General features: G+C 30.9%; 2 protein-coding genes across 3 annotated transcripts in view; one reads left to right on the forward strand and one right to left on the reverse strand.

The window, feature by feature from the left end:
* Positions 1 to 37,347: 37,347 nt before the first annotated feature.
* LOC139504483 (uncharacterized) lies at positions 37,348 to 55,689 on the reverse strand. Of its 2 annotated transcripts, XM_071294588.1 has the most exons (10): positions 55,566 to 55,689; positions 52,855 to 52,934; positions 51,115 to 51,171; positions 49,897 to 50,202; positions 48,774 to 49,079; positions 47,033 to 47,338; positions 42,601 to 42,714; positions 41,584 to 41,605; positions 40,138 to 40,191; positions 37,348 to 39,050 (listed from the first exon to the last, which is right to left on the reverse strand). In XM_071294588.1, exons 2-9 carry the CDS (start codon positions 52,931 to 52,933, stop codon positions 40,182 to 40,184), a joined length of 1,200 nt encoding a protein of 399 aa, XP_071150689.1. In that variant the 5' UTR covers position 52,934; positions 55,566 to 55,689; the 3' UTR covers positions 37,348 to 39,050; positions 40,138 to 40,181. The 2 variants fall into 2 exon arrangements, with proteins under 2 accessions (XP_071150689.1, XP_071150688.1); XM_071294587.1 differs by lacking the exon at positions 40,138 to 40,191 and having other exon boundaries at positions 55,566 to 55,670.
* An 11,594-nt stretch (positions 55,690 to 67,283) lies between these two features.
* The window catches only part of LOC139504069 (cell adhesion molecule 3-like), a 6,112-nt gene continuing 1,306 nt past the window's right edge, over positions 67,284 to 72,089 (forward strand). Inside the window, exons 1-4 of the mRNA XM_071294128.1 lie at positions 67,284 to 67,314; positions 67,844 to 68,137; positions 69,083 to 69,364; positions 70,715 to 70,978. Of these exons, the coding sequence (XP_071150229.1) occupies positions 67,284 to 67,314; positions 67,844 to 68,137; positions 69,083 to 69,364; positions 70,715 to 70,896 (789 nt within the window). The 3' untranslated portion in view covers positions 70,897 to 70,978. The remainder of the gene's footprint in view (positions 67,315 to 67,843; positions 68,138 to 69,082; positions 69,365 to 70,714; positions 70,979 to 72,089) is intronic.

Below are 72,089 nucleotides of genomic sequence, written 5' to 3' on the forward strand. Positions count from 1 at the left end.
ACAAAAAATATAATATAACCATGATTATGATTGCAGTACTGTCATCATTGAGAAAGAAATTGTGCTATTGGTTAATTGAGCAACGGAAATGAACAAGACATGTTATAAATATATTTCCTGTTTAGAATTCTAAGCATCATTAATCATTTCAAACGACTGTCAATGATAATTGCTTCAATCATTGGGTTGTAACATTTTTGTTTTATAAAATGATAAACCTGTGTTTAAACATTTTGTTTTATTTATTCTTTATTTTTTAAAGACATGTCAGGGCTTATTTCTTGCATATATTATTGAATAATTTTTATTTGAGACTTTTATAAATTCTGACGATATTTTCATACAGAACGTTATGATAGTTAACACATGCAATCATTGATTTGTATGTTTGAATCCCTGGTAAAACAAGGTTCTCGTAAACGCGCGTATAGATCACATTTCTTACGATCTTATTTGACACTCAGAGAACTCATACGTTATATTGATGTCATTACATAATTACCATATTTCGTCTGATATCTGTAATTTCTTGTTCACATCTTTTATTTGGTTAACATAATGCGCATGTTTACAGGTTCTGACTATATCACTGTTGATACCCGTGAAAGTAATTATCTTATGCAAGTAGTATCGGCCCAATGTGAGTAAATTGAAAAAAAAATAATACCGAAATAGTATGTTTATTAAAAGCTAGCATGCAAGGTATATATATATACTCTGGCTCTATACACAGAATGACTTTAAACTAAAATCGAATGGAAAGTCCCTTAGCGAATGACAACATCAAAAGCTTAAACACACCTACAAACGAATGCTTTTAACAACTGTCATATTCCTGACTTTTGTGCAGAAATTTTATTATGTAGAAAATGGTGGATTAAACCTTGTTTAATAGCTAGCTAGATATCTCATGTGTATAACAGTGGCATTAAATTCCATGATATTGATAGCTATTAATAAAAAAAAAACAGACATATTAGGTTTAAATGTCATATATCATGTATATATGGGTAAAGCAGTCAGCTTGTCTATCATATTTCCGCGTTATTATTTTCATTGTTGTTAAGATTGTCTTATTGTATAACAGGGTTGTTTTAGACTCAATTGTAAACTTTACATCGCACCCATTTCTCATCCTTAAGGTTAATGTTATAAGTCATTAACATTTTTTAAATAAATAACCCTGATTTTGCCTGTTAAAGAAATAAATCAAATGTGACATTCGTGACTTCTAGATACTAGTTGTTCGTCCATACATAGATGGATGATTCGGGTTCATTGGCAATTAATCTACAATGTATGTACAACTTCTTAAAACAGGATATAAGTTCCTTTAGGTATTTTCACAATCAATAACAATCTATAATTACGTTGATTAATAGAAAACCATCAATACAACGCAATGAAAGTTCGCTTTTTATATTGGTTGTGTATTCTATATGACTGAAGTAATTTGTTCTAGTTATTTTTGTCTATGACTGTATTTCTTTCTCTATCAAACGAATGACACATTCAACAGAATCAGGTGCTACATACTGATCATTTAAAACTTCAACAATCGAAGTTATCATTTGTCAACCGTTTCCGGCAGACGTTGACGTAAGAGAACATCGAGCGTAGATCACAATTATAATCCCAACGGTTATCAGGTGTATCAACCCACCAGAAGGTCAAGTCGTCGGACTAATACGATCGGTCAAATATTGTCGATATAAGTCGACGGATTGGTGACGGAGTTGGATGCTTACTATATTAAACGTTGACTTACTTATAGCTAAACATGTATCGCCTTAAGTTTTCAGATCTGTGTTATATGATTTATATTTATTCGGATTTTAAGAAAAAGTAATACCCAATGTTCTGTTAAGAAAAAGTACAGAACATGCTTATTTTGTTTGAGATAAACTAACGCGGTCATCAAATTTAATAATCATGCTCTTTAAGGATGTTTGCTCCTCCATTTTTTGATTTTTGCCAGATTTTCGGAATCCTCTGGTTTTATCCATGTATTGTCATTAAAAAAAATTGCCCACTTACCCCAAATTTTCTTTTCTTAATTTTATTACATAAAGCTTGAAAAGCCATATTTCAAAATTATTTAAAATTCTTGTTATTTTTTTCATACTTTTTGAAACAGATAAGGTGCCAATGTTAAATATATGAAAAATCTAGAGAGATTTATTTCCCGCCAAATTTTCAATGGCTTATATCTCGAAAACGAGCACACGGACCCTCCATTTTTTTCATCTATTTTAGTTTCTTTATTTATATACTATCAATCCATAACAGTCTTTTAAAAAGCTTGTTATTTTTTAACGGAGTAGCGAACATCATTAAAACAATCATGTGTCTGATATTAAAATTCAAGGCATGAATGGCATAATTGACATCGGCAGTCGTATTAAATTGTAATGATGTTTGAAATCGCCTGTATATATAAACATGGGAAAATTGAAGTTATTTTTTTCGTCGCTAAATTAACCGATATCCCAATTTAGTTCTCAACAATAGTACTTAAGTCAGTAAAACTTCATGCAACGATTATTTCAAAACAAATCATGTTCTTTTATCGTGTTCTGATTGTGCAACTGTATATCTCCGTTAAAAATTGACAGGTAGAAAAATAAATCAAGGGGACAATAAGAATCAATAAGAAGGAAAGATAGCATCACAGGAAAAATAGAATAAAAGACACATTACAAAAAGCAATAAAGCAAATATGATAAACTAAAGTTTGAAAAGCATAAGCGCTACCAGAAACGTGTGGTGAATAACACCTCTGGCAAACGATGTTTAGAATTCCGCATACAATCTGTTACATCACAATTTTTCTGCTCCTCCAAAAAGAAAATATATCAGGAAAAGAAAGCATTTACGTAAAGAAAAACTTCTATATGCTGTCCAGAACGTTAAACGACAGTATACAGATACTAAAACCATGTTTGACCTGTGAGGTAAGTGTTGAACTGTTTTATATTACATACATGTATCATGGTAAATGTAAACGTAAATGAAACGTTAAAGTTTCTATGTTATTGAAAGTTATGAAGAAAAAAATGTTAATGTGAAGGTTAATTACTTAAAAACAACATTTTTAAATTAGAGCGTTTAATACCTCGCTTAGGATATCGATGAGTGTATTACAAGTAATTTATCATATCTCTCATTTTATATTAAAGGAACATCCATCTGTTTCCCGATATTTCGAGAGTTAAAGGCTGGTATACTATCCATTAGCATCTTTAATTGACGAAACTCTTCGTGATATTGTATCAACAACATACTATCACCCTTATAACGAACTAAGTTAGGACAATACTGTGGTATCGGTCAAATTAGCAACGGAAAAGATCAAGGCATGTATATCCTGTATGCATTCTAAACATCCGTTAACATTGCAAACTAATGGCAATGCTTGTTTTTCCATTTATATTGTTACACTGAAATCTGAAAAACTCTTAATGAACAACTGGTTACGCATCTTGAAAAACAGTAATGTTGCTTTAACATTTTTCATGCTTTTTTATATTCTTATATCCAAATATTAGTAGTTATCAATTTATTGTTCTGCATCTATCGAGTACAAACAAGTTTAACAAATTATGCAGTAATAAAAAAAACCAGACATTTTGATATTCGCAATGTTGCAGAAATACTATTTTACTTTTCGTTCAGTCAAAATTTAATGATTTAGTTTCTTTTGATACAAAAAGTAAGTTGTAATATTTATAAACAAATCTGTACTGCAGAAAAAAATCTTTAATCTGTATAATAGTGAGTGAAAGATGTATCAGTGATAATATCAATTTTAATTTTAGTTTTAAGTGAAAAAACTACACAATATAAATGGCGGCATCAGACAGTGTCACTTTGAGTTAATCTTAAGGTTAAAGGTTTAAACTGTATTTCGATGTTCCGTAATGAGAGTCATTCAGCAATTACTAAATATATTTCTTAATTGCATTACAATCTTTCTCAAAACGATGTATAGTTGTTTACAAAAGCATTGACTGAAAATAATGTACAATATACAAACTATAGCACAGGGAAAAAACGGGATGTCGACATCTCTAAAAAAAATACTGAATACTGAATCATACTGCGAATTTTGATAATGTCTGTCAGTTCATATTTTTTGAGAATATATAACTGATACCAAGTGGGTCATACCTTTTACTTATGATAACGAAATAAATGTTACAGCTAATACTCAATCCATCTGCATCAATTATAAACGAGACAATTGTCTGGATTCAATCAAATTAAACTACTTATCGTTGAAAACATAATTAGGAGATCGGTTAATTCAAAGACGGAAAGAGTTGTCATTTCCCCATTGCAATATATGCTATTTTAAACATCATAATCAAGTAATACGTTACTGAATCAAGTTGTTGAAAATGTGCTACGAATTTTAAGATAAAACACATCTTTTAGATGTACTTGTTATAAGATTTGATTACTGCGTTAAAATTCAGAGTATGAACGCATGCTCTTTATTTTAAAAGTTTTTAACATGTTCCAGATGTTTCACCGGACAGAACAAACGTCGACGGATAAATCGGACAAAATACGGATATGACACAGATATGAGAATAAACGTCTACCGGATAAGAACGGACATCTAACGAACATAAACGGATTGAAATAAAGCTATCCGTTCGGCATTCGTTCGCGCTATCTGCTAAGTTGTGACTGGAGCTTAAGGAAGTTATCAAACCATGAGTTAAAAGTGGTAAAGTTCAAATCAAACCTTCGTTAATTTTACGGACAATATTAATAGTTTATTGAACGTTATACAATTTCCGTTTGACAATGATAGCGGATATGTTCTAACAATCCAGTCCTCTATTCTCCGATCGAGACCTATTGAATAATTTTTATTACCGTGTTTTTACAAACATGAACAAAACCGCGGTAGTCATATGTGGAACAGGATCTGCTTACCCTTCCGGAACATCTGAGACAATCCTAGTTTTTGATGGAGATTGTGTTGCTCAGTCTTTTTTTTTTATGTTGTGCTCTGTGTATACTGGTTCGTCTGGTTTATTTTTCAACCGTGGCATTGTCAGTTTTCATATCTTCTTATAAGTTTGAATGTCCGTCTGTTATATCTCATTTTCTTACGACAAAGTGTAATGCTGTCTATTCTCAAGATGACATTACGTAGCGTATAAAAAAATACAGAGGTGTGAAATAAAAGAAAATCAAGACGAAAGACACGATGCCATTAAAATGACTCATAACAACTTAAGATTGGATCATTTGGAGAGTTTGTTCTCAAAAGTTACTATCAATCATTGACATAATGGTGTGTATTAGTGCTGAGAGAGTTGCATATGTAAATGTTTATGTGAGATTTTCGGTATATGTTGCTATTTACGACACTATTGTGTTTGTTAACATTTGACTAATGAGTATATCGCCCGTTGATATCGAATATTTTATCTTGTAGACAATGTTAGTGTTTAATAGCTTAATCATGTTAGTGTTTAACAGCTTACTTATGTTAGTGTTTAATAGCTTACTTATGTTAGTGTTTAATAGCTTACTTATGTTAGTGTTTAATAGCTTACTTATGCTAGTGTTTAATAGCTTACTTATGTTAGTGTTTAATAGCTTACTTATGTAAGTGTTTAATAGCTTAACTATGTTAGTGTTTAATAGCTTAATTATGTTAGTGTTTAATAGCTTAATTATGGTATTTTCAAATGTGCTTATTGCATTTTATCCTCCTCTGCTGATAATACAGCACTATTATCTTTTAGGTTAATTCTTAACACACCATCATGCCGAAAATATGTTGTGAATTTGGTGGATGGGTTTGACGGATTTAAATTCATCCAATTGTAGTAAACTATGACCTTAAAGACACTACAAACCCTTCTATGGCATACGATTCAACCCTTGAAGTTTGATGTGTCATGTAGGAGGCTTTTGTCTGTCTTCATAATACGACATTCTGTTTTTCCTCAATATGGCTTGACATATTCTGAACATTTTGAATGTTTTCTTAAATTTACCTTAAAATTCTGAGTTTTACAATCATGACCTTTAGACATGATATAACTTTATCTTTATTTATCTTTATATAATATACTGTTGTTTCAAGTTATATTTATTACAACACAATCAAAGTTATGAATGTTTATAATTTTACAATTGAAAATATTGGTATGTAAATACTTGTATACAAATATGAGTATGCAATTTAAAACATTAACAAATACAAACGTGGGTTTGTTGATTTAAACCAATTTAAATATGAATTTGTAAATGCTTACAAATTTTGATTCATAAATCTTATAAATAATTGATAAATGATTAAAACCAATCAAACTGTAGGCATCTTTTTTTATGCATACTATTCAATGTTAGCAGAGTAAATAAACAACTAGTGTACCAAAATGTGGCTTTTTTAATGAGTAAAGTATTATTGTATCCTAATTTTTCTTTTGTTTACAAATTGTTATATCTAGCTTTTATTAATTTCAATGTTATGTTTGTGTTCAACTCTACTGTCAGCACAATTGTGGTATTCCGTGACGGTCATACTTTTTTTCGGTTGGGGGAGTCTAGCGATGACATATCGGACGGTAATATTTTCCACTGGAAACACACGATCCAAACAGTGCAATCAATATAAATTATATATATTAGAATATCATTTGAATTAATATTGTGCATGGTATGGTACTTTACACGAACATGTATGCCAAATAATGTCAAAACTTGCTTTCTGGAACGTAAGAATTTCCAGTTTTTCGCACTGTGTAAAAGTAATGCAAAATCAACCTGAAACCTTAGACTTAAATTCACGTCAAACAATGTTGAAGTTAAATTTGGAAGCCGTTGTATATATATAGAGTATTACATTGATACGAGTAGATTATCGGATTTATCCAATCGAGATAGTTAAATTATCAATTTTAAAGTCCGACCCTCGGCGAGGACTTTAAAATTAATAATTTAACTATGTATATTGGATAAATCCGATATCCCTCGCGATACTATGTAGTAATCTGTTTCTCTAATGATTAAAAGATAAATTTCATTCTTTTCTAAACCCTTTGACTTAGCCTATCATCTTCTGAGATCACGGGCAACCACTCATTGATTTAATTTTTTTATACAATTAGTTCGGAAAGGGATATATGTCCATATAATTAGAGAAACATATATCATGTGATAAGAGTTCAAACGCTTCTCGAAGTTGTTAAACAGAATGAAGAAGATATGTCACATAAAATTGAAAATGGAAATAGGGAATGTGTCAAAGAGACAACAATAAAATTGAGAATGGAAATGGGGAATGTGTCAATAATGAGATAACAACCCGACCATATAATAGACAATAGCAGAAAGTCACCAATAGGTCTTCAATGCAGCAAGAAATTCCCGCAACCGGAGGCGTCCTGAAGCTGGTTCCTTAACAGATATATATATACTAGTCCAGTGATAATGAACGCCATACTAAACTCCAAATTATACACAAGAAACTAAAATTAAAAATAATACAAGACTAACAAATGCCAGAGGCTCCTGACTTGGGAGAGACGCAAAAATGCGGCGGGGTTAAACATGTTTATGAGATCTCAACCCTCCACCTATATCAATACTCTATATGTGGAAAAGTAATTGCATACCATTACGTAAATTACAATTCAATTCAAGAGAAGTCCGAATCTGATGTCAGAAGATGTAACTAAAGAAAAACTAGCAGTGAACTGACATGCCAGCTCCAGACCAATTAATCTGATTGAAAGATTATGTCTTCATCATATGAATATCAGGCACAATCCTTCCCGTTGGGGGTTTAGTATCATACCATCATAACATATATGAGAAGAATATAACCCGTTTCATGCCAATAATAGTTTTTAAATAAATGTGTTTAGTTCCGATGCAAAGACCCTATAAGTGAATCAATATTAGAACCAAAATATGCAATCTTTAATGACCTGACAGCAGTATCGTAACTATATCCCTTCTTAATAAATCTATCTAAAGGTTTTGTTAGCTTCTGAGGTGAATACTGACATTATATCAACAACCTCATTTATTCATCTGTAAACCAAACTAATTGCTTTCTTAAGACTATTTCTTTTGTTCTTTAATATGGTTGGATGCAACATTACCAGATGACTTTTCGACTTTAAATTGTGCATTTTTAGTAATATTCACACTCACGTCAAACATTCTTTAAACTACTTTTGAAAACAAATTGTAAAACCTAAATTCAAATAATATTCTTGAAAATTTACGGAGAAGTTTAAAAGTTCTACCAAAATGCTAACACAATATAAAATACATTTACTCTATATTCATCTTATTTTACAGACTGCAACCAATCCAGATGTGCAAAAAGTAATTAAATTTAATGAAGATTTATATTAAACTGAAGAAATAATTGCGTTCTCATTCAATGATAAAAAAGACAAATAGATAAGAAAAGTCCACACATCACTTTATAGATTTGGCATATGGTACACTTTTGTTTTGAACTTGGATGATTAACATCTTTAGATTAGTTAGGACATCACATCCCTTCCTTTTCTTTAGATAATAACCATCCTTTTTTTTTTTTTTTTTTTATCTTTGATCAATTTTAATTTTGTACTCTGCCATCCATTTGCATTCGTGATTGACCTAGTTTCGTTTGGATTGTATTTATATTCACAATATTACACTTTTAATGAACGTACCACTATCATCGTTGAAGAAAATGATTCTGCTATCGGTTATTTTAAAGACGGAAACAAAAAAGACGCGTCAATATCTTATGTCCTGTCCATGAACTTCTAAACATCCGTGAAATTTCTAACGATTGTCAACGCTAATTATACTATGTATGATTGTAACATAAATATTAGACGGATCTGAGAACGACCCTAGATGACAATCTTAAATACCGAGCTAAAATAGTTGCTTTGCATTTAAAACATTCCATTTAATCCACCATTTTTTTCGTCTAGTGAAAATTATACCTTATGTATGGCAAGTCATTATGGTCAAAACTATGTTTAAACATTTTTCATAAAATAAAAAAAAAATAAAAAACAATGAGCTACAAACCTAGAACCACACACTAAGAAGAAATTAAAAAAAAAAGCACACTGAGAATTTAAAATAACACACTGAAATTTGTGCGTATTTTTTGTGTCAATCGTTAGTCCATCAATTTGGCGCCATGCATTAGAAATACATCATATAGGACAAATACGTTATTAAGTAGCACAAAACAATAAAAGTATTAGAATAATGGTTGACGGAGCCCTATTTCATTACAATTTCGAGACATAAGGAGACCAAGGCATCAATCGATCGAATTATAAATTTTAAAATCTGTTAAAATAGTTATCAAAGGTACCAGGATTATAATTTTATACGCCAGACGCGCGTTTCGTGTACATAAGACTCATCAGTGACGCTCATATCAAAACAATTAAAAAGCCAAACAAGTACAAAGTTGAAGAGCATTGAGGACCCAAAGTTTCAAAAACTTGTGCCAAATACGCTTAAGTTATATGCATATGTATCTCAGCATGTACTATTAAAATCTCACAGTGTGTTTTTCAATTAATTTCGTCTCACTGTTCCTGTTAAAATTCAAAGATTTTAATTTGTATCTATCATTATATTTTTTCAATTCTTTTAAATATCAATTTGCAATTTCAGTGTAGAATCTTGGATTCTTTCTGTATATTTTCTTTTCAAAAAAGGAAACCAACATAGTTTTCAAGAGAACGGCTTGCTATTATTTTACATTTTGATTTTGTGTCTTCGTTACAACAATTGAATTATTGTAATGTGAAGAAATATTTTTTGAAATGAAAAACATCATTATATAATTGACTTAATCAGACACTGACACTTTGACGTTAACCTTAATGTTAAAAGTGAAATTGTTACCTCGTAATTCCTAATAAAGTGTCATTTGGGAATAACTCTATCTTACTTATACTTATGATTGTATTGAAGTCTGTTCAGTCTTGTAAAGAAAAAAAGTAAAATCACAAAAATACTGAACTCAGAGGAAATTCAATTCGGAAAGTCTATAATCACATGGAAAATCAAATAACAAAAAAAAAAAAAACGAATGGACAAGAACTGTCATATTCCTGACTTGGTACAGGCATTTTCAAATGTAGAAAATGGTGGATTGAACCTGGTTTTATAGCTAGCTAAACCTAAAAGAGATGTAAAGAGATTTAGAAAAATCAGTAACAGAAAATAATTTACAAAAATTAGCTCAAAGTAAGATGACATGACAGTAAATTACTCATAATTACTGACATTGAATTATTTTGTGAATGCTTTTTTTTTATGACTAATTGCAGAAAATTTGGTGATTTTAAGTGTTATTTCCGTTAATTATTTGAGATAAGCTGTTGTGTTAAAGCATTAATATTACAGTACTATATTAGGATATACATTCTTGAAAAATGTGTGTGTACAATATTTATTTGTATTTTACACAAACTATGTGAGGCGGCAGACGATGTAAAAGCTTCTCATAGTTAATAAAGAACACAACATTAAGATATCAAACAACACTTTGTTACCCATCTTTAAAACACATCGGAAATTCCTTGTATAGATTTGTAGGTTTTTCTAATGATAAAAGGTGTATATAGAATAATCAGAATACAATTTGAATTTGCAATGTTAGTGTATAATAATTTATTTACAAATTCACGTCATATAATTTAGGGAATCGTTGGCATTGCCAGTTGTGTCACATACATTGTAGTTTTATCAAAAACAGCATAAGTTCTAATTAATACTTTATACAATAAAACAATGTTCAACTTTCTTTGAAAGCAAATTGTGTTTGCGCTGTCTAACAATAATTTACGGATAGCTTGCTGTAGTCAGCATCTTAGAATAGAGAAAGTGGACAATGCTTTGCATTTTGCATATAAATGAAGTTGGTTCAATGAATACCCCGAAGTCCGAATAGCTATTTTAGTTATATTGGACCCATGTATACAACTGATACGATTTGGCCTATATCATGCATAAAATCTGATAACGAAATTTTGCCTTGCACAATTCTAGACATTTTTGTCGATCTTTGAAATAAAGCAGAGTATAACAGCCGATATTTTATCCATCTGCATTATCTAAAGACTGCTTTATGTTCTGAATGGAATTAAAAACATACTTAATAAAAACATTGTTGAAGACAAATTTCAGATGTCGGGTAATCTAAAGACGGAAATTAATGAGACAAGCAGTTATCCCATGTTGAGTGCAGACTAATTCCAACACGTTCAATATCCAAATTTATCCTTTTATGTTTTGAATTTTTATATCAGACAAAAAATTTGAAGATTATTGATACAAGATCTCTTGACAAGTAGGTAAACTACAATGGAACTCATATAAACGGTTGCGTTTAACATTATTATTGGGAACCAAATGAAAGTTTACCACAGAGTCGTCTGCTCTTGACCAAGGTATTAAAACTTTTGTAAGTTTACCTGTCATTGAATCAATACAATAGCTATTATTATACCTTACGTATATTTCAAACAATTCTATTGGGTGAAACGTAATCACTTGACATGGAATAATTCAGTTAATTTTCATTCAATTGAAGGAAGGACGAATAACCCTAAACAATTTACACCAGCGGTGAATAACCCTATTAGGTGAATAACCTTTTGAGTTTGTTTATTTGTACTTGAGTTACCTCCCATGAAAATGACGTCACAAACGTAAATAAACAAAATGGCAGCGTCCACGTTACACTGGAAGCCCATCGAGAGACGAGGAAATACGGCATTGGACATAGATACAGCTGAGAGTGGCAGCAGCCGATGATGTCTCTTATAAACGGTCCTTTTCAGGGCCATCAATATTTTACAAAAAGATTCTACTTTTGTTGTATATTCGAGAAAATCGAACACAAATGTATTTTCAAACGTCAGTCTGTGTTCGAAATGCACTTCCACTGTTAGTTCAGTATAATAAAACAATTGTGGCCCCTTAGAATCGATGAATATTCAAAATTGTCAACCCTCAAAAGTTATTTCACTTCGGGCTGCGCCCTCAATGAAATAACCTTCACGTGTTGACAATTTTGGATATTCACCTCTTCAACGGGCTATAATTGTATATTGTTCTCTGTGTAGTTTATTCATTTGGACCCTTTAGATTTCTTCTAGGAGAATTCTATCACTCATTGATAAATTAACCTGACCAAAAAAATATCCTCTCGTTGATTGAAATACATGTATAAACTGCAGTATTTATTCAATGTCAAAAATATATTTTCAATCTGTTCAATATAAACACTGATTCAATTATAAAAAGTTTATTTCTGATTTTTTTTTACTACTGTTCCAAAGAATATGCATGTTTTTCGGTGGTGGTTCAGTTGTTAAGAATACATTTATGAAGATCTTACTTTAAACAGTATCATTTTCAAATTTTTATTTGTGAACACACTAAAAAGGCAAATTTTAATAGGTACAATATTGAAATTTGATCAGAAATCAACTTTTAATTTTTAAATCAGTGTGTATATCAAACAAATTGAAAATGTGTTATTGATATTGAATAAATACAACATCACATGCAGTTTTGTAATTCCCTATTTTTACATATATTTTCATCATTGACAGTTCAATTTTTTGTTCAGGTAAATTAATCAATGAGTGATAGATTTCTCTTGGAAGAAATTCAAAGGTCCTGTTGAATAAACTTCACAGAGAACAATAGCTATTGTATTTGTTAGACGGGATAGTAGAACTTGGAAAAGTTTTAATCGACAGGTAACTTGCATGTAAATCTATGGAAAACTATCATAGGGTTCGCAATAACAGTAGGAGCATAATTGGTAAAAGTACGACCTATATTATTTAATCTTCATCACGAGATTGGTCACTAATTGTCTATAAGGTATCATACTGACTATCTGAATCTTGGCAAACACATTACTATAAGTAATATGCACAAGTATCTAATGTTCTTATGAATAATAGTGTTCCTGATCATTGGCAGAACCTGATGCTCGAAAAATTAGGTAATGATGTCATTAGTCAGTTCAATAACATTACGCGTTCATGTCGATTAGCGTCAAGTTATCAAGCAGGCGATTTCATTCACCACACGAACGTTTTGCGTTCGACGAAATGTTTTACTGACTATTTTATCTTATTCTATATTGTTAACCAAAATGCATATTGTTATTAATGCTATTATAAATTGCCGACACATTTAATAATGGATATTTGAACTTGATGCTGGCTTTGGCAATGCAAATATCAGTTTGCTAGTGTGGGCTAGCTTAATGTTCTTGCTAAAAAAATCATTTATCTTTTATATTTCTAACCTTTAAATATAGAACAGATCAGAGAATACCTTGGACAATGTCGGGAAAGGTAACTTGTGCAATTTACATTTTCTATATAAATACATGAAATATTACATTGTAGAAGGTAGGATATATAACTGCAAATGAAGATTCACCAAACGTGGCGTCAAATATAATTGTATACCTAAATGAAAGACAACCCATATAATGCTTACATTTTTCGAAAAACTAAGGATTTTTTTTTATCCCAGGCATAGAATACCTTAGCCGTATTTGGCACATTTTTTTAGAATTTTGGATCATCAATGCTCTTCAAATTTGTACCTGTACTGATGAGTCTCATGTAGACGAAACGCGCGTCTGACGTACTAAATTATAATCCTGGTACTTTTGTTAACCAATTAAATTCGGTTAGGCTAAGTTGACGGTAAACTTTATACTTGAATTTCAAAATAATTGTATGTATCTTGTGACAAAGTGCAATGAACCGTATTGCTTAGTCTGTAAATTTCTATGTTTTGTTTTCTGTACTTTTATTTGTCTGTTTTTGTTTTTTTTAATCAAGGCGTTGTCAGTTTATTTTCAATCTATGAGTTTGACTGTCCCTCTTTTATCTTTCGTCCCTCTCTTCTTAAGATAACGTTTAGTAATCTATGAAACTCATGTAACAAAGTTTCGTTTAATGATTTACATGAAAACACAGAAAGACGAGTTTCAGTTCAAACAACTCGTTAAAAAGTTATCATTGTATCCTTTGGCGATATTTTCTTAATATTTACTATCAATTATAGGTATAATAATGGTTTAAAGTTCCGAAAGAGTTGCGTATTTTAATGTATAATTATGTTCTTTTCTCGTTTTTATTTCTATTAACGACATTGTTTTGTATAGTGCTTTTTAAATAATGAGTTCTAATCGCAGTTTTGGCGTATACCAATTTATATCAAATTATTTTGTCTGGCGGAAATTTATACTTTTTAAAAGCTAAAAATTTCTTCCTATATTTCTGTTGTTTATACAACGCTATGATCATCAATTTGAACTGATAAGCACATTTATGTCTGTGTATCAGGTCGGGAATCATACAGTACTATGTTGTGATTTTACTGATTTGTTTTATCGGAAGAAACAAATGGAAAATGTGTAGTCAATTATTATATAACTATTACCAGCGCTTCGAGGACAAACGAGTTACATATGCCTTATAAATGATTGTTTTTTTTTCTGAATTTCTGAATTTTTTGGTCGATTATGGTTTTATCCGTCGTTATCGTTAGTCAAACTATTTTCTTTTTCTGCTTTTAGTTTTTATAGTTATGGGTTCTTTCCTTTTTGGATCATTTATAGCATTTTCTGTAATTTTCTGTTAGTTCTGGTGATTTATTGGGTTTTGTTTGTGTAGGTCATTATCTTGTTTTCGTCATTGTCTGTCACGGTGTTTGCCTTTTTAAATTAGAAATTGCCGTATATGTCGTTTTTTATTGACAATATTTATCAAAGGTTCCAGGAAGATAAATTAGTACGCCAGACGCGCGTTTCGTCTATATAAGACTCACCAGTGACGCTCATATAAAAATTTATAAAGCCAAACCAGTACAAAGTTGAAGATCATTGAAGATCCAAAATTCCAACAAATGTGTTCGATGTCTTTTCAGTAAGTCATAGTTGCATCTGATTATAGTAACTAAAATGATATTTTGTATGTTTCTTCCCCAAAGTTTGTTATTGTGTGATCTATGTTTGTACCACGGGAATTTTTTTGAAAATCTTGTATGTTCATAGTCAATTGTAGCAATCGCAAGATAAAGAAAGCATTAGTGTTACAGATGATTTGTTATTTTTATAACAATTTTTTAACACGCCCATCCAATGACATTCGTGATTGGCATAATTTGTTTTTGAATTGTATTACAAATACATAATATAACACTTCAAATGAACATAGCAATATCATCGTTGAAGAAAAGAAATGTAATATCATTTAATTTAACGACGGAAACAAAAAGGACATGTCAATATCCTACGTCCTGTCCATGAAATTCTAAACATCCGTGACATTTCTAAAGACTATCAAAGCTTATTATCCTATGTATGCTTGTAACATTAAAATTAAATGAATCTGAGAACAATCCTAGATGACAATACTAAATATTGAGCTAAAAAATTAGTTGCTTTGCATTTAAACTTTCAATTTAATCAAACACTTCAATCACAAAATAATTTTCGTCCAGTGAAAATTATACCTTATTTATCAATGAGATTGAAAAGGTTAACCTTAAACGACACACTGGGAATGAATAAAACATAAGACATTGAAATTTCATTAGGACGCACAGAGATTACAAAAAAAATAAAAAAAAAATAAAACACCTTGATTATTGAAAATCACACACGGAGATTTTACAACGAAAATCTGAGAATTTAAAATTACACACTGAAATGTGTGCTAACTTTTATGTGCAAATTTGACATTAGCATACTTAATCTTTATCCATTACAAGCGTAAAACACCTTGACGACAGACCTCGTAATTCCTTCAATTTTGTGCCAAAAGGTTAAGGTACAGCTATAAGGAAACTACGTTAAATTAGCATAAACAATGATAGATTGAAATTTATGAGAAATGTTGGTTGAAGGAGCCGTATTCTAGTACGAGACTTCGGTAGACAACGATATTAATCTGTTTAGATATTCAGCTTAGATATTTCGTGCATATTAATCTTAGCGTGACTTTTGAAAAATTCAGTGTGTAAATTAACAATTCGTGTTTTACAGTTGATTTCGTCCCACTGCTCTTTTTTTAAAATAAAAGTGTAATTTTATGTAGTGTATAATCAAAGGTATGTGTTAAGTAACTATATGTCATCAGTATATCATTGTAAAGGCAAATGCATCAGACTTATCGTCATTTCTTTGTATATCAGAATGAAAAAAACAGCATTGTTTAATAGTTTAATCAGACACTGTCACTTTGACGTTAACCTTAATGTTAAAAATTTAACTTTTATATAGCAATTTCGTATAAAATGCCATTCGGAAATAGGTCTTTCCTACGTATACTAATAATTGTGTTGAATTCTGTTCATTCTGTTTAAGAGATAATGTATAGTGCTTTAGAAAAATCAGTACTTTAAAACAATTGAAAAAGTATGAAAATCAGCACTAGGACGAGATAAAATGACTGTAAACTCCCCATACTTACCGACATTGAATCAAATTTGCGAATACTTTTTTTGTTATGACTTGCAGCAATATTGATAATTTAAAATGCTATCCTGAAATGAAAGTGGAATTATTTGACATAAACTGCTATTTTAAAGCATTAGTTATACAGTATTATAAGTAAGGTTCCATTCTTGTCAATGTGTGTTTGCAATATTTGACGGGAATTCGTGTTTAAAGAATTATAAAGATTATGCAATGTTTTTTACACATTCAAATTTCTCTAAGTTGATAAAGAAAAGATAATAAAGATGTCGGTCAGCCAATTTGCCAATCTTAAAACCAATTTGAAATTCCTTATACAAACACGCAATGTATTTATGCATTCAAATAATCGTATACAAAATCACGAGCATATTACATGAATTGATATTGTGGAAACATGATAATTTACACAAATCATCATGTCATAAAAGACTTTCTATACCAATTTAATTGAGGTTTGGAGCTGGCTTTGGTGGCCTTCGGATATTATCTGCCGTTTGATTGGGCTGTTTCCTCTTTTCTTTTTCTAGATTTTATTGTGTGAAGATTGTGTATGTTTCAGTGATTTACACACACAATCACGTTAAGAGATGTTGAGACTACCATCGATTGCAAATAACTAAGTCTAAATTCAAATGATAATCTTGTTGTTTCAAGGAGAACTTCTTGTACTCAACAGCATAGACAAAAATAATATTCCGTAACACTATAAACGAAGTCTTTTCAAATAATACTTCAGGGTCTGTTTACTACGTTCATCAGAAAAAAAATATATCCAACATGTTTAATTTAAAATCATTCATTCCACTGAATCAGTTGGGTCTACTTCATACAATCATTCTAAATTATGAATCTTAGCTTGAACAATGGTAGACATTATTGTCAATCTTTAAAATTGTGCAGTGTTAAACAGTTAATATTTAATATATCTGTAAGACTGATTTATTGTCTGGATCAACAAATAAAACCATACATAATTCAACGCTTACTTTGAAAATTCAATTGTTGAAGACAAATTTGAGATTTCGGTTAATCTAGACACGGAAATTATATAGACATGTGATTATCCCATGTTCTGTACAGATTATTGCCAACAGCATACAATCCAAATTGTTCCTTTTATGCTTTGAATTCGATATCAGACAATTATTTAAAAATAATAGATAAAATATCTTTTAAACAACCGGTTGAATTACAACATATCTTGTATAAACCGTTGTGTACAATATTTGTAGCGTAATTCGTAAAAACATGACCTATATTCTTTTATTTCCATCACGAGTTAATTCCCTGATGAACTTTAATGTATCGATGATATCATACTAACTATCTGATACTCGGAAAGCATATGCCTATAATTAATTTGCACAAGTGTCTTTTGTTCTTATTGAATTCTATTTTTTCTAGATCACAATAAGTACCTGATACTCAAAAATATAAGTTGATGACGTCATGTGTCAGTGCAGCACATCACGCGTTTCATATATAAGCATAAACATTCTTATTGTTCCTTTTATGCCTTGATTTTTTTAACAGGCAACTGATTTTTAGATCATCGTTTCATGTGTTACAAGATCTGCTAATAACCAGTTAAATAATAATGTATCTTGTTTATATGAACGGTAGCGTTTTATATTTGTAGGGTAATTCGTAAAAATATCACCTAATTTCTCGAATCTCCATAACGAGTTCTGTCACTGATGGACTATAAAGTATCGATGATATCTTAGTGACTATCTTATACCTGGAACACACTTAAGGATTAGCAATATGCACAATTTCCGTTTGTTCGTATTGAATAATATTTTTGTCAGTGCAGCAACATCATGCGTTTATTTTCATTAGCATCGTAATATCAATGAACTTAATTCACACACAAAAATAACCAACTTCGCAACGTTTTCTGTGCGTGAAAAAAAATCAACTGACTAATTTGTTTCATTTTATATCATGTACATGATATATATTCTTACCCAAAAAAAGCATAATGTCATTTTCTGTTTTAAAAGTTTTGTTTGTGCTGGTAATTATCTTGTTGCTGTCATTTTTTGTCACGATGTTTGCTTTTTCTATTAAAAATTGTCGTATCGGTCTTTTTTTTACCATTGTGGTCAATATATTTTTTCAATTTGTCATGATTGCATTTTGTCACTTTGTAATTGTGTGATCTGTCTTTTTACATGTTTTACCTCGGAAATGTTTTTAATATTTATTTTTAGCGTACCCAATCACAATAATCTCAAGTTTGAAATATTTTTTGACAGATGAACTGTAACTAGAATTTTGTTCAGTAACAGTATATTTGTTTCGTTATTAATCATTTTTCTTCACTTTGTGATAGGTTGACTATTATTTCAACAGTGCATTTATGTACTTGCCAATTTAATTATTTCATTACTTGGTTGTGAAACAAAATGATTAAACATAGTTGTTGCGCTTCATGAAGACAAAACCATAACAGTTGTAAATAAACTGGCAATTCGATGCCCGAATAATATTGTTGTGTCTTTTTCAACTTTCGACTATACGAACTGAAAACAATAACAAATGAATAAGTGTTGAAGATATCTCTTTTACATTGAAAAAAGAAAAGCAACAGTCACTAACAGATAGAAAATTGATACATAATATATTTTTTGCATTAACTTACAATCCCTCTTTTGACAAAAGGTAATTTGACAAGTTATTGCAAAATAAAAACTGAGAAGGAAATAAGGTTCTGACTACATGAAGCTATAAGACTTTAAGTGTGTTAGGTATTTTGGTGTTTTGTTTCTCATGTCACTACCAGAAGATGTATGTAATGATAACGTTAGACTTCATTGGTGAATTCCGAATAACTCGGGAACTCTATGTTATGAACCTTAAAAATTGCATTGCACTCTACAATAGAAATATAATTAATAAATAACGGGTCCTACACTATAATGACGTTATATCAATGTTATAATGAAGAAAGACACGAGTGTTGATATTATAATGCATAGTTTTATTTGGTTTCGGTACGAAAACGTTCAAAATTTGATATTCACATATCTTTCTTATTGCTTCGGTTAGGGTTATATTTAAAAACAGTATATGTTTACACAAGGAGATGTATTATTATTAATGGACTCAAAACTGCCTACCCTTCTAAAAGATACGAGTTCAAGTAATGTGTGCTGACAATCGTATTACTTATATTTTCCGTTTTCGTTGATGCAATTTCTTTGCTATATGTTATGTCTTTGCGACATTATTTTGTATTTTTCGACTAATGCGTTTTGATTGTTCTTTTATATTAACTATGTTTTTTTAGAGTAGATATTATTATTTTATGTCAATGCTTGTCCGATAGCTTCATTATATTAAGCCATATTATGAGTAAATGATTTGATTTTATCGACTCATGATGATAAACTCTCAATGGTTACATTCTAACAGCAAAACAGAAATACATAAACCATCTTTGGCATGATGTTTGAAATTAAATCTTTACTATAAAAAAGGCATTTAGTTATAACAAATTTCTAATATCAGGACATTTTGTAGTCGACAGTTATTTTTTTTGGTGTGTCTTCAGAAATATGAAATGTTTTTACAATTTGGTTTTGTTGTTGATAAAATGTAGCTTTTGATTTTTAATGTCATGTTTTATGGTCAATCTCCTTTTAACTTTATCTTGGAGTTTGTTGTGTCTGTTAATTCATGTTTTGATAACTGAGATAAATATTTGAAACGGTTCCATTTTTTTATTTGTACTTGGGCTTTGTGTGTATTTTGTTTTGAACTGTTGATCAAAATTGAAGTGGATTGATTAGGTAAAAAATACCAGAATAATAATAATGAAAAAAAAAATCGAGAATATTTTTTTGTTGATATGACTTTTCATTGGATTTTGCACTTTAAAGGAAAATATTTTTTTATTGCATATTGTCTAGACTGGAGACCATATAGTGCTAGAAACATGATAAAACCTACGTGTTATTATTGGAGGCAACATATATCACTAAAATATATCGTCATATACCCAATGTTGCTATTTTCCGTAATGAATAGAAAAGCTATCCATTCAACATTAAGGTATACCGTCCATTTTATTTAACAATGCTATCTGTAACTTCACGTTGTCTCAAATGTTAAACTGACATCTTTAAGTAGCTGACAACAACGTAAGACTCTAAAGATGATGACTTTTTAGTTGAACGATTCTTTGGATTCATTTTTATTCGCGGGATACCAATTTTCGTTAACTTTTGACTAAAATTGTAGGTACAAAAAATGTTGAAACTACATTTGGAAGTCATTTATAATTAGCACTGTATATCAATATACCATGTAACGCAGATGAGAGTGCATATGCTTCTCTAAGTTTATACACAGAATAAAGATAATATGTGACAGTTCATTTTTCCATCTGTGAACATAATCATTTGCCTTCATTAAACTATTAACGTGAAGGACCCAAAATTTCACCTATTTTGACAGTTTTGACGTGGTTTTTTTTTCATGATCAAGACAAAAATTTCCATATTGTGTTTATTTTGTAGATGTATCCTTGTTTACTGTACAGTTACACAAATTTCATTTTGAATCCATATTGAATTATAGAAAATGGATTTGAACCTACCTCCACACGAACCAGGATTCCAAAATGAGGAGTACACAAATAGCACCCAAGCTTAAATTCACATCCTTAAAAACAGATTTACAGATGTTTTGATTCATTTCTTCAAATATTTAGAACAATTTGAAATAAGTTCATGCTAACCATCAAGTATATAAGAAATAAACATTTATAACATATTCAATTTGCTCATTTTTAAAAGATGACTTTTTGAGAGTGTCGCATGACGACGTTTCCGTATATTTACTTTTTCCAGTGAACGTTTCGTCTGTTGATATTTACTCTGAAAGTTAAGTGTATATCTAAATATACACAGCTATTTTAAAAGACATATATAATATCAAATCATAAAATTACCAAGTATTAAGCCTCAAAAGAAGACTTGTATGATTTCCACAGCTGTTTTTGCTGAATAGGCACAATTTGGGTACTGTAACGTTATATTTGTTATTCTTTACTGTGGTTGTATGCAACATTTCAAGATTACTATGTGACTTAAGATTATGTATTGATAGTAATATACACACTCACGTCATATATTTTGTAACTACATTTGAAAGTAAAATGCAAAATGCAAAACCTAAACTTAAATAATACTCTCGAAATTTTACGAAAAAGTTAAAAGGTTCTACCAAAATGCTAACACACTATGAAGTAAATTGTCTCCAAGTTCATCTTATTTTACAAATAACAACAAATTCAGATGTACAAAAAGTAATTTAATCCAATGACGATTAATATTAAACTTTAGAAATAATTGCGTTCTTATTCAACAATAAAAGGACAGATAAGAAACAGTACACACATCACATTCTAGATTTTGCATATGGTACAAGGGTTGATGACTCACTTTGGTTTTGAACTTGAAATAATAATAAGCTTTAGATTAGTTAGCACATTACATCCCTTCCTTTTTCTTTATATAATGACCAGCCTTGTCGGTCTTTCATCAATTTTTGTACACTGTCATCCATTTGCATTCTTGATTGACCTTATTTTGATTGGTATTATATATCAAAAACACAATATAACACTTCAAATCAACGTAGCACTATCATCGTTGAAGAAAAGAATTGTGTCATTGGTTAATTTAACGACGGGAACAAGAAAGACATGTCAATATCCTATGTCCTGTTCATGAATTTCTAAACATCCGTGAAATTTCTAACGACTGTCAATGCTAATTATACTATGATTGCTTGTAACATTAAATTTAGACGGATCTGAGAATCATCCCAAATGGCAATCCTAAATATCGAGCTAAAGCAGTTACTTTGCATTTAAACTTTCAATTTAATCAAAAAATTCAATTACGAAAAATTTCGTCTAGTGAAATTCTACCTTATGTATCAATGAAATCGAAACGTTAACCTTAAACCACATACTGGGAAGAAACACACTGAGTTTTCATAAAGACGCACTGAGATTACAAATACAAAAGAACCGTACACTGATATATTTAAAATCAGAGAAGGAGAATTCAAAAAGAAAATCTGAGATGAAATAAGCCGCAAAACGCGAACAGAGAATTTGAATTTACAGACTTAAATGTGTCCTGACTTATATGTGCACACACCTAGAGGACAGACCTCGTAAGTCCTTAAATTTTGCGCCAAACATTAGAAATACAGCTTATAAGAAAACTACGTATAATTAGCATACACAATAATAGAATGGAAATTAATTATGAATGTTAGTTAAAGGAGTCGTATTTCATTATACATGTTATAATGACGAGAGTTCGGGAGACCAAAATATTAATCTGTTGAAGTATTTATCTAAGAAATCTCTTGCATATTAATTTCAGAGTGTACTTTGAAAAATTGAGTGTGTAAATTAACAATTCTCAGTGTGTATTTTTCAATTGATTTTGTCTCACTGTTTCTTTCTAAAATCAAAGTATATAATTTTATGTGGTTTCAATCAAAAGTATGTTTTACGTAACTAAATGTCATCAGTATATTATTATGTAGGAAAAGGCATCAGACTGATCGTCATTTACTTTTGTAATTCAAAATGAAAAACAACATTATATAAAATGGATAAATTAGACGCTGTCACTTTGACGTTAACCTTTATGTTAAAAATTAATCTTTATCTGGAATTCCAAATAAAGTGTCATTCGGGATTAACTCTCTCTTGATTATACTAATAATTGTAGTGAAGTCTTGTAAAAAGATGATGTATAGCGATGTAAATCAGTAACTGAAAATATTGTACAAAGTGTAAAAATCTGCACAAAGACGAGATAGAATAACAGTGAACTCCTCATAATTACTGACATTGAATCATTCTACGAATGCTTTATCTTGTTTGTTATCAGTTGCATCGATATTGAATATTAAAAGTGTTATTCTCAATTGAAGTGGAATCATTTGACATGAACTGTTATGTTAAAGCATTGATAATACAGTATAAGGAGAAAAGCTCCATTCTTGTCCCATGTTTGTTTACAATATTGAAGTATTATATAGATGTTGAACTGTATTTTACACATACAAATGTTCTCGAAGTAGAAAAAATAAAGATGTCGAACAGCACATTTTCTGATCTTAAGACCAATTGGACATTTCTTGTACAAACTTGCAAAGTATATATGTTTTCAAAGTATAGTATAAAAAATTACGAACATATTACATGAATTTATTGTGTGGGCAAACGATAATTTACACACAGCATCACGTCATAAATGTCATAATCTTTATATCAGATAAATTGAGGTCTGGATCTTGCATATTAGTAGCTGCTAGTAGTGTTTTGTTAATTTATCTTCTATTATTAATTTCCTTAGTTGATTGCGTTACCTATTCTTACATCGGACTGGTGCGGAATTTTCTCGCTTTGGTGGACTTCGAATATTACTACAGATACAGTTACGTCGGCCTCATATCTTGACTTACATTTAGAAATTGACAATGAGGGTCGGTTGATAACAAAACTTTACGACAAAAGAGATGATTTCAGCTTTCCAATTGTGAACTTTCCATTTCTAAGTAGCAACATGCCAGCAGCACCTGCACACGGGGTATATATCTCCCAATTGATACGATATTCCCGTGCTTACATTTCCTATCATGATTTTTTTGATAGAGGGTTGCTGCTCACAAGGAAGCTATTAAACCTAGAGTTCCAAATGGTGAAGTCGAAATCATCCCTTCGTAAATTTTACGGACGCCATCACGAGTTGGTTGACCGTTATGGAAAAACCGTATCACAAATGATATCGGATATGTTCCTTACGTCGTAACTACAATCCCCTTCCCTTTCCTGAATGTGACCTACCGAATTAGACTTTTTACCAGATTTGTTATCACATAAGCAACACGACGGGTGCCGCATGTGGAGCAGGATCTGCTTACCCTTCCGGAGCACCTGAGATCACCCCTAGTTTTTTGGTTGGGTTCGTGTTGTTTATTCTTTAGTTTTCTATGTTGTGTCGTGTGTTCTGTTGTTTGTTTGTCTTTTTCATTTTTAGCCATGGCGTTGTCAGTTTGTTTTAGATTTATGAGTTTAACTCTCCCATTGGTATCTTTCGTCCCTCTTTTATCTGCTCTTTTGTGCGGCTGTTGCCTCTTTTCTTTTCTCAATTTTATTGTGTGAAGATTGTGTATTTTAAAGTGATTTACACACATATCCACGTTAAATGATGTTTAGACTACCTTCGATTGCAAATAACTAATTCTAAATAATAATCTTATAGTTTTAAGGAGAAATTCTTGTACTCAACATCATATAAAAAAGGTATAATCCTCAGAACTATTAAAGAAGTTTTTTTAAGGAATACTTCAAAGTCTGTTTACTACGTTCATCAGACGAATTATATTCAACATGTTGAATTTAAAATCATTTATTCCATAATCAGTTGGACAATGCTAGACATTATTGATAATCTTTAAAATTGTTCAATTGTTGAAGACAAATTTCAGATATCGGTTATTCTAGACACGGAAATTATAAAGACATGTTATTGGCCCATGTTCTGTACAGACTATTGCAAACAGCAAATCACAATTGTTTCTTTTATGCTTTAAATGTTAAATCAGACAATTATCTTAAAATCAAAGATACAATATCTGATAACAACCGATTGAATTACAACGTATATTGTATAAACCGTTGTGTTCAATATTTGTAACGTAGTTCTTAAAAAAAACATGACTTATATTCTTGCAGTTCCATCACGAGTTAAGTCACTGATGAACTATAATGTATCGATTATATCATACTGACTATCTGATACTTGGAAAACATATACCTATCAGTGATTTGCACCAGTTTTTTTTTGTTCTTATTGGATTATATTTTTCTAGATCATTATTCGTGGGAAAGTTTAATGACTTTTATTTTATTTTATTTCCAGAACCAAAAAACATATTGTAATTAGAAATTGCCGACATAAAGCATAATAGCATTCGAAACTTTGGAGCTGGCATTATCAGCTCGCCAGTGTGGGGTCGCTTGACATTCTTGCTTAAAAAGCCGGTATTAAAACTCAGATATCAATATTCTTTTATATTCATATGCTTTCAAAATTATCCAAATCACAGAATGCATCAGCCAAAGCCGAAAACTATAACTTGTTTATTTTGTATAAACCCTCTTACTGCCGACCGTTTTTCAAGGTTGCATTTCATGTTCCAGAAAATACGACAGCTCGACGTCTGTGACGTAACATGCCAAACAATGACGTCATTCGATGTATGACATCAAGATATAATGACCGTTACATTTGGGACATATTGGAGAAAAACATATCCCTGCAATCATCGATCTTTTAATTGAAGGAGATACATTAGTGATGAGAAGCTTGCATACATTTGAGCTTGGGTGCATGTGTCCCTACGGGTTAAGTATAAAATATGTTAAAAAAATAAGAATTATATTAAGATATATAATTGTGAATGCGATTCGTCAAACTTAGTGTCAATTAATATTTCGTATCTGAATGAAAGAGAACACGTATAATGATTACATAAGTTAATAATTATATATAATAATATGCATCTTGTGACAAATTGCGTTGAACTGATTCTGGATATGACGTTTAGCAATTTACAAAATAATTTAACAAGGTTTGGGATGAAAATTTAGAATGCACACACAGAAAGACACGATGCAATTTAAATAACTATTTATAACATGTACAATTAAAGAATGTATCCTTTGGAGAGTTTTTTCCGAATATTTACTATCAATTATAGGTACGATAATGTTTTTTAAGTTCCGAGAGATGCGTATTTTTATGTTTATGTTATGTTTTACCACATTGTTTTGTATAGTGACTTTCAATTGAAAGAGTTTTATTACCCATTGATATCGAATTATTTTGTATCGTGGACAATTTGTTCTGTTCTTTGAAGCTTGATAACAATGAATAATGTCATGTTTTTTCCACAATAAAGATTTGATTATATTTTTTATTGATTATATAACCATAATTCTTTTTCAATTTGAACACATAAATCTAAACATCAGATCGAACTTATACAGTTTATGTGTTGTGGTTTTGCTGATTTCTTTTAACAGCAGATATAAATGGTAAATTTGTAGTCAATTATATAATAACTCCTACGAGTGCCTCATGTCTGATTGTTGCCTTTTTCTAAAATTCTTATTAGAGGACGTAGTGTTTTTATATCTTGTTTGGTTGGTAATGGTGTTATCCGTCTTTTTCTTTTCTTTTATTCAAACTATTTTCTGTTTTCTGGTGTTCTTTGCTATTAGTTTTTATGGTTATGATGTTTCTTTCCTTTTTGTATCATTCATAGCATGTTCTGTGATTTTCTGTTAGTTCTGATGTTTTTTTGTCATTGTATGTCACGATGTCTGTCTTTTCCGCTAACAATTGTCGTATTTGTCGTTTTCTATTGACCATTGTGTTCGTTGTGTTTTTCTATTTGTAATGGTGGCACCTGACATTTGTCACTTATATTTTGTATTGGTTTTTCCAATTTGTAATTGTGTGATCCGTCTTTTTCCATCGAACATGTTTTTACTATCTTGTTCGTTCATAATCAATCGCAGCAATTGTAAGATTTAAGTATTTTTTTTACAGATGAACTGAAATTATAATTGTGTGGTATAGAGCATGATATTTTTAGTTCAGTTACATGATTACATTTGTTTTGTTTTTTATTTTGTTTCTATATTTTCTTCACTTTTGTATAGATAAACATTTTTACAACAGCATATTTATATACTTGCTAATTTAGTTAATTGTTAATTCGGTTTTGAAAGAAAATAATAAAAAAAACTAGTTGTTGAGCTTAATAAAGACAATAACATACCAGTTGCTATCTAACTGGCAAATCGATACCGGGTCTTGATTTCTAGAATAAGATTTTTTTCCCTGAAATGACGACTATATGTACTACATGCACAATTAGTGTTGAAGATCCCGCTTTCACATTGAAACCCGAAAAGCAAGAAATACTAAAGGATTAACACATATGACAATATTTTTTATTTTTTTTTTTATTTACTTACTATCCCATATTGGTTAATGCACGTTATTTGACCAAATTAATGAAAACAAATGAGAAGGAACGATGATTCTTACTAACTTCTGTACTAAAAGACTATAAAAATGTCATGTTTTTGTTTCTTTTTTTCTCTTATGACTATCAGAAAATATCCCCTCGAAGAAGATTTCTCGAGAAGGTTTCTATTTCCGTTGACGGTAGTTACATTTTGTATATATATTTATTGCAATGTTTGTTCGAAAGCTTCATTATATAAATTCATATCCCTGTTTAATGATTCTATTTTATCGACTCATGATGATAAACCACCGATGGTTACATTCTAACCGCAAAACAAAATACACAAACTATCTTTGGCATGATGTTTGAAATTAAATCTTTGCTTTAAAAAAAGGCATTTAGTATTCTCAAAGGACAAGGTATGATAAGGGCTATTTTTGGCCCCGTCTCCAAATAAGTTTATATTGATATCAATGATGGTCTTAGTGTAGACACTTGAAAAAATAATGATTTTATTGTGTTCCGGTGAAAGGAAGGTTGCCTAGCAACGGTTTTTATTAAGAATGAAAATTATCACATAATAATTGCTTTATCAGTAAAAATTTAAATATTTGCAAATAATATTGTTTGTCCAAGAAGAACTTGAAGTCACAAATGAAAATACCCTTTGAATTTGTTTATTATATGTTTAAAACAACCTTGGCAACAGAAATGTTGCCTAGCAACGGTTAAAAAATTGGTGCTTGCCACTCTTAAGTATGAATTAAGCAGTTGTTTGAAGATTTTTCTTTCCATTTGGAGTTTCATTCCAATATTTTTTCATATACATCTTTTTTTATTCTTTACAAATTTCGTATTGAGCATAGCAACACAAGTGTTGCTTAGCAACAGCAAAACATGTTTGAATTAAAGCCAACTACAAATCAATTAGTCATTATATTGAACAAATTAAATTGAATGCAATGCAGATTGTCTGTTTGTGAACATGTTTAGTTAGAAATGAACACTTAGTTCAATTGTAGGTCACTACACGCTGATCAACAACTAAGATACATAACAAGTGCATATCAACCATGCAATAATAGGTTCTTTATATTTTTTGAAGTATGAACTTAGTTATTTTTTAGGAATATACTTCCTAATACGGTGTTACACTATAATATAAACATCTAGATTATCATTATTTTTTTTTGGACGAATTCTATATCGAGTATAGAATCCCACATCTTGCTTAGCAACAGCAAACATTTTTTTTTTTAAATTGTAGACCACTACAACACCTTTGTTTGACTTTCAATGTGAAAGTTTTTTCATGAAAACAAGAATATATAGGATTTAATAATTTGAGATGAGTTTGAACAGCTTTCAAAGATACTTAACAGTTAATGGAATCAAAGAGACGTGACTTGTACCACATACAGACATAATCACATTGTGTGGAATAAAATGTCTAATCCAGGCAATTACGAATTAATATGATGTAGGGGTTGGAATGGGAATGTTTCCTCTGCATGGGTACAAAACCTATAGTAAATTAGAAACGACTTATCAAGGCAAAAAGGGGGGGGGGGGTAAATCATTTTTGAAGTGATTAACGAGGCATTAATTGACCTAAGAAATTAAACCTATTGTGCAGTAAAAAAAATGGCATAGCCTGTAAGAATATATATATATATGGTTTAAGGGTTGGACAATCATTTAACCATGAAAGTTAAAGGTCAATTAATTGTACCTTGAGATCAACGGTAAATGTCATAATGATATTAGACTGTTATGATATCTGAGTCATGGCTATACACTGTATGCCAAATATCATAAGTCAATGTATAAAAACTAAATAAGTGTAGACCCGGACAAGTGTGTATGAGAATAAAATTCCAAAAAAGAAGAAGAATAGTTATGTTTAACATAATGTATCCATTCATTTCATCTTGGAAGCCAGGGAAAATTGTGAACAAGTGAAAACTGAGAACAGAATAAACTGATGTTTCTTTCACGATGAAATGGACTATGGTTTGAATGGTTTTACAGTAGTAATTTTGGGGCCCTTTATAGCTTGTTGTTCGGTGTGAGCCAAGGCCCCGTGTTTAAGGCCGTACATTGACCTATTACGGTTTACTTTTATAAATTGTTATTTGGATGGAGAGTTGTATCATTGGCACTCACACCACATCTTCCTATATCTATGGAACATTTTTGTTATCTGTAATTATGATGTGGATACTGGCAATGACGAAAAATGTTTTCACTTTCCTGTCAGTGTCAAATGATTTGTGAAATATCATGTAAAATGCATGTATGTGATTAAGTTGCATTTTGTATTGTTTCGTTTTGTTTTTGTGTTTTTGTAATTTGTTTATCAAAATGAACTACAGTTATAATTGGACATGCAAGTTACTAATAAAAGTATATAAGTTCGGGTTCGGGTGAAGGTTGTCGCCTGTTTAAACGTTTTCACATGCTGTGTTTGTTTGCAACAAGTAAGGAACCTGTTCGGTGGTTGTTGTGGTTCATACGTGTTCCTCGTTTCTAGTTTTTTTTATATAAAGATTAAACCGTTGGTTTTCCTGTTTGAATTGCTACATTAGTCACTTGTGTGTCCTTGATAGCTTGCTGGTCGGTGTAAGCCAAAGCTCTGTGTTAAAGGTCGTACTTTGACCTATAATTGTTTACTTTTTACATGTTGTGTCCTGGAAGGAGAGTAGTATCATTGGCACTCATACCACATCTTCTTATTTCTATATATGTTGCAAAAACTATTTCTTTTGGGTGGATGTGTATGTTTAAGCGTGGATTCATATAAGATGGATTCTTACAGTATGCACCCTTTTATTAATTCATTGTACAATTAAATAAATATAATAAATGAATTAAAACGCCTGATATCGTGGGTTCTGACACCGGCCTGGTCAAACCTAAGACTCAAAAATTGGTATTTGCTGATTTCCGTTAATCAATTGGCATTAAGGGGTAAGAACAAAGACTAGTTGGATCGGAGTGTCAAGTTAGGGTAATATGTCTTCCTGTGGACTGTAACCTTTTTAGCTATAGCACAATAAAAATTAATGAAACAAACAACCCATGCAGCAACACGATGTCCAAAAGTTAGCACTTTGTGTAAACATGAATTATTATTAAAATAGTCAATTATATGAATTAACTGTTTACAAAACTTTATATTGTTTGCAAAAACTACGGATAATATATTCAGGAATAAATAACCTTTATTAGCTGTATATCGCAAAAAAAAAAATCGGAATATTGAGCCTTTTATGGTCTTTTGACATTTTTTTATTCGACCGTCACTGATGAGTCTTTTGTATGCGAAACACACGTCTTACAATCAAGATGTCTTTAATTATGATGCGTTTTATTCCTTTCATATTCAATACTTATTTTTATTCTTTTGAATATGTTTAAATTCATTCTACATGTAGTGCTGTTATTTAAGAAGACATATGATTGATTGAATGTTGTTTCCTGACCGTCCAGTGACAAATACTTTATGCATGCAAATTTTAATGAAAAGATATGTAGAGAATGATTTGCAAACAAGAAATACGAAGTAGCACGCGTTGTCATCAAGATAGAACAACGGGAAGGCGGGTGACAATTACAAATAATAAGTCCAATAAATTCAACACCATGACCAAAACATAACTCAAGATACATAATTTAGATCATAAAAGTGTTGGATAGTTTTGTTTAATCTTGATTATTGTTATACTTACACAATTAACTAATTAAAATTGTCACATGGTGTCTTCTTATGTCATATAAATTACAATGTATGTTATTATTCACAGTTCTGTAGTTTATTTCGCCATCGCCATCTGTATTTATATTAAATGATTGTCTAAAATGTTAACTTGGCATGCCATACTTGATAGAAATGCGGACGTGAAAGAAAGCACTTTTCACAAAAGTGTCATCGGAGATTAAAACATTCCAGGGCGACGATTTCGTCAATTATGAAACAAAATAAGTATATGCACTGTTTGAGTATGAACCAGTTATTATATTCATTCACAATTACGTTCCCAGAATTTCTCTGAAGTTTGTCGTCTAATTTGGGTAAAATTTCGACGGTCTGCTAAAATGTCACTTTAAATTCAAGAATAATGAATTATACAGGAATATCCTGTTTTCCTGTCTCAAATATGTTTATTTTTCGTCCTGAAGAAACTAGCCATTATTATAGCGTACCATGAATACATTTCCGTCGGATCCAGTAAATACCGGAAATCATCTCCGGTCCGCAATTCGGTTACAAATTTCGATGAATCAATAACTACCGACGATTTTTGTCACTTTTTTGAATTTTTAACTATGAGCGTACTTACGACCCACTAAAATATTTGAACTGCATCAAGATTTATGTTCAAGGAATGTCTGGTATAAATATGATCGTGGGTCGTAGGTACGCTCATAGTTTAAAATGCAGAAAAAGATTTAGAAACTGCCATTTTTCTGGCTTTTTCGCGAATCTTGAGGTCTTTACAGCAACAGAGCATGAATAATATCAGCGGAAGTTGAAAAATCTATTGATGTTTACAAAAATATAGGTTTTAAACTTTAAAAATAATGTATTATAATTAATGGCAGGTCACTTTTAATTTGAACGAAATTAGGGGGCCGTTCTCTGATGCTTATCGTACCTTGTCCTTTCAAATATAAGGCATTTTATAGTTGACAGTAATTGTTTGGTTTGTCTTCAGAAATTCAGATTAATGTTTTCAATTTGTTTGGTTTGTTGATAAACGGAAGCGTTTGGATTTTGTCATGTTTTATGGACATCCTCCCTTTTCAATTTATTTGGAGTTCGTTGTTTCTGTTAATATATGTTTTGATAACTGTAATAAATATTTGAACCGGTTCCATTTTTTGTACCTTTGCCTTGTATGTCTTCCTATATCTATTTTGTTTTGATCCGCTGAGTGAGATGATTAAGTTATAAGCACAAACACCAGAATAATTAGAAGATAAAAAAAAATGGAAAATGCATGTTTTTGGCTTTTCATCGGTTTTTGCACTTTAAAGCAAAGAGACTTTATTATTGCAAATTGTCTAGCCTTGAGAGATGATGTAGTGCTTGAAACATGATATAAAATACGTAAAATTATTAACGGCGGAATAATGCCCTCTACAAGTCTTATTTGGTTTTGATATTACTGTTTCATCCCCATGTACCTATGTAAAATCAGGGTAACAAACTAAAACTGAGGGAAACGCATTAAATATAAGAGGGGAACAACGACACAACATTAAAATGTAACATACACAGAAACGGACTAAGCATTAGACAAAATCCGATGAGTATAACAAATATAACAAATATAACAAATAACAAATATAACAAATATAACATTTTCGCACTCACGTTGTCAGATTTTTAATTTAAATATTTTAGCAGCTTACAACAACGTAAGACTGGATGATGACTTGTTAGGCTACATATTATCCTGATTATAATAATGTAATAAAAATTTCTTCAAAATTATTTTTCACAAAATATTCATATAACTTTGTGATTGGCTATTTCTATAGCACAAATTTCGATGTTGGATCAGCCTATATTCATTTTGTGACACACAAGTAGTTAATCAATCTATTGTTTAATCAACCAACGAACTTTGTTTGCGTCACGCTTTATTTTGACAGGATTGGCCTTTTATGCTTTCTTTTATTGTTTAATTTTAACATTGAAGTTTTCATAAGCAATGTGTTACTTTTTTGTGTACTTTTCTACATCTACATGTTCTATATTTTGATATGTTTTACATTTAAAAAAAAATTTACTTTGACCTATAATTGTTTACTTTTACAAATTATGACTTGGATGGAGAACTGTCTCTATGGCACTCATAACATTTTCTTATATCTATAATATAGAAAACGGTGGATTGAACCTTGCTTTATAGCGCTAACCCTCTCACTTGTACGACAGTCGTATCAAATTTAGTTTAAACATATTTAATTAAAGTGGATTGGGAAACAAGTTTTGCAACTTATATTAATCCCTTTCCACTTTGCGGGTGCGAGTGCTGCCTTGTAGCGGCATTAGCCTGCTCTTTCCCGAAATCTACAAGGGTGTCTTTAAAGTGCAAGAGATATGGCTGTCTCTTAACACGGGTCAGCCATTTATCGTCCCCTTCCGACCGAATATCATCGTTTCCTCAAGATCATACTTGCAAATGGTGCCAAGGAGGCACCGAAAATTCAATCCCTGAAATTTTCATCACAGACGGGAATCGAAATCAAAATCAAATTTAATAATATTGATAATGATGCGTGAACAAAACAGACACAGTAGGTAAAAATGTCACAAATAAAAGGTAAAAAGTCTAACTCGAGAAAAGGAGACCGGACTGCAGTTACGACACAAAGAACACATTCGAATTATCTGTTTAACAGATATTCGATAACGGTCAACCAACTCGTGATCACTTTTGTCGTAACGTTTTGTTTTCAACAGACCCTCATAGTCCTTTTCTTTATATAAATTCTAATCAAGTGGCAAAATCAAGAGCTCAAACACATCAAGCGAAGTGATAAAACTGTCAAATTCCTTACCCGGCACAGGCATTTCCTATGTAGAAAATGGCTGGTTGAACCTGGCCTTATAGCGCCTTATAAAACGATTGTTCACCGAAAATTAAAACATCTGTGTTACAAACAATACAAAAAAACCATGTCAAACACCGGTTTGAAAATAACAGAGGAAACCTTTTTATAATTCAAATTATTTGTAAGCTGGTTACTTGTATGTATGGAGAAAACATAAAAAACAAACCTTCAACCTTCATAGCTGCATAAATAATATTTTCTAGTTAAACCTGTTTGTCATTGTTCAAAGGAATTCAAAGGACTCATACCACTACATTCAGCCAATACTATATATTATAAGAATAAGTGGAAATAATTCTGTAGAATAGTAGTTACTTTTGATTTTTTTTATAATTTTAAAGTATTTATGAAACACATATAAGGTTGCATTTTTGTAAATATTGACAATGCAATTTCCCATAGGAACTCCTTTTATGGCTAAAACTGTACCACTTTTACTATGAAGTTTTGAAAAAAATCTTATCCTAGAATTGAAAGTTCATATGCACCACAATTTTTTTCAAAGGTCAAAATATAGGGCTGTGCGGCATATTTTCAACGTTTATATGCCCTGAACTTCTCAGAGTTTAAACTTACACTAATTTTCTTAACTACCCCTACCTCGAATGAAAGGTTACCACAGATTTCAATGTAACCAATATGCACGTGTTTATTTACTGGTAACATTCCCAAGTTCTGTCTCTGCGATATGGAACACAGGGAGCATAACTGGGAACCAGTAAGTAAACAAAATGAATTTTCTATGAATATTCAATTACTCCCCAAAAGAGGCGTGTTTTGAGAAACAGCTGTATTTACAAAGTGCAACCTATAAGGTTATAATCTATATCCTACTTTATGTTTAACTAGTACATATCAGGAGAAATAAAGGATTCGTGTCTTACACCACAGCTTTTTTTTTATTATTATTATTATATTGAACATCAAAACAATTTGACAAAAATCAGAAAATGAAAAATTATCATATAATTATGTGAATTATATAACGAATAAACATTTTCTAATATGGAAGCTCATAGAAATTCATCTTTTTTATTGACTTGTCCTTCCTTACAAAAAAGTTAAAAAAAATTACGATAAACCAGAGTTTTTTTTTATTGAAGGATTTCTAAAAGATTAACGATGGTAAAAAAAAAAAGATACGTACTTGGAACAAACAAATTCACGACTGAAAAGAAATATAGCGCAACTTGCCTAATCCGCCACCAGAGTATTTAAACTTCCTCCTTTAGCCGACACATTTCAAGACTCCAAAATATGCTTATCCCTGCAGAAAAAACCTGAGTATTCCAACACCATGCTTAATCTGACATTTTTTTCTGGTCCCTAAGTGTGTTAGATAACACAGGTTACACTGTACTAAGAAACGATATTTAACACTTCAATGAAACTTAAGTTAAGCAACACAAACCCACTAAGAACTGTGAAATGAATCAGTTGTGAAGACATCACGCACTATAAAATGTATTTCAACACAACTAAGGCCGTGTCCACACTGACCTAAATTCGGTCTTTATACTCAAACAACGATTCACTCATAAATTCGTTACTAAAAAAAGGGTGAGGTTATTTTTTTGTTTGTGTAGTATCTCAAATCCGTTAAAATACAATTAGAAATACATTTTAAAAAAAGACATTTTCTCCTCCATTTGCCAAATACTCCTGTGAGAAAAAATACCATTTGAAACAATCAGAAAAGATAGAAATGTAAAGATCCTTAACATCGCAATTTTTATTTCTTTGTCTGTAAGCACGCTAATGTCGAGCTTACGTTTTAATTGCGTAATCGAGACATCGTCAAACTACTGCAAATTATGCAAAATGACTTTCTTAAAGGAGCAACCACTTTACTTCAACAAAAACAGGGTGTTTCTGTCCGAATCTTGTTCTCACGCGAAAGTTTATAATAAGCTTTTTTTCGATGACACCAATTCAATATTTAACACTATAATGTACGGGGAAACTTTGGATTCAGAATATTTATTCATTCTAATCATCTGAATGACCCGATTTTTTTTTAAATCAAATTGTGGAAAAATTCATCCCCCTTTTTTTTGGTCGTTCCCTAGTACTAGAACAGTTGTTCAAAAATTTGAATTCGGTTCTACGTAATGGACATGTAAATGACATATACATGTAGTATACAAGTTTGAACAAATCTTATGTACAGGTAGCTAAAAAAGGTGTATAGATGTGAACAAATTTAATTTGAAACTATTGTACATTACATTAAACAAAATGTAAACATGTTTACTGTACATAGCGTTTGGTGTGAACACGGCATAACTCTTTATAAATTCACAGCAATCACGATTATGCCATGTTGGTAGTCTTTGTGAAATAGACAGTCCATTAAAACAGTCTATTCAAAGACAATGTGTGTAATTCAGTGGTTGTCGGTTGTTCGTGTATGTTTGTGTTTATCGTAATAATCAGTCCATATGTTGTAATTATATTTGCATGTGGTACTGAAGATCGTACAGTTTAATGAAATGGGTTAGATCTTAGCCATTTAATCTATTGGAAAGCTGTCTCATTCACTGATGGTCTCCATATTTATAGATATACATTCTGTGTTAAGTATAACAAAAGTATAAAAAAAAAAGTCGAGAATAACCATCATTTCAACGTGTCATTATCTATTTACTAAATTTTTCATATTAAATAAAAATGACAAAAAGTCTTGTCAAGTCTTAGATGCTCCAAAATTACATTGCTGAAATATGACAAATTTGTTTGAATGTCTTATCGATAAATTATACAAAATGTTTCTAAAATGCACTTGAACATGCAATTAAAAAATTTGAAGATTTTTTTTTCTTTTTTTGATGCATTATACATGTTATATGTGTATTGATCAGCTTGCATGTGCATTTTTTAACTGGTGGAGCGTCAAATCTTAATAGTATCTGAAAAAAAAATCATATAGCATACTGTGAAAATTGTATAATTAGAATAAACAAAATGTTGTCATTTCTCGTTATGTTTTTGGGTTTTTTTTTTTTTAAAGTTGGCATAACAATTTCATGAACAGCTTGAATTCTTAAACATTTGTTATTTATTCCAATAGCTAAGCAACTTAAATATATTAAACAAGAATATAGTGAGCATTAAATACAACATTTATTAGAGTAACTCACTTATGTAATTCACAAAATTTAACACTTTAAAAGCATACTATTAATCAATATAATTCAACAATCTTGATCTATGATATACACATTCAGCAATTACAAATTTTATTCGGCAATACATAAATATTTCGCAAAATGAAAAACACTCTAACACTGTAACAAGAGGCATACAAATGATACAAATGATATTTTCCAATGGTGAACAAGACATACACATAATCATGTCAGTTTCTCCGTAACGAAAAATTTCTAGTTATTTGTATTCCATCGTATCGAATACCACTTTCATTTTTGATCATTAAAAGTTGTCTGACTCGAACCTTTTAATCTAACATCTACCATTATTCGAGCTTGCAATTGCAATATATATGTCAAAGAGTAGGCTAATGCCGCTACAAGGCAGCACTCGCACCCGCAAAGTGGAAAGGGATTAATATAATTGCAAAACTTGTTTTCCAATTTGTTTCCCAATCCACTATAAATAAATATGTTTAAACTAATGGAAGATTCTTCATATACAAACATAAAACAAATATAAACTGCAAAGTGAATGAATGCTATTTTTTCTTAAAAATCAAAGAATTGTAGTTACAAAGAAAATCGATGTTGAAAATAATAAAGAATAACATGAAATTTTTCTTTATGAATAATTTGCATGAGGGATCTATAAAACAAAGTATATAAAGTCATCTAATTGAAAACCGACTTTGGACCTAATGTTTCAAGGTTTACATTTCGCTGTTTTTGTCGTAAAAGCTAGGTACAAATCCGTACGTAGTTATAGAAACAAATTAGCTGCTAATTGTCCAATACATCTCATATTAGACAAGTTCATGAAGCAGAAGTTGCTTTTTTCACGAAAAGAAATGAGTGCAATTGAGAAAATGATCAGTGCAATAAAAACATAGCCAAGCTACTTTATCGACGTTCGTGTTTATACGAGAATGTTCAAAACTATATTAAATTTTACACACATTGTGGTTTTCGTAATTACCCGAATAAATACCGTCAAGTACGTAATGGCTCGCAGCTACCATCCAATTGAACGACTGAAAATGTCTTATTTTTTCCCTTACTTTTTTATAAACAATGGTACATTTAGATGTTTGAGAGTTCTACAGTTTAAATTGGTCTTGTAGGATGTAAAAACTGTTAGTGATATACTAGTATACCAGCTGGTATCTTAATGAACTAAAAACCATTACATTATAGTATAACGTAGAATTCCAAACAAGCAGAAACAAATGAAAGCATGGCCCCTAAAACTATATATCCCTCATTTCGTAAGTGAATGTTTTAAACACAATCTGTGAAAATAGAGTGTCCAACAATCTTGTTTATATTCCTATCAAAGACAAGTTAAATTTCAGCTCAATTTAAATTTTATATCATGAGTTTACTTAATCATGTTTCTATCCATTAAACATGTCAGAATGCAGGTTTTGATGGTATGTTTTGTTGTGTTCATCTTTAACTGATTTCTCAGTATTCCTTTAACTGGCATCTGAACATCATTTGTAGATAAAGTACAGTTCGTTAATACAGGTACTGTTGAGATGAAGAAATAGTTTGATGAGCTTAGTTGAATATAAAATTCACAAGTTCAAATGTACAAGCCTGATCTTAATCAAACAAACCACTGTTAACTCTCTTCATTGTTTGTGGGAAACCTGAAATGAAACTTCGGATTGATTCTGTCCGAAAGCAATAACAAAGTTAAAGTCATTGCAAAATGCAACTCATCTTTTATTGTGAATTTATATAAAAAAATAAAGAACAAAAAAAAATATTTTGTTTTCACCAAAAAATCTTCACAGACAGATGCAGTCTCATATATATTTGTTAAGACACTTGTGATAATGAAGGTATTCTGTTTTATGGTAATGAAACAATAAATAACAGTTCTGTTGCTTTAAGGAACAAAATGTAAAGTTATGATAAATTAGCAAATATGTAAAACGACTGACACCTGTATCTTAATTTTCATCTTTTGAAAGAATCTATGTTTTTTCTGCTATCAAAGTGTTATCGCCGTCTTATCTATTGAATGACATATATATTAGATTACAAATCAATTGCAGATGAAAAAAAAACCAATATTACAAAATGAAATGTCAGTAACCAACCTTATGTAAGCATTGTGAACTGAACTAAGTTCATCAAATAGGACGCATACAGGTGTGAAAGAGTCATTTATGTATTCGTATAATTATACCACCGGTCTATACATTTTTGCTTTTAACTAACGTTGCCAATAGTTTTCGTTGCAGAATATTGAAGTTATGAACTAGAAAGTTCAATAGTTCGTGGTTTTTGCATATATTCAAAGATTATAAGAATATCATACGAAGAAAGTATAAATATAAACAAATAACTTGTCTAACTTTGGCAAATATTTGTTTATAACATAAGAAATAAATTAAATGGATAAAAAAACTAACACTTTTCAAAACTTACTTCATAATCAGTGTTTATACTAAGAATATAAAAAGTGATGTTTGAAAGCCAATTATGGATTGCCCTGAACAGTGAAAGGTTGCTGGGGAAGAAGAGGGGTTGTTCAATATTCTGCAAAGAAAATTATTGACCATCGTAAGTTATAGGTAAAAATGTATAGACCGGTGGTATAATTATACGAATACATAAATGACTCTTTCACACCTGTATACGTCCTATTTGATGAATATGGAAAGCTGTCAATTGTCTCATTGAACATCTGTGTTATAATAATTTATTTATTTAACAAAATCCGCTTACCTTATTTAGTTCAAATGTTCTAGGTTAACTTTAGGAAACACTGGTTACACGTACCTTAAAAATTAAACATACAATGATGCATATAATCTACATGTAAATAAAGAACATGTATTTAGTATATAACATTTACAATCATTATAAGTTCTTATTCATATTTCGCCTTCGGTCTCAAGTAATGAATTAGCTTAACTTCTCTATGAGGGGTGAAGCTTACATGTAATATCTCTGTTTAAAGAAACAAACTATAACCACCAGACCATAGCTGGCCAGTGACCTTGACCCTAGTATGTAAGCACCTGTTCAATAATAACTTGTCATAATTTAAAGCAAGTTTGTGTCGACCAAATATAAAACCCATTGGAAAAAGGGTGGGTCTGACTGATAATCCCTAGGGTGGGAATTAATTACTTTCGAGCCTCAGGCTCATATTCTAAAAATGACCTTCATCCTGCCCATCCAAGATATGCTTGGATGAAGGAACATTTTTCTTCTAGTTAAACATCATAATGTTTCTCGTCAATCAGTTAATCCGATAAGTTGAAATTCCATGTTTGCCAGAATTGATTAATTTGTATTAAGTTTGAATGATGGTTTTCAATATCTGTATTGAGATATGTTAGTATTCATATTGATCAGCAAAGTACTTTTATATCGACACACAATCATCAGAAACACTTCCATGACTATACACATCAACCATATGCAAATCGTGTTAGGATGGCGTTGCAAAACTAGTCAAATAAGCAAGCAGCCATGACCTTTTATCGTTTTACAATCATAAAAAGTGCATCAGTGATGTTGCCTCGTTAGGTAAGAAGCAGTATATCATAAAAAAAAAGATTATGATTATTGAATTTATGATATGAACTTGACCTACCGAAATCGACTTGTAACCGTTGTTTTTTTTTACAGATGTACACACAGATACCTGTATTTTCCTTGGGTAACGATTTTTGTGGAATTCCTTGTTCAAGCAAAATTAAAAAGATTTATTTATTTTCCGTATTATTGCTCTTGCTTTATCCTCCAGCGCAAAATAATTAAGAAATGACGAAAACACTGTAAATAAAGCCAACAGTAGTATACCGTTGATCGAAACAGTATTATTAAAGAATTCTTGAAATTTATTTCTGTATTCATTACTTGTGAAATATAGACGTGTACCTTTTCAATTTTGCGTTAACCATGCCTATTAATTAGGTTTATACATGCAAGTACCTCAGACATATCTTCAAACGGTCCTATACAATACTTTACTTTATGACTAAAAATGTACAAATTTTCTTGTAAATTTATCGAAATTCTTTGCTGATGCCACAAGAACAGAAATATAATACTAATTTTAGACTTATTTTGAAATTTGTCGTTGTGGTGCAAAGGATTTATATAGTAAAATATAACAGAATACCGAGAGAAGAGTGTAATCGAAATTAATGATTTACCTACCTCGACCTCCGACTGCTGCGTGCTAAAATTTAAAATGGAGAACAATAACATACACGTATGCATACTGTAAAATATAATATTCGTTCGTTCCCTTTTGAAATTCATTTAAATTTAGTTCGAATAATTTGATAACAGTTGACTGTAAAATAAAAGTAAGCAATTGTGAGATGATCGTGCTAAATTGCATAGTTGGCCTTGTTGTTTAAACCATTTATTTTGGATACCATATGTTCTTATCTTTGATTTTTGAAGAGACGTTGGCAATTGTTTGAATGACCTAAGGATGTTGTGGTTTTTGGTGTTGAAATGCTGTATAATTGGATAGTTCTTTTTAATGTACATTTTTGTAGTTTTAAAAAAAGGTTAAATTATACAAATCTACAATACATATATAATTTCTTGTCGCCTTTGCCGAATTTATTTGTGCATTTATTCATTTTGTTTTTCTTATTTATTTATTTATTCATTTATTTATATCTCATGTACAAAACAACTTAAAATCCTACGCCCATGGGCTATAAAACCGCGTATGTTTATTATAAAAACCAAACAGAGCCAATGTATTGAACACAATTTATAAAGAGGTACTCTTAAAGTAAAATCTGTCAAATATTGATTTGTTAAATAACATAAAGTAAAATGCATGAAACGAGCAAGTTTTCTACAATTAAAATCAAATCTTCTTTCTTGTGGATATACCGAACAAAATCTTATTAACGACATGATTTTTGAAAACATTTTCACAAAAGATTTCAAAAAGTCGGAATTTATAATCGGCGATGATTTATATTTAAGTCACACGATTCAAACACCCTTGACAGTCTCTTTAGATAAAATTATACCACAATAAACAAAATTGTGAAAAATAAATGTTAACCCCCTGGAGGAACCGAAACATTGACTTATTTTCCGATTATCAAATTTGCTGCACTTGATGTAGGTTAAGCATTAGAGAGCTCATAGCAAGGTAACACGACGACAACAGCACGAATAAACGTTTTGTAAATAATGACTTACCTCGTTTACGAATGATGCATATGACAGCAACAACGATCCCAATTATAATAGCGGGTACCACAGTAGCTATCACTACTACATGTGTCTGTGTTTCATGTCGCTCTGAAGGTATTTCTGAAATGATTTCGTTGTTGCATTTCATTTTATGCAACATCAAGAGGCAGTTTTTTTATGAATGGTTTTACACTAGTAATTTTTTGGGGTCCTTTATAGCTTGCTCTTGATAGTGAGCCAAGCCTCAGTGTTGAAGACCGTACTTCGACCTATAATGGTTTATTTTTATAAAGTTTGACAAGGATGGATAGTTGTCTCTTTGGCACTCATGCAACATCTTCTTATATATATTGATGTTTGTTTACAAATGTTCGACAATAAAACAACACAATAAATTAAAGACAAAAACAAAGTTATATCCTCGTTTTAGCTTTCTGAACTACTTTAGACGAATTTATCTTTCTCTAATACAAAATATCTAAGGTTTCTGAAAATTGTTGCGACATCAACATATAAAAACGTTCAATCTAATTTAGAAAAGACATATGGAACAAGAAAGTACGCTTATGAAAACAATTATATGCATCATTTTCATTGATAGTGTAAATTTAACAATTTATATTTAAGTTTGTCGACTACGAATCTAATTCGCTAATTGAAATCGTGTAAAACTGCCCCAACATCAATGCAAATAATATCTGCCAAGATAAATAAAAACAGATGACTTATATTATGCGGCCAACTGTAAACTGCAGTATACAAGGATACATTAGTTGTGCAATGTATAGTTGAAATAGATCGTGTGTACAACAAATACGCGTTTTGTCTTCACAAGTCATCCGTGATATAGTACTAAAAAATATAAATCTAGATCTTGTGAGAAATGCCATTTTTAACTTATGTTTATAGAGTTCTTATATTGAACTATTACATCTATGTCCCAAGTTGTTGGCACCTGCCAACATATGTTTGAGTTACCTGTTTGTCCGTGGTTAGCAGTTCATGATGTCAGTCATACTTGATTCATTGTGGGTGCCTTTGATTGGTTTCATCTGCCTAAGTTGAGTTCCTATGGAGAGTTGTCGCATTGGCAATCATACCACATCTCCATATTTTAAAATAAAATAAGAAGTCGAGGAGTCTCGACGATCTACAATTCCAACGGGTTTTGCTTAGTACAGTCAGTTATGCTTTCAATGGATAGACAATCCGAACTGGTTGGACAAATAGATGATTAACCTTTGGTAAATATGTATTCCGACTTAAAAATAGTTTATAAATACACATTAATTACCATTGTTTCGATCGTTTTTTTCTTTCAAATATACAGTGTAAGGAAAATTATTACAATGAGCAAGCATCACAAGGCTATGTCTAAATCATTAGAATACCTTAAAATAAAAAAAACATACCCTAAAGAATTTAAAATTATTGAGCACATCTCTGTGCATCGACAATAGACACCTCCTTGAACTTTCTCTTATCTACCTTTCATGCTAGATACTTAAGATCTAACAGTAGTTTACAAATGTTCAAATCTTTTAAATCCATTTCGAATACACGAGTGAAAATAATGAAAAAAAAACACGACAAAATCGTTAAAAGGTTATGTTTGCATAATTCGTAATCGAATCCAAATTTATGAAAGAGAACATAATCCGGTTCATAACAAAATATAAAAACAAACTAAAGTAAAACAGGCTAAAGTATTCTGGTCTCCAAAATGAGTTGATCTTAAGTATAACATTGGGAAAACATGTCGTATGTGAAATGAAATAAAGACACACTTTACCTATAAATAAATTGATTATGTAGAAAACATCATGAATGCAAAGAATCGATTTAAATTGATCTTTCATAAAATACTGCTGAAGCCGTACACCATTAATAACGCAATCCATTAAATGCAAAATTGCTAAGAATGTGTCTTAAATTGACGATTTTAATCATCTGACTTATAAGTTGAAAGTGTATGCCGTTTAAATTGTTAAGTGAATATCCTAGTATTTGCATGTTTTAACCTGCCAAACATACTGCAATTGTATAAATAAAACCCATTTTGAGCATACGAGGAACCAAATGACCATGGAGAACCCCCAAAGTCCTATGGTCAAATTAATCCAAATTATTTTTGCAGTGTTATTTCATCCAACTACTTGCAATTTGAGGCATTAAACATGATGAAAAAATTTGAAAGGGGTATAAAAGGAATTTAAGTAACACACTATCAACACTAGGGGCTATATTTGTGGACAACGACAATCAAAAGACGATAACTGTGTACTCGGACCTAATAGGATAGAAACATTATCCAATCTTAATTAAACTAAGTATGACTGAAGCTCTATAAATTACAAGACTGCTTACAAAGTTTCATAGTAATATAATATATACAAATTATAGATAGTATGATGAATTCTGTATTCAACATTGCGTGTTAAAATTTGACGTTAAAATCTTAAGAAATCAACTATCAAACATTTGGGTCATTAGATTTGAAAATATTACAAAGGAATAATTATAAAATGTCATAACATATAAAATATTATGTATTTCAAGCAATAGAATGCTTATTTGATTTATCAGACTAAGCATAATTATTCAAAAGTCAAATTTATTTGAGCCTGTAATTTTTTCCAGCAATTCTAAATTTGTGAAGTGTTTTGGTTATAAATAATCCTTACATATTTATTTAATGTAGTACTACTTGAAATGGAAAGAAAAATTGCTAACAGCATAACATATTTGTTTAAAAGGGTATTAGGCCAAGTAAAATTAAAAATAATGTAGGGCCAATATAGGCCATAGCACATATTTACATTACAAAATGTGTATTTTTCATCATCTCTATACTCAAGTGACATCTTACAATAAATCTAAGTACAACAAGACTCTTTTATTTAACTTGTTTTTTGCACACAGTATGGTCTGATATAAAGATTTTCCAACTCTTAGTGAAAAACTTGCATGTAATTTAAGTTTCAACAGGCTTATATTTGAACCACTCGCTGTCCTACAGAAGAAAGGAAGGATAGTATGTTAAAGAAACCGGTACATAGTACATTTAAAGTTTTTTTTATACAAATCAAGTCAACTATATTATGAACTTCAACTTTTATGTACCAAACACCTCACATTACACTTGATCAAAACTGACCGTTAGAAAAGAAGGTCATTTATGCAATACATTTTGCACATATTGTCTGAAATAATCGGAGTTCACAAATGAGTAAATTAACCGAAGTAAAGCATAGCAACACAAATATTGACACACGAAACCCTTTCAGATAGAAATTCAGAAGGTCACTTAAGCATCAAAATTGAAAAAGCTATGAAATGCTTATTTTGACAATACAATGTCAAAATTGGTAATTTTTGGCAGACGTTTGTCAATTAAAAGTTTAAATCCTTTAGTTTCATGTTAACTGACAAATTGACACCATTAAATAATTCAGTGAAGTTGGCAAAGTTCAGATTCTAGATTTACTGATTTCACCTTTTAGGTTCGAAAACAGAGTTATTTCTTAGTGCATTTCTTTCAGACAATAAATAAAAATTTAAAAAATCCCAACTGCGCTTTCTAAATAATTTTTGAATTGTGTTGTACTACTTTTGGGACAAAGTATTTCAAAACTATAGATAAATACATTAGCTCTATCTCAGAATATGAACAATTGTATGTTAAGGGCGTCTTGAAATCTTTTGATAGCTTCCGAAATGCTAATTTCTAACCATTTTTAACTGGACCAAATTACTACTTGACTCTCAACTTCATGACCCAAATTTTTGCTAGTGTAATTTCATCTCCCTTTTTACTATTTGACTCATAACACATGAAGAAATTAATTTGGAAGGGGTATAAAATAAATTGGCAAGTAACACACTGTCCACACTATGGCCCATGTTCGTGGACAACGAACATCAAAGGACGATAACTGTGTATTCGGACCATCACTGTATTATTTTAGCTATATATATATAACTCGTCTAAACATCAACCCAACAATGTTAGATCTGTAAATTTGCTTTCCCAATTTTCGGTTCTTCCTTCACCGGGATTCGAACCCATGCTACTATGATATAGTGACACCATAACGCCGTCCCGCTAGACCACACGACCACCTGAGCTCTTACAAATAGAAGTTTCGCTGGCCGTGTGTTACCTTTCCACGTCAGTTTTAATCTAGCGGCGTACTGCAGTACATGATATATAAGGCATGAAGATGTTATTGTTACAGATCAGCTAAATTATCTATAGTAAAGGATCCTACAAATTAATGTAAGATACAGTCACAGAAAATAATTATAGATATAAGTACGTCTGAGTCAGTGACAACCCTACAACAGATGCATCCATCGGATCGCCATCAATGATGGTGATACATGGCTGTGTACATAATGTATATACAACTCGTCTAAACATATATATGCCACGTACCAGATATATTCCGTATCATCCTCAAATCCAGTAAATTTGATGACTTTTCTTTATGGCTGCACATGTATTCATCAATGTCGTTAGTATCAAACTGCATTATTGACAATTCTAAACTATCTTGAGAAAGATATTCAAAGCTGTACTTTGATGTATTGAATCCACTACCAATTGCATCATCTTGGAACAGAACGTCATGACTGCTTCCCTTATACATAAACCAAGTTCCATAACCATTGTTGCTTGTACATCTTAATTTCACTGTGCTGTTCAAAACCAAGTCTGTCATTAATGTCAAATTAACCGAAGCTGAAAACATTAAACAATTGCATGATTTGTTGTTTCTATAGTGATTAAGATGATAACACAATGTTGACTGGATACTCACATCATAACGAAATGAGAAACAAATTACTGCCAAATTTCCATATTAAAATGAGTTTTTTTTTTTATGAAAAAGTCAAAATTCACAAACAGACATAGTTCATGAAAACGAAATGAACCTACCTATTTTATGGTACTGTAATATTTAATACCTAATATCAATAAGACATTTAGACATATAGACAACAGCTGTGAATTGAAAATACCATCATATGTTTATCACATTGTTTTATGTATTCAAAACATTCGTCCTCAGTGATTAGATGTAACAAACAAAACACTTCATCATGAAAAATATGCTAAAATATACGATGTATGAAAGTAACTACAATGGGGTACAAATGTTTAACAATCAGGGAAAACAATGATCAGATTAAGGTCTGCTGAGCATATCAAAGTTTCTATTATATTGGCTTTCTTAATTTACTTCAGAATTCCTTCAGATGTAATTTCACTGTTTGCTTTTAGTTAGTTTCTTATAATATGTCTGAGTGTACTGTTAACAATTTCGCTTATTTCTATGAGAGCACTTCGTATCATTAGTTGTGATAAATCATATGATGATTGAGTGTTTTGGATGAAAACACACTTTTGGTGGTTAGTTCAATTCAGTTTACAGTTATCATTTTCGACTATGCACACTACGTTACCACACAATCGTATCAAACATAATATTTAAGTATTGTTATATTGTTTTTCCTACCATTGAGTCATTATCTCTGCAGGTGGACTAATAATTCAGGAGAGTGTTTCTTATGCTACTGTGTAAAGTTGGGAAAATGACAAAAATTAATCATGACAAGTAATGTTTTAATCTTTTCATCATTTGTATGCTAGCAGTAACTTTTAGAGCAGTAAAAACGGTAAACTGATTGAAAAAATTAGGTACACACATAATTAGTATTGCCCAAAAAACAATAAAAGAGAACAGCCAGATACAATTGAGTATTGAATGCAACATATAACAGAAACATTTAAAATCACAAAGAATGAACGTACACGTACTTGTCCGAATCTTATGTTAAGTATAGCAATTAAAGAAGACCTAGTAAACTATGTCAAATTTCTAAAACTAAAATCCGTAGAAATTCTTACAGATGGGTGGGGTTACAGATAGGTTTATTTATGTGAATTCTGAGATGATTTCTAAGAATGTCACTCGCTTGAATTTAATAGAAGAACAATTCAAATGGACGGGAAAAAAGCGAAAACAAAAGCTGAAGAAAAAAAGTTTAACTTTAAATATACACAGAATCAAAATCATCCACTAATAAAATGTGCAGACATTATTATAAAATACTTGTTGCCGCCTTTCAAATTAAATTGCAATAGACGTATATAACACATATAATGTACGTACGTTCATAAATTTCCATGTTCCTCAAATCCAGATTTTTAGATGACTTGTCTTTGTGGCTACACATATAAACATCAATGTCGGTCTTATCAAAACTTCTGATTTCGATTTCTATAGTTTCAGGAGGGATGTATTCCATCTTAAATTTGGATTGATTGTAACCACTACCAAGTGCCTTATCCTGAAACATGACATCGTGACTAGGACCTTTATACACAAACCATGTTCCATCACCAGTGTTACTTGTACATCTTAATTTCACTGTATTTTCCAAGACCAAGTCTGTCATTAATGTCAAATTTACTGAAGCTGAAGCAATTAAGAATGTTGTGAATACATCATTATACATGTCAAGGATTACAAGAAGCTTACTCCCCCGTTATTTACTTTGTTTATCATTGAATAACAAAAAGGCGTGATTATACTTAAATGAATAACAAATATTGAAATAAATCAAGGTATTAAAATATTCATAGGGAAATTCAGCCATTTCCAGTAAAACCAGGACATACACAGATACGGCTTTTTATTTAATATATTTTGTTGATCTCATATTTTGTACGAAAAAAGGATGTTGCAAATAAGATATAAAACCAGGTTTTATCCACAATTTTCTACGTAGGAATATGCCTGGACCAAGTCAGGAATTCGTTTGATATGTTTGTGCTTTTGATTTTGCCTTTGATTTGGGACTTTCTGTTTCAATTTTCATTGGAGTTCAGTATTTTCTGATTTTACTTTCAAATAGTTATAATATGCATATGTTTCCGGGGCACAATCATTTCAAATTAATCCCAAAACATTAGATAAAAATTGTTGTGGTTCCTTAAACGGGTTTTCAATTGTAATTCCGAGTTATTCATAGGCATACACATATTGGAAACTAATGAATTTTGAATCTTATTAATAATCGTGGTTTAATAGGCTACTAGGGGCTGTCATAAGTTTACAGTGAGTTTTGAGGTTTTTTTTGCTTCGTGTTGAGGCTTTACTGTGGTTTTTAGATGAAGAACAGTAATGCAAGCGCTAATCATTTGCTTTGTGTTTGTTTTTGTGATGTACGATCTGTTGTATTTCTATAACAACAGGTAAAACATACAGTTTCCACAATATAAGTTGCACGTACTTTGATAATGTTCAATCGTCCCCATAATCAGTTGGTTTGATGACTTGTCTTTGTGACTACACATATACACATCTATGTCGTTTTCATCAAAGTTTCTTATACTAATTTGGATACTGTCTTTAGAAAAATAGTCCATAGTAAATTTTGATTCCTTGTATCCACTTCCAATTGCTTTATCTTGAAAAAGAACGTTGCGACTAGATCCTTTAAAAACAAACCAGGTTCCGTTACCATTATTGCTGGTACATCTAAAGCTAACTGTATTTGTAAAGACCAAGTCTGTCATTAATGTTAGGTTTACTAAAACTGAAACACAGTGAACTTTTTAATACAAGTTAAAGTATTGCAGAACCTACAGACTATAACTTCCTGTTCTCGACATACACCAGAAAAAAACCCCAGAAAAAAACATGAAATTTAAGAAGAACTTATTAAAACGTATTTATAGGTGCATCTCGTTGTTGAACGCCGTACGATTGTCTTATATTGCTTCATTGAGTGCTGCTTCGTTTGAATATGGGTAGATGTTTATATGAAACTCAGATCGATAACGAGCACAAAGCATATATAAAGGGATAAAAAGCCGCAACGTAAAAAGAATATTAGTCATAAACTTAACATAATGCAAGTGTAATTAAATAGTAGAAAAGATAAAAAGCTTCCAATGCACATTTGATATAGTGTTATGTTTTTCCATTCACTAGCATATATTCAGTAAAGGCATATTTCTTTTTTTTTTCTATTAAATTTCCTGTTGCATAGATATCAAGTCATTGGAAAATTAAGATGGAAGTCACACAGGAAATGTTGAATAAATTTGGTTACACTGTGAATGACGATGTTGTTCATAAACTCACAACGTGGGCTCATTTAACCGCACCACTGGCTTTATAAGGTTTAAACTAAAACATTCCTGAGCACCTTAAACGCAATCAATATATTAAGTGTTATTTTCTTATAAATACACCAATCTTTACGCATTTAATTAGCATGTCCATCAAGGAAAAGGTTATACTATCTCGGAGTAAACAAATAAGCCCTTGTAGTCTCCTTAAACACAACTGTGTATGCACAAACATTTACATTTTTTATTCCAAAAAACGCATTTGCTGATTAACTGATATTAATTGAGGCAACGGATGTCATTTGCTTTGTAAAATGTGCAGGTGTGAAGAGGTCGTGCCATTAATGCACTTGCTATATCTTAAATACAAATACCATTTAGCTGTCTCAGCTCAGAAATATCTGCACATTTCGTTGGAACTGTGAATATTGCTGAAATTGTAAACACTACGTTTATTAATGCGGAGTACAATCAGTAATTTAAAAGCTGTAATTCTAAGAATAACAAATCTTGTATTTATTTATTTTGTTTTAAATGGTTGTTCACATTTACAATGTATTAATCTTCAATAACAAATATAGATTATTCAAATTAGCTGGTTGTTCATGAAATCAACAAAGATGGCTGCCAACGGTGGAAATAGTTGAAGAAAAGACCTTATTGAAAATTATACGAATGACTTGAAAATGTAACACATGTCTTCATCTAGAAAACTGCTTAAATGGATTGAAACCAAACATGTGGTGCGTATTTTTTTATGTGCTGACCAAGTCTTGATATCTTGTAGCTGATTTGTCATTGTCCTTGTAAAGTAATTTTCTACAATTCCAATGAATTTATTGGTAGTTTCTGTAAATTTACAAAAGTCTCCTACTTTTGATTGAATTGCCGAGTCAATATAAAAACAAACTTGGCCTCAATCAATATAAGGGTATATGTTATGATCGTAACCTATTGATACATTATTTCTTAAACCAAGGTATGATGAGGTAAGCGACATAGGCTCTTGTCAGTCTCGTTTTATATATCGCAGTCCGAAGTGGCAACAACTACAACAAAATGTAAATAACAATTTTACAACGTGTGCACTGGTGCTAATTTGATGAGTCGCTTGTGATCCATTCAGGCTCGTAAAAAATGTCTTTGATTACACGACCTTCCTTGTTAGCTATTTGCAACTGTCCTTTTTCATCATAAAGAAAGTTTTCAGAATAAAACGCTGCTTCCAGTTCTGTATTTCATTTTCAATACTCCTAGTTAACAAACAAAAGTAAGGACGTTTTTGCGTTCATAAGATTTTCTCCTTTTTAACAATAACAATAAAAACAAAATAACCTAAATGACTATGCAAGGCTTTCAACATGTATGAGTATCTTGATTCAATTCTGGCATTTGCAGTAGCTCTGTACTTAAACATTCCGTCATTGGGTTATTAAGTCTTAGTATATGTTTGTTCATATATCTATTTATTTTTAGAACGATAAGGATAATAACATAACGTTGACCGCTGTATCCCTATCTGTGACATTTTATCTATAAATCTGTTTGTTTTGTTTACACATCGTTGTCAATATAATGGAATTGTATACGACTGCTATACAAGTCAGCGGTTTAGCCAGCTAAGAACCCGGTTTAATCCACAATGTTCTACTTAAGACATTGCCTGTACCAAGTCAAGCATATGACAGTTTGTGTCCGTCCACTCGTTTGATGTGTTTTAAGGAGGTACCTAACACTACAGGGAGATAACTCTGTAAAATCAGCAGAACGTTTTAATGACGTTGTGTTCATAAGGGAATATTAAGCTTCTCAGTGATCAAAATCAGTGTTTGTTAAACTGCTATATAACCAGTGTAATTTTTCTGATTAAACGGTTGGTTCAAATTTTTTGAAATTTTTATATTTTTGTCAAAGGGTCAAAGTAAATATTTTGTCAAAATTTTAAGAAAAATTAAACTAGCCAAATTAATTTTAGTTAAAGTGTTACAAATGGTTAAGTACCACCTTAAGATTTGATTTTATCATTTGATTATTGACTTTCCATTTTTTTTATTTTCCACAGTATTTATGTGATTTTACTTTAAAACATTTTTACAGCTATACATCATATTCACCTAGTAGGTAAAGGTATATCAGTATACATGAAATACATCCTACAGCTCCTATATTTTGCTTACTTGTGTGGACTGTCATCCTGAAAAAAAACCCTGAATATATCACTTACGATATGGTTATTTTAATTGGTACAGTTGTAAGCAAGTAATACAAAACTGTCTGTGGTCATGTAAAAGATTTTCATCAACAAATACTAGTATATAAAATTGGTATGTAGTATATACGTACAACCATAGCATCCTAAGGTAAGCTGTAACATGTTGTTTCTTTTGGGCATCAAAGTTCCGCTTATAAAGGCTATTTTATAGTTATTATATAAAGATAGTGTTTCACCATATGTTCATCGCATCAAATAAAGGGCGAAAGATTCCAAAGGGACATCCAAACTCATAGATCGAAATTTAACTGATAACTCCTTGGCTAAAAAAGAAAAACACAAACTGAAAAATAATAGTACACAAGACATAACATATAAAACTAAAGACTAAGCAACACGAAACCCGACAGAAACAAGAGGTGATATCCGGTTCACTGGAACAAACTCCTACTCAACATGTGGCACCCTTCGGGTTGCTCATGTTATTACAAACCCGGTAAATAGTATAATTCGGTAGGTCACAAACGTGAAAAGATGGCATAACTTCTTTTTTTTTAAATAAACATGAACATAAAATATATGTATTGCCTAAAACATTTCATTATCAGAAAGAAATCAGAAAAAGGACGGGATTGTGGTTACAACATTAGAAACATGTCCATTATTAATAGTGAAAAAGATATTTCATAAAGGTAAATCAACTCATGATGGCGTCTGTAAAAGTCATGATTTCTACTTCACCGCATATAGCTATTTGTTTACAAGCCTCCGACCTAGTAAATACTATTCCTATATAATCATATCAGCCTATAAGATAAACTCCATATGCAGATGCTGCTGTAATATAATTACATACAAAAGGAAAAATCACAAATTCACAACAATACGAAATGATTTAGCTCTTAATTGTTATTTTAACAAATTTCTTATATATACATACATAAAGCTTGACAAAATGGACTTAAAATATAGCGGTAATGAGAACGAGGCATAAACGTTCTGTTTTATTTTTTCTTTAACCAAACTTCTTTACGACAGATACTGTAGATTTGACAATGAACATCAGTTATATACAAATTCATGGAACTACAATCTGTCGATCTATTTATCTTGGAATTGAACAAGGTCCCAGGTTAGGGAAGGGTTAGTATCCCGCTTACATGTTTAACCCCGCCGCATTCCTTATGTATGTTACCTGTCCAAAGTCAGGAGCCTGTTATTCAGTGTTTGTTGTTTGTTTATGTGTCACATATTTGTTTTTCGTTTATTTTTTGTACATAAACTAGGCCGTATTTTTTCTTGTTTGAATTGTTAAACATTGTCATTTTTGGGCCGTTTATAGCAGACTGTTGCGGTATGGGCTTGGCTCATTGCTAAAGGCCGTATAGTGATCTATAGTTGTACATTTCTGTTTCATCTTGGTCTTTTGTGGAGTCGTCTTATTTCACATTTTTGTATAAGTAATATTATAAACAAAACCATTTGTTAACAGTAATCAATTTTCAACTCTTACGAAAAAAAAGAAAATGTACGGAGTACTTTTTACAATGAGTAAACTACACACAAGACGCCAAATGACATATAAGGGAGTAGATAGAAGTCATCGTATGACCTTCAACAATGACAAAATAAAAGAATGGTATAAGATAAATTAGCAATCTAGATTGGGTTTCCAGAATAGAGGATAACGAGTAAATACAACAGACAAATGGACAAAAGCATAACAAAAACAATATGTATTTACCGTACAAAGCCTTACAATTGACAGCTACATAAGAAACTTTTATTTTTTTCAATATTTTGTTAATCATCGATTAAGTCATCATATTTATATGTATATTGTGTGTAGCTCTTCAAATGACTTCGTCAGCCTAACATTAAGTCATATTTGACTATTTGTTTGTATTTTATATTTAATGATTCATAATCAACAAACCAATTACGTTGAGCAATGGCAATGTCAATCCGCATCATAAATGTTCCACACCTATAATTCACACGTCTCTTATACACATTGATCTATTTCATTTCAAAATACCTCCGATTTAAAAACAAACGAGTATCGACATATTCAATTTAACCTATTTGGGATGAATAGTTTTATCCGTTTAATTAATAGTAGACTAACAAAAAGTATAAAACGTACAGTAAACTTTATTGTTCAACATTTAAAAAAAACTGATACAGTCTCTATTGCTAATGCTTGGCTTTTACATAAACAAATAAAGTCACTGGGAAGTAAAATGTTTCAAACGAAATCAAATAAGTTCTCCTGTGTATGTGTATTGTTAAAAATAGTCGGTGTAAAAATCGATAATTGTTAAAACCCATCTTTAAGGTAATATCAAATACTTAGAATATCACATTATGTATCAATTTCATTGAATAAGCATATTTGTTAAGATTTTATATATTCTTCTCATATATGTTATGGATGAATTATCTGTATATGCAAACACTACCTATCACTGTTGCTATTTTAAGACATCCAAAATATGATCTTATATTTTCATATAATTTATACTTTTGATGAAATCGTATACTGAAAAACAAACTGTTACCATTTGAATGTTAGTAAAAAATACAATACAGTCGTCAAACAATGTATCCTACCTTATCGATAGCTAAATGGGGCAGATATTCAAACCATTATCGTCGATTAGGTTCAGGTATTCGAAATTACCTGTCATTCTATTTTTGGCTACATACTTCACTGCGGAAAGACTACATGCATGACGTAAATGTTTTGAATATATGGTCATACTGTTTTCGATATGATATTAACTAGCTGTTTATTGCTTTCAGTTGAACAAAATTTTCGTCAATTTGAATCTGAGGACAATTTTAATAATTAATTTTAATTGAGTCTCCCAGGATACTTAAAGTGTTTTAATGCGGACTTGAAAGATGATAAAACAACGCGTAAAATAGTACCAGTTTACTTTCACTTTTAATTTGGAAAGACACAATATGAGTCAAAATTGCAATTCTTAACACTAATGACTAAGAAGAATATACAATAACTCTATTCGGCAACGACTTGTCTCACTTGTATATTAATCGAATTGCGATTTAAGTATTATGTGATAGACCGTCTAAATAAAAAAAGTGTGTTGTATAAATCAAAATATCTGAGTTCGTGGTTGATTTAATGTTAAACATTTTTGTTCTGTCTGATGTAATTTTCTGAATTCATTTGAAAGTCATTGAGGTACACATGCACATACACATTAGGGGTTGAATGACTTAACTTGAACCTACAATGACAATTTACATTCTTCCAAGGTCCGTACTTGTCATATACATGTTATAATGTATAATGGGGACATTTTGTTATACACGTATGAAATATGTAAACGACAGGGTATTAATTCCAATTCGAATGACATTACAAAAACGTAATAGAGCAAAAGACAAATATACTTGAAATCCAGATATTTACCATCAACATGTTAACAAAGTTCACTATTTGTTTTCAAAAATCATTCTTTTGTGAGGCACTCATTTTTACACAATGATTATAGCTTCAACTCAATTTTTAAAGTTCAGCAAACAATTAGAGTATCATGACTGTGAGAGATTTCTAGCTGCCAATGTCCAAATTTGGAGGTAATTTTCTTTATGATGTAAACTGTCAATTTCTAATATATAGAAAACATCAGTTGAAGTCATCAGTCTTAAATGTATTGGCTGAATCTACAATGTATTTTCCTTAGTGAAACAAGTTCCCAAAATATTTTGCTCATACTGCACATTTTGATTGTATACATGCATAACGTCATTGTCAAGTAAGTGCATTAGAAACGATTTACGTCATATCGGAAGACAAAAGCAACTTGTAAATCATTACAAATGAAGATAGATATTACAGAAATTTCAGGTTGTAACTTGATATCAAGAACATGTTACATAATTATATGTTTCATTTATTAACACTCTGTTATTATATTTTATATAATGATTACTTTCTTTGCCTCCAAAAGAGCAAACTTAGCCAATGCAGAATAACTCCTCCACTTCATTTCCGTATTATGCTGAGTTCTAAATCGGTTTATATAGAATTCTAGAACGTCTCTACCCTTATATCGAAAGTCATGATAAACACAAACTCAATGCAAACTGTCGTTTAAAAGAAGCTGTTTTTTTTATACCTACCATGACTATGCTGATATGTTTGGTGTTGCATTGTGTCATGCTGAAGACGGTCACATTCATTAAAAAAACATTTTATAAGCAGTAAATTAAATTGTTTAAGATTTGGACAATGAGCCCATAGATTATTCTAAAACTATTAAAAAAAATATCACTTCAATTGGTGCATTTCAATTTGATAATTTCTTTTTCGTGTACTTTTTTAAGTATCAATTCTTAAACCCGAACCAGGTATTTGAAGGATGATTTGCAATCTGTTGTCCAATTACTTGTTAAACGAATAATTCTCTCATAGTAATCAAATGTCCTACTCCTAGTTTTATCTAACATTTAGTTTCGTTACCATTAGTGCAATGATATAACATTTGCAATTATTATTTATGTATCCGGGTTTGAGTCTTTATTTTAACACGTTATACGGACTGAAAAGAGTAAACAACTAATCATTAAATGCAAAAAACATGTTTAAACAGCACCAGACTCTGCAGATTATGAAAAAAAAATATGATTTAGAAAGTTCATTTTAAAACATGTTAAAGAAATTGTGAAAGGAAATAAAAAAATGAGGAAAACATTGTACTTAATTCATAACGATATTATTACATCGAAAGCAGATCAATGACAAGGTCAATACAAAAATAATTACGTAATAATTTGATAATATGATTTTCGGAAAGTCAGACATGAGGCTAAAAATAGAAATTAACTTTACCGATCCTATTTAAAGGTTGAAAAATAACATTGCTTCTATCCGGGTCACGATGGCTTTTGATATATGATAGATTTTGTTAGATCGTTCACTCAGAATCATAATAACAAATACTTTGTTTCACTGTAACAAGTAGCTTACTTGTCGAAAGATATGATAAAGCATATAAATGATGATCGAAGTTTTTAATGATCTGGACTGGCTATATAGGCTATACAATAAGTAAGAAGCAATACATGGGAGAATATTAACAAATAACGTTATTATCTTATATAGTGGTCTTCAATGACAATGAAGGGAGACTACTCAAATTTGATATTCAAATACGATCTTTACCTTATTAAACGTGTACGCACCTAATGCAATTCTTACAATAAAATCAATTATATAGAAGAAACACAGTAAATATTCTAATACATGTATGTTAGAGAGCACGAGTTGTTGTATAAAAAGACGGAGAATATGAACGATCTTCTTTTAGTTTTAAATACCAGAATCATAAACCTAACTTACAGTTTTCAAAGTTAGTAAACAGACTAGAAATAGTTCTGTAAACAAACAAAACAAACCAATAATTGTTTAGAAACAATAAAATATATAACAAATAAATACACACAGAAAAGTAAAAAATCAACATATCAGTTAAGATGAATAGAGTGTTTTATCTTACACACGCAAGTCCATGTAAGAATTCAGACTGCTGAAAGTATAGTGTAGCATATATGTTATTCAAATGTCGACAAGCTATCTTTTTGCAAAGAACAAAGGATATGATATCTTTAGAAACATATTAGCATATCAACTAAATGAAAAAAAAGAAATGAAAAGTATTAACACATTTTTGTTTTAATTTGAAAAGACCCTATATAAATAAAGATCATGATATAATCTGACACAATAGCAGTGACGAATCAATTCGGTTATTTAAAGGCAATGAAAGGAGCACACACTTTTAGTTTTGGAACTTAATTTAAACTTAAAGATTAAACACATTATATATTGAAAAACATTTTTTTTACATAATATAAAACATTAAGAAAAATAGTTGGAGTGCATATATTCTTAAAAAATCAAAAGGTGTCCTTGTTAGACCAAGAACAAAATGAGTCCTTGGAAGATAATAAGTTTCTTTGTTTCTCTCGAAAAATGATAAACATTGGGACTTAAAAGATTAAACGGTAGTGACATTATAAAACTAACACATGATCTGATAACATCAAAAAAAGGAAAACAACACCATTTTATGCGGTCAAAGCAGTTTTCATGTTCCACTTAGTAACGCTAAAACCAAATATTGAAGAGCCAAAAATCGAAACAGTGGATATTTAATTTTTCAAACCGAAGGGGGCAAGTCATATCCCTCACTTTACAAAAAAAACAATGAAAGCAACATACAATTTCGAATCTGTTTACGGTTAACTCCTGACGTTGCTCCTGGAAAGTTAGAAGATTTCCTTCTCATTCAGTATTCGAGAACTTGCAGTTGCTTCTTAGACGTTTTAAAACGTCACCACTGTATAATTTACACTTTTTCTATTTAATCCAATTTTAGTAATATCCCTTTGTTGTTGCTCGATATATGTACATCCCGTCATTATATTATTTTGCAGTTGCCAATTTTGGTAGTCTTTTCTTTATATTTTTGATCATGTGCTCTGTCTATAGAGTGCTAAATGCCAATTTGTGTTTCTTTGATTAACTATATGTAATTGTTTTATTTTGATTTTTTAAATCAATGCTAACATCATTATCCAAATTTGTACGTGTTTGCCTATTATATCTGTGTGTTTTGCATACATAATATTATCAATACAAGGGAATTTAACGCGACTGTCTTAAACGCGAGAGGTTTAATCAGCTATCAATCTATATTAGTTCCAAACGGTACTACACAATGACATGCGTCGTCATAGTGAGGAATATCACAGTTGTGTTTCATTCGTTTGATATATTTGAACTTTTGATTTGCTAAGAGAGACTTTCTGTTCGATTATTTGCAATCTTACTTTATTAAATGATGTATGAACAATTTGTTTTCAGTCTAAATTGATATTATTTTTTATTTAGAAAACATTCCTGAATCTCTATTCAACGCCTTTTAAAGTATAGATAAAACAGATCGTTTGCGAGATCACTGTGTCTAAACCACACCGGCAAAATTTGCTCGGACTCGATGGTATCTAACATCCGGCACAATGACGGAACACCAATAGACAAAAGAAAGGTAGGTTTCTCCTTATTTTTTTATTTTTTTTATGATATCGAAGAATATATATACATATACAACTATTTTCTATTGTGAGATGCAATATTTTCTACAACCGTTCTATATTAACGGAGAAATAAGTCAAAATGCATGTCAAAATGACGAATTGAGTGAACCTTGCCTCGAAATTGTTTAATTTCTCGTTAAATTGTTCACATTGTACGGAAAGAAAAGTACGGGAAGATAGATATTGACACGGAGATTGCAAATTTAGTTATTATGAGCATCTCCATAATTGTATCTCTGTGTATGGAACGAAAAAAATGGGTCATGTCAAAATGGAACTGGCCGGTTTCGTCAATGTATACAACCCGGTTTCGTCATAGATTTCAAAATGCATAACCCGGTTTGGTCAAATAAAAAAAATCATAATCGCATTACATTATAATTGATAATTTAACTTCAGCGTTCAAAAGGAGTTTTGTGGGTCGTTGGAAAACAAGTTCGTTCACCGGACAACGGCTTATTATTTATATGAGTCTCAGATTCAAATTAATAATAAGCAAAAACTTGAATTCCTACTCTTATAGAACACAAATATTTTAATTTACTCAGTGTCAGAGTGACCTATTTCATGACGTCTGTGGCCACTTTTTGTTTTTAATTTTTTCCACAAAAACAGCAAACAAACACATTTTGATCATCGGTCCTGTTGACTGCAGTTGAAACAGCTGATGAGTTTTCATTGATAAGTTCATGAAATGACTCATCTAATGCCTCAATTGTAACGTTTTCTGTCATCTGAAATAATAAAAAAACAACAGATTCTTTAAAAATGTCTATCAACATGAAAAGTTCATACAAATTCCAAGCGACAACAACCCGACCATAGAGCAGAAAACAGCCGAAGGCCACAATGGGTCTTCAATGAAGCGAGAAACTCCCGCATCCGGTGGCGTACTTTAGCTGGCCCCTTAATAAACATTTATACTAGTTCAGTGATAGTGGACTTCATAGTAAACTGCGAATACATGTACTTATTATATTTAAGGGATAATTTTAACTTCGATACAAGTTTTGGCACACATCGCGCATTTACTATACAGGCTCTGTCATCGGACGAGTTAAGGTTTTTTCATCATTTTTTATTATTTGTACTTTTGTTGTACTGTTTGTGTCAGCGACAAAACTTTGACTCAGTCCATTCCCGAATCACACGCTTGTAATTCCATGGGTGTCTTTGGTTGCTTTATACCATATGTGTTTTGAACATAAAATAGGCAGGTAGTTTTCTTGTTTGAATTGTTTTACATTTATAATATAGGGCCCTGTTGTAGCTTGCTTTCATGCAGTTTGTGTGTTTTTCTCATTGTTTAAGGCATACGCTGACCTAAACTTGATTAATTCAACATACTTTTTGTGTCTAAAAGAAAGTTGTCTCATTGTCAATATTTATGGGATAAGTGGTTACCGTCACTTCTTCTTAATAAGACCTAGATATAAATGACGATCATGTTTTGCAAACCAACTTTTATTCACATTGAAAATACAAAACTGTCAGATATTGTTTTCGAAAGTTATCTTTTAAAAAGTTTCAATTGAATTTGAACTGTACAAAAAATGAATTTGAACTGTAAAAATAATGTGAAAAACAGCATATGAAAATAAATGTGTCTACCAGAAACGGGGAGAAAGTTACAAATCTCACTGCTATGTTATGGATGCTTGAGTGTGAAAACTCGCTTTAGTGCGCAAGTAAAACAGTATATATAGTACCAGAAAATCTGGCAGGACTGCATGCATGATTAATTTGTGCAGAACAGTATAGACTATAGTCGGTTTGGGACTGTTCGTCAATGATTGAATGCATAAATGTATTAATAATTGATAGTAAATATTGTAAACTAAGTGTATATAATATAGTACTAGTATAGTAAATTAAAATTGTGGCACAATCAAAACACATCCTTTTATTTTTCATCTTTACATACTACTATTATAAACAAAGAAAATATAATAATGTTACAAAATAATTAGATACCAGTGTTTGCTATTCAGTATTTATATTCCATTTAAAATTAGTTTGAAGTTAAGTGAAATAAGGGATACGCCTTTCATTAGGAAAATGTGTATTATCATAATTAACTATGTCCAAAAGTGCCCGTTTAAAATAGATTTTAACACGCCAAGTTTACTTTACAATAAATACATATTTAAATTCTCGAAAGACAATGTTCAGACCCATGCCCAAGTTTCTTTTCATAAATTGTTTGTTAAAAAAAAAACAAAAAAAAACCGGGTGATATATATAGACGAAACCGGGTGATTGTGAAGTAACAACATTGACGAAACCGGTTTATTTTAATTTGACATGACCCTTTTCTTTCGTTCCATACACAAAAATACAATTATTGAGATGCTCATTATAACTAAATTTGCAATCTCCGTGTCAATATCTATTTTCCCGTACCTTTCTTTCCGTACAATGTGAACAATTTAACGAGAAATTAAACAATTTCGAGGCAAGGTTCACTCAATTCGTCATTTTGACATGCATTTTGACTTATTTCTCCGTTAATATAGAACGGTTGTAGAAAATATTGCATCTCACAATAGAAAATAGTTGTATATGTATATATATTCTTCGATATCATAAAAAAAAATAAAAAATAAGGAGAAACCTACCTTTCTTTTGTCTATTTGTGTTCCGTCATTGTGCCGGATGTTAGATACCATTGAGTCCGAGCAAATTTTGCCGGTGTGGTTTAGACACAGTGGAGATTTCAAATTGAAGTATTACATATAAAATATTACTTATAACATTTATACATGATTCGAAAAGATGACTGAATACAGATACATTACGCTATAAGTATATAATATGTTATTATATCAAAAAGTACAAATTATTCACACTCGGCAAACAAAGATTTTACCATAAAAATATGCATAGTATATATTACATGGTTAATGTCAATAAACCATGCTATCAGTTCTATAATATCGCAGATCCAAATCGCCAAATGTTTTTATGTAAACATTTTCATGAAAGTATTAATAATCTTCACCATATTTGGTGCCTAATTTGTTAATTATCTTAAAATATTGATTATTCAATTTGAATGATTTTCAAAAAACATTAAGTGATGTTTCCTGAACAAAAATATATAACACTCCAAAAGGATGTTTGACACTCATTCAATTATCAAAAACGGCAATGACTGTAAAATAGTAAGTATTTTTTTTGTGGGGAGGGGGGAGGGGGGTTTTGAACATAATCTGTATATCCTCTTTTGATGCTACAAAATGTGTTTCGAAGACAAATATCTAAAATAGCCATACATCAAATAACTTGAAGTTTCAGTTTGTGCTAACTTATGCAAAAACAAATCTTTTTCGAAAACGAAAATGAAGAAAACTATGCTTTAAATCATACATGTGTTTATATGTGGGTATTTGAGACAACTACACATTTATCCACACGATGATAGACCAGTCAAATTGAAAAAGCGATGGGGAACACATTATAACATAAAGGGCAGTTCAACAAAATACATAAATCACAAACACTAGTCATACTTGTAGTATTGCATGCCATGCAAAACACGTTTAGAAAAAGAACAATCATAACAAAGAATGTCAAACCCTTTTCCGGTACAACAAAAAGATATGGTGAGGTCGAGCAAGTTTACTTGGGACACACCTATTATCCATTTCCTAACCAGAACATTATGTAAATGTGGATAATTTAACGGTTCGTATATACCGTTTTTTCTGAATGATTTATAATAAAAACGCACGTCGAGCGAACACAATGTTTAGTCTGGAATTCATTCTAAGTTTATAGCAATCTCTGGATTCTTTTGCTCCTTAAAAAACAACAATGCATCAATGTATTTTACATACGTTATCTCGACTGATATTTCGAATTGTTCTACCGCAATGATACACCCGACTATCATTTCAGTATGGCCTCACGACTTTTTCATTTATTGCGACTCACATTGTTTGATTGTGTTACCTCGATTAGTTTTATTAAACTGTTTGATCTAGCGATGTATAATTGTTGCCATAAAGAATATTCAACTTGCACATGTCTTGCATGGGTGAAATATGTTTACGTGATTACAAATATAGCGATAATGACAGGCCCTCAAAATTATTTTACACATACAATAACAGAAACAAGGATTTCCTATATACTGCAGATGCCCACATGAATACTTTTTGTGATAAAATAAAAAGGAAAATGACGGCCAATCATTTCAAAAGCAGGATCAACATGTGATTGCTACTACATCAAGCTGTGTAATTTAATTTCACAAGTTGACAACAAATCTGCTAGTTATGAACAAAATAATTGGCAAGCAAACAAAAGTACAGTTGTTTAGAAACTGTATAACTAACATAATAAAGAAAAGATATTAAGGATAACTGCACATCATGTATTGTTGAGACAAGAAATCTTCCTAAAAGAAAAATCGTCGATTTCAAACGTTTTTATTCATTTATCAATGCCCATGCTACATCAATCTTTAAAGACCCAAATGTTGCAAAACACCTATCCTTCCTCCATTACAAATATGTTGTTGTTCCCGCAGATAAAGCCCCAAACAACATCGTTTTTGTGTGTAAAACTCATTGCATTAACTGCTTGATAAACGAATTAGGTATTGATAATTCACTTGGTAACTCAACATATTCCCTCACGACACTTACAAAAGAGGAAATCCTGGATAATCATAGGTCTGTTCTGTGTTATTTTGGAATTTCAACCAAAGATGAAGAACTGGATCTGCCATCACTGTATTGGATACCTAAACTACATAAGTGTCCTTACAAATAACGGTATATTGCTGGGTCTTCCAATTGCTCCACGAAACTTCTTTCTAAATTATTAACATCTATTTTATCAGCAATCAAAGACGGGCTTCAAAGTTATTGTGAAACTGCCTATTCTAGAGGGGGCGTGAATCAGATGTGGATACTTAAAAATTCCAAAGATCTTTGAGAGTACATACAATCTAACTCTCTTTCATCTTGTAACAGTATTAAAACATTTGACTTTTCTACTCTTTACATTAGTATTCCACATTCCAAACTAAAAGACAAATTGAAAGAGTTGGTATTGCTTTGCTTCGTAAAAAAGAATGGCCAACGTAGATACAAGTATCTTGTTTTAGGGAGGGATAAATCCTACTTTGTAAAGGATCACTCTGATTCCAACAAAAAATTCTCCGAAACTGATATTATCAAGATGCTTGATTTCTTGATTGACAACATATTTGTTACGTTAGAAGGACATGTTTTTCAACAGACTGTCGGCATTTCAATGGAAACAAACTGTGCCCCTCTACTTGCCAACTTGTTTCTTTATTATTATTAGGCTGACTTCATGCAGGAACTTCTTAGGAAGCAATATATAGATGATGTTCTTTCACTAAATAATTCAAAATTTGGTGACTATGTGGAACATATCTATCCAATCAAACTAGAGATAAAGGATACTACAGATACAGTTAAGTCGGCCTCATATCTTGACTTACATCTAGAAATTGACATTGAGGGTCAGTTAAAAACAAAACTTACCGACAAAAGAGATGATTTCAGCTCTCCAATTTTGAACTTTCCATTTCTAAGTAGCAACGTTCCAGCAGCACCTGCATACAGGGTATATATCTTCGAATTGATACGATATTCCCCTGCTTGTATTTCCTATCATGATTTTCTTGATAGAGTGTTGCTGCTCACAAGTAAGTTATTAACCCAAGAGATCCAAATGGTGAAGCTGAAATCATCCCTTGGTACATTTTACGGACGCCATCACGAGTTGGTTGACCGTTATGGAATAACCGTTTCACAAATGATATCGGATATGTTCCTTACGTCGTAACTACAATCCCCTTCCCTTTCATGAATGTGACCTACCGAATTAGACTATTTACCGGATTTGTTATCACATAAACAACACGACGGGTGCCACATGTGGAGCAGGATCTGCTTACCCTTCCCCTAGTTTTTTGTTGGGGTTCGTGTTGTTTATTCTTTAGTTTTCTATGTTGTGTCGTGTGTGCTGTTGTCTGTTTGTCCTTTTCATTTTTAGCCATGGCGGTGTCAGTTGTTTTAGATTTATGAGTTTGACTGTCCCTTTGGTTCTTTCGTCCCTCTTTTATAATATTTTTTTTTAAATATCAATATGTCAATGCTAGTACCTAATTACACCATCTTAACAATCAATTCTGCATTATCGTCAATAGGACCCTATTGTTTTACTCTTTAGACACCCTGAAAAGTCATAATAATAAGTGAAATTGTATTGATATTGTTTGCGCTAGCATTCAACTAACATGCATTTTAGCTACATAAAAAATTGAATAAAATACATTCCTTGATTAATATTAGTTTAACTATCAGAATAAACAGTAATATTCTGGCACAAATGAACGAATATTGTTGTCCTTTCCACATTTTTCAGAAGATGGAAACTATGGAGCACGTGATATTACTGCTTATATGGACAACAATTGATATATGTAAATATGATCTTTATTATCATTATCAAATACAGTATTGCTTTCAGTATTTCTTTTTCATTTACGACATATATATATCTTATGTGAACACTTTTGAACGGTCCAAAATAGTAACAATGGTCATATTGCGGTGAGTTGAAACTGTTAAATCTATGTTAAAATCATATAAGTATTATATTATCACATACGATATCATGTTGTTACGAAAATAAATTAGGCATGTGCGACTTAATATCTTATATAGATAAATATAAAAGTAATTAGAGTTCGTTTCACTTATACATGTTATATATTGTTGTCAATTCGTTTGATGTGTTTTATCATTTGATTTTGTCATTTGATTAGGGACTTTCCGTTTTGAATTTTCCTCGGAGTAAAGTATTTTTGTGATTTTAATTTTTATAGATATGACCCGAAATTCAATAAAACTTGATAATAATATTATGTTTCATCTTTTAGCGTAACACCACAAATATAAAATAACATTACAAATCAACGACTATTCCAGGCATAATGTAAACCAACTTTTTTTTGTGAGCTCTTTATTTTCGCGAATTTCCCGAGTAGAAAAATAACGCGCATATAAATTGCCACGAATATGTAAAACTTAGATTTTTTCTTTTCAAAATACATCATTGACAAGTTGATCTTGTTGATTATAAAAACGCGAAATTAAAAAGCCGTGAAGTGGACTAGAAAGGATGAAACGCAAAATAATTATTCGCGAAAATATGCGGTTTACAGTATACGATGAAGGGAATTGTATGTTCCTGAGTAACTATTAATTCATATATAAATATACAAAATTGATTGATATAAAAGAACTGAATAAAACCTATTGATTTTAACCCTTATCAGTCATAATGAAAAAAAATATAATTAGATAATGTATCGTTTTTAGGTGTACATTTTAATGGAATGAACTAATCCTTTTCAAACTATTATAGATTTATCTGTTAAACTAGTTTGACCATAACATGGTTTGAAATCTTTGATCTGTAAATGACCGAATAGTCGATAGATGTGTAAATGAGCTGATCTAGTTTTATTACCGTTTATGAAATTTAAAGTATGGAGTAGCCGGACATCTGATGGATGCATAATAAACACCATAACCTTGCCCTCGTCGGTTGTTTCTTTTTTTTTTACATCAGATTGTATTTTTTCTTTCTATCTGAACAAGTGTTAAATATGACGCTTAAAAGGCACTTACAAGTAGTTTTGTAAACAAATTCATAGAACGACTTTTCTAATTGATATTGAAAACAAAAGTCTATTTTTTTATTATAAGCATGTGCAAAAATAGATGTACTAGTGACTATCAATGGAGCTGCTAACTTGAAATGTCCGACTCATTCATCTAGCGCATCAACGAATTGGTTTGTTCCCGGAAGTGTGCCCCCGATATCGAACGACAACACGTTATATACTGATAATAACCGGATCAGTATCACTGGTAACCCCACGAAAGGCGAATATAATCTACGAATTTCTAACGTTCAAACTTCAGACGTAGGAATCTACAAGTGTACTGTATCCATTAAGAATGTAGCCTATCAGCATGAATGTAACCTGATCATAGGAAGTAAGTAACCATTCTAAAACACTCTAATGACTTTCTTGAATATTAAATTAGGATCGTATAGACTAACATGTTTTTCTAGCAGTACACAATGATATGTCGGGCTTTTTTTTAGTAACTTTGAACCTTATGAGCAAAGTATTGTTTATTATGCAATGTGTTATTTGTTACACTACAAGTTAAGCTTGAACAGTCGTGTTACTGTATGTGCTTTCTTGAATATTAAATTAGGATCGTATAGGCTAACATGTTTTTTTTCAGTACACAATGATATGTTGGGCTTTTTTTAGTAACTTTGAACCTTATGAGCAAAGTGTTATTTATTATTCAATGTGTTATTTGTTACACTACAAGTATAGCTTGAACAATCGTGTTACTGTATGTGTTTGCATTATATGTGGAAAAAATAGAAGGCGTAATATACTTGCCAATAAATCATATACATGTATGTACATAACATGCATTTGAACAACTAACGATCATATCTATTGCAATAAGGCCTCCAACAAATAACAAACTATATACCTTTTCGTAAAAAAAAAACTGTGATACCATACAATGTTGTCTTGTTTGTCGAAATAAAGATAAGTACGGGTTTTTAAATCAAGACTATATTTTTTTAATTATTTTATAACTAGATATAAGAAGATTAGGAACGAGTGCCAATGAGACGGTTTTATATCCAAGTCATAATTTGTAAAAGTAAACCCCTATAAATCAAAGAACATTGTATGCCTAATGCATGTTTGGGTTGTACCGGTAAAGAAAGTATTCTTGTAGATTTTTTATAAGCACTGGACTGATCTCCATTAATTTAACTAATAATTTCTGGAAAAGAATAACACCTTTTAATTGATTTACATTGACCGCTTCCATTAATGTAGTAGTTTCAATACGGTTGATACGGAAAGTTACACGTTTTTATATTTTTATTATTTTCATTTATAGAACCCCCAAAGAACCTAAGAATAGAAAATTTTGAAAATCAAAGCACTGTTCAAAAAAAAGAAGGAGAAGAATTAATATTAAAATGTACGGTGGAAAGTGGTCAACCAAAAGAGATCCTGCGATTCGAAAAGAATCGGAACATCATCAAGGAAAGTAATACGAGTACTGTAAATTTAACTGTCACCCTAAGCCATACAGACCACCAGAGTCGGTATACTTGTAAAGCCATTAGCACTGCTTTGAATGTGTCACTTTCTCAAACTATTATCGTTAATGTTTTTTGTGAGTATTTTTATCGTCTAACGGTTATTTATCGTCATATAAAAGTTAAGATTGCATTATGTTTATTCTTATTAAATTGAATGAAGAAATGTAATTCATCGTAAAGACATGCATAGCAAATTGCTGAAATATGCGATAAGTGACCAATAACAACAATCCTAGCTAAATAAGTCAGATTCGAAAATAAACAAAATATAAAAAAAACTCTGTTAAACAAAAATATTAAACTTGTATGTTAATAAACGAAACCGAATTTATCTTGTGCAGTCAATCCTTGATTTTCGTTTTCCGGTTGAATTCTAATTTTTTAAAATCGATTGTGAGTCGGAATTATAATTTGCACTTGATGGATTGTTTAGATTTATCAGACAAGTAGGTAGACCGTCAACATTATATAAAGGAAGGAAATGTATGCAAAACAATATTGATTGTGCAATTGAATGAAATCAAATCAGGAAGACATTGTTGGAACTGAATGGTACGGTTTCACATGTACGATAGAAAACTAAACTATAACCAAGTGTATCAAAATTTAATATCGTTATAACTAGCTCATCCATTATCAATTCGAGTTTATCTGTTCTCGTCCAGTGACAAACCGGATCTGTCTTTTTATAAATACGATGCATTTAGTAAAAATAAAATGTCAACAAGCATAATAAATAAATAAGATGATAGTTGAAAAAGGCAGCATAAATCTGTTCCGAGAATTCCGATACGATTAGTAAATGTTTTATTCACGTCTTTTTGTTTTTTAAATACTTCTTTTACAATATTGCATATCCCTAGCCCCACCATTATCTCTATTCCAATTGCATTGCTTAAGTGACATTTAATTTAGTGACTGAAATTTGAAAAGATATAACAAGAGCATTCAGTATGCAGCATTTTCATAGTTTGCATACTTTTGTTTGTTTGTGATAGTCACAGGCTGCAGGTCCAAAACATATTGAAAGAGAGGAACACAAGTGTACAAAAAAATGTGTTTTTGTCGATAAGAAGATGATGATTTGTATGTCAAGATGACTTCATGTGTCATACATATCTCTTGTATAAGGATATTCATCATTTATGAAATGTTTTTCAAATTGCAGCTGATTAATTTCTCTGTTTTAAAGCAAATGCCATGGGTGTTTTATCAATCTAGTCGAGTGTTTCATTCATATTTTTAAGTCTCGGCAGTGGTTCCCTTTCGTCGTTTAAATTCATTTATGACAGTAAATTGAAATATAAAATTATGCAGCCTTGAAAATAAGACTTCATGTAGTCATATAATGTACAGTTAGTTAACGAGTAACGACTGACACGTTTAATGTTTGGTGCTAATTTTGTTAATATTGTATTTTAAAGATGCTCCACAGGTGAACTTGGGTAAAGTTGGAGAATCATTAATGATTAAGGAAGGGAACAACCTGACTGTTAATTGTATTGCTGAAGGTAACCCGGAGCCCTACAATTATACATGGACTAAGATATGTGAGACGACACGGCTTATTTCAACGTTGCCTGCATTTATCCTCAACGTCATTTAAAGAACAGATGCAGGGCTGTATTCGTGTGTTGTTACGAATGAAATAGGAAGTGGAAGAGCTGACACAAATGTTGTTGTAATGTGTAAGTATTTACTCTATTTTTTTATTATTTCTGATATAACCTTTTAAATCTGCAAAACTTTCACCAATTAATTAAGAATAACCCTCTATTTTTATCTTCTTTATCAAAATGTAGTAAACACGTTTAACAAGTCGGGAATAGAATAGACTTTATTCATACTTATTACGCTGGTGATTTAGTCGAGTCTTACGTTTAGACTTTGTCAATTTGAAAAAAAACATTTGTATAACATATCAGATGCGTTGACAGTTATTTTCTTGTATATTTATTTATTGATTATGAATCACATATGATTTAGATGACCTATCATTGATAGTTTCTGACAGTTTTCCGAACTTACATAGTTGGTCTATTATGTTATATGGGCCATCATATAGTTCATTGTATTTGTTTGTTTTGTGATATAGACATAATTATCATGTTTGATGTGCAAATTGAAAGAGAATAATATTATAAGTTCGGACGAAACATATCAACATCGGATGAAGTTAAGCATTTTTAAAATTATGAAGATGAGATATTCAATTGTATGATTGGCTTGGCATATACTTTTTTCGATCCGAGCGTTAGTGATGAGTCTTATGTAGACAAAGCGCGCGTGTTGCGTTTTAAATTATAATACTGGTACCTTTGATAACTTTTTACACCACTGGTTCGATGCCACTGCTGGTAGACGTTTCGTCCCCGAGAGTATCACCAGCCTAGTTGTTAGGATTTCGGTGTTGATATAAATATCACTTATATGGTAATCTTTATAAATTTCCTGTTTACAAAACTTTGAATTTTTCGAAAAACTAAGGATTTTCTTACCCCAGGAATAGATAAACTTAACCGTATTCGTCACAACTTTTTGAAATTTTGGGTCCTCAATGCTCTTCAACTTTGTACTTTTTGATATTTTGATATGAGCGTTACTGATAAGTCTTATGTAGACGAAACGTGCGTCTGGCGTATTAAAATTATAATCCTGGTACATTTGATAACCTTTTAGCAGAGTTAACAGACAGAAAACAAATAATATATCATAAACGTCTATATTGATCTCGTGTACACATACATCGCCAACCAGTATAAGTATAGTGTTTTCAAATATAAATTCTGTAGTGTCTTA

The sequence above is a fragment of the Mytilus edulis genome, chromosome 14 (genome assembly GCF_963676685.1).
Source record: "Mytilus edulis chromosome 14, xbMytEdul2.2, whole genome shotgun sequence".
NCBI classification, from domain to species: Eukaryota; Metazoa; Mollusca; class Bivalvia; order Mytilida; family Mytilidae; genus Mytilus; species Mytilus edulis.

Excerpts from the sequence above, each read along its gene's own strand:
- LOC139504483 (XM_071294587.1), bottom strand. The coding sequence starts at position 52,933 with ATGACAGTCCACACAAGTAAGCAAAATATAGGAGCTGTAGGATGTATT. Across the intron at positions 42,715-47,032 it reads GATGATACGGAATATATCTG|AAATACCTTCAGAGCGACAT; the intron begins GTACGTGGCATA and ends AAATCATTTCAG. Across the intron at positions 39,051-41,583 it reads CGCAGCAGTCGGAGGTCGAG|GTTTCCCACAAACAATGAAG; the intron begins GTAGGTAAATCA and ends GTTTCATTTCAG.